The 72,089-nt window shown below is 42.5% G+C and overlaps 2 protein-coding genes across 7 annotated transcripts in view; one reads left to right on the top strand and one right to left on the bottom strand.

Annotated features, from left to right (window-relative positions):
* The window catches only part of LOC118571690 (zinc finger protein 136-like), a 75,206-nt gene extending 59,223 nt beyond the window's left edge, over positions 1 to 15,983 (top strand). For all 6 annotated transcript variants that reach the window (XM_036170911.1, XM_036170913.1, XM_036170910.1 and 3 more), the window contains 3 exons: positions 10,374 to 10,500; positions 10,721 to 10,778; positions 13,002 to 15,983. In XM_036170911.1, coding sequence (XP_036026804.1) covers positions 10,467 to 10,500; positions 10,721 to 10,778; positions 13,002 to 14,163 — 1,254 coding nt within the window. In that variant the 5' untranslated portion in view covers positions 10,374 to 10,466 and the 3' untranslated portion in view covers positions 14,164 to 15,983. The remainder of the gene's footprint in view (positions 1 to 10,373; positions 10,501 to 10,720; positions 10,779 to 13,001) is intronic.
* A 50,502-nt stretch (positions 15,984 to 66,485) lies between these two features.
* Positions 66,486 to 69,554, bottom strand: LOC118571687 (ATPase MORC2B-like). Its single transcript, XM_036170901.1, has one exon. It carries the CDS (start codon positions 69,552 to 69,554, stop codon positions 66,486 to 66,488), a length of 3,069 nt encoding a protein of 1,022 aa, XP_036026794.1.
* Between the last annotated feature and the right edge of the window lie 2,535 nt (positions 69,555 to 72,089).

Raw genomic sequence — 72,089 nt, 5'->3', positions numbered from 1 at the left:
AGCCAGGGCTACACACAAAGAGAAACCCTGTCACAAAAAAACAAAAATAGTGAACATAATTTATGATTGTATATTATTTGTGCTGATTACCTGTAACATTGAACATTTTTCCTACGTAGCTCGTTATGTTTGATGAGGCTGTCTTTTCCTGTTTACCCTCTTTCACCTCTGTTTTACTCACTGTTCTGTATGCATGGTACTGTGTTATCATTCCAAATTTAGCTGTATGTGGTTTTATAGTAAAGTGACGGATTTTTATATATTAAGATCCTGTTGGACAATCTTATTTCAATTGACTCTGGGTTTTTATTTGTTCTTTAGCATTTCTGCACAGGTTATGACGTCACTTGTGAAGAAAGCCAGTTTTACTCTTCTCAGTACCAGATCCTATATTATTTTTTGCCATGTGTTTTTTCTATACCTGTTGTTGTTCTTGTGGTTTTTATTTGCTAGTTTGCTTAGGTAAATGGACTCTACAAAATTAGTTTTAGATATTCTCTTAGTCCTACCTATTTACAATAATTGCTACTTGGAAGCCAGATGGTGTGGCATACACTTTTAATCTCATCACTTGGGAGGCATAGGTAGGTGGATTTCTCTGAGTTTGACGTCAGCCTGTTAGACATAGTAAGATCATGTGTTCCAAGACAGCCAGGGCTATGCAGAGAGACCCTGTTTCAAAAACAAAACAAAACGAAAACACTTAGTTTCAGGGTATAATTCCTGGGGTTATATGGATGGAATTAATGTTATTTGTTGAGGAATTATTCATATTTATTCATGATGTAGATCTGATTTACCTTTTTTGTAATGTCTCTGTTATGATTTCATGGCAGGATGTGTCTCGTGGCATAGATTAGTAATTGATACCTCTGCTTCTATACCTTGGAAGAGATTGTAGGTTAATGATACCATTTTCATGAAATAGGAGAATAAACTAATGAAACCTGTGCTTTGTTTCTCCTGTTGGGAACAGTTATTTCTTACTATTTCCATTTCTTTAATACATACAGCCCTTGTATGTGTTCTTTGTCTTCTTGTGATTTTATCAGTGGTTGCTTTCTAAGAATCATTTCATTTCATCTAATATTGGCTTTATGCATAGGAATTCATTAAATTCCATGATACTAATAATATTCATAGGATTGGCATAGGTAGCACTTTTTTCATTGCCCATTATATTGCTCATTATATCCTGTGAGAAAATACCTGTCAAGAAATAAAGGAAAAAAGCCAGGTGTGGTCGTGCATGCTTTTAATCTCAGTATTTAGGAGGCAGTAGCAGGGAGATCTCTATGAGTTCAAGGCCAGCCTATTTTACAGAGTGAATTCCAGGACAGTCAGGACTGTTACACCCTGTTACACCACCACCACCACCCCCAAAAAAAGAAGAAGAAAGAAAGGAGGGAAGAAGGTTTTACGTTGCCTTACATTTGGAGGGAACACAGTCCATCATAGCAGGAAAGGCACAGCAGTAGGAGTAGGAGGCCGGGTGGTCACTTTCTGCCCTGAGGAAGTTGTCAAGGAACAGTAAGTAGAGCCAGGATATGAAACCACAAGGCCTTCCCCTATGGAACTACTTCCCCCAGTGAGACTTAATCTCCTCAAGGTTTGACAACCTTTTCCAACAATGCCAACAGTTTAGAACCAAGTGTTCAATCATATGAGCCTATTGTTGACTTTTCAAATTCAAACTATCACACCAATATTAATTTGTATTCCTTTTTCTGTGTGGTTACTTCAATAAAGGAAAGCTTATAAATTCTTATCTCAGAATTGGACAATGTAGGCTTGGCGGGGAAAGGAAGTTGGGAAGAAGTGGGAGATGAGGAGTGGACTGAGGAAAAGTTGAGGATGAATATGATCAAAATACATTGTATACATGCATGAAAGTCTCAAAGAAGTAATATTCTTGTGGGTGGTCTGTGGGAGGAGGAGTGTAACCACAAGCGAGGTCACTTCGCATTCATACATGTCCATCTGCTGGAGCAGCAGAATTCTGATGAGGACTTCAGCTGAGTGTAGCTCAACAGTTTGCTAACAGATGGGAACAACAGGTGGTGGTGGTGCATGCCTTTAATCCCAGCACTTGGGAGGCAGAGGCAGGCGGATCTCTGTGAGTTCGAGGCCAGCCTGGGCTACCAAGTGAGTTCCAGGAAAGAGGCACAAAGCTACACAGAGAAACCCTGTCTCAAAAACCAAAAAAAAAAAAAAAAGAAAAGAAAAGAAAAGAAAAACATAGGAATAGGAACAATCTGCCCCCACCCCACCTCCATTGCCGTCTATACACAAAGCAGTCTACTTTATATAAGCATTCTGTTACCTGTGATCTTTTTTTAAAACTGAATTACTCCAGTCTTACTTGTATTTACTATATTCAGGGTACAAAACTGGAAAGCTTGTGTGGTTAACTTCTGAATTGGCAATTTTTGGTGATAGTGGCCATGCCTGTATGAGAAGAGGTAAACACTTTGCCTCCTTTCTCTTTGGCAGTATAGATCAACCTGGTGATGGTCAGGAAAAGAATGTTACACACTGCTTACCCTGATTTCTTCACTGTCCATTCTGAAACCATACTATCAATGGCAGCAGACTGTGCCCTCCCACTCCCATGAAGTAATCATGCACTGTGTGACTATTTCCCAGTGGGATTGCATTTGTATTTATGGACCATGACCACTGTATGACCCCTTCTGACACTTCAGACCCTGAGGGCTCCGAGAACACTACTAGGCACTTGTCCTCCTTCCCAGTCAGTGCTTCACTTCTTCGCGGATTCTTTCCTTGTTTCTCTCTTCCCTTGTTCCTCTAAGTGGCCTGATTCTTAGGATAGTGAATATCTTCATTCCAGATGAGAAGCAGGATTGCAGAGCACTTTATTCAGTGCATAGCTTTAAGCCAGTATTGGATTCACTCAGTGGAGAAACTCCCAGCTCTCTGCCTTCCCACAGGGGGGCATCGTAGGTTCACACTGCTACCACAGCTAAGAGACTCCTTGCTGATGGGATGGATCTGGGCAGGGTCATTTCACCTGACTGCTAATATCCTAATGGAATAGGTAAAATTCTCAGACTCTACTTGGAGTGGAAGGACCAGTCACTTACTGTATCCTGTAGAAAGTATCAGGGGCCAGACTCTGCCCACTGCATCACGTGCAAGCTGTATAAAAGGTACATTAGAATTCTATGCATTTGGAGTAGGATTAGTTCTTTAAAAACTGCCAGTCATAAATTGCTTATGTATCAGTTTACATGACCAAAATAGTTCTAGAATTACATTACATTATAAATTGCCTTCATTTTGCTTTTCCTTTGTCCGGATTTAGTTTTTGAATATTGGAAGTATACAATTTATATGGGATCAGATGCTCCTAAGAATAGGCCTGTGAGGCTACAAATAATTTGGGGTTTCTTTAGACTGTATAAAGGTATTTGCTGGTCTCTGGTGTGGTGTGACCAATAGAAACACCTTATACTTTGCTTTGAACCTCATTCTGGAAAAGTAATGTGCCTTCTTAGTTGTCCTGTGTAGATTAATATGATGAATTTGCATGCTTTGAATATATATCAAATCATGGTATTGAAGTGACTAGCACATTACTTAGCACATGTGTGTGGAAATTTTGTATGAAAGAATGAGCAGAGTGCAGAAGCATATTACATGTCCCAGGGACATCAATTGACATAAAATTGCATACATTACCACAGACAAGCTAATGATTTGACACTAATTTTTAATATATTTTTACCTCACTCTAAGGTAAATGCTTGGTTAGGGCATTAATACTCAGCTTTGGAGATGTTGGCACAGTGCTAAATGAGTAGTCGGTACTTGATAATGTTCAGTGGACATATTTGCAGTGTGTGACACACTTCAACTGATTCAGTTTTCAGTGAGCATGGATACTATAAATCCAAATGCACATTAAATCTTGTTTTCTTAAGATAGGTGCAGTGATGATGCATACTTTTAGTCCCAGTACTTGGGAGGCAGAGGCAGGTGGGTCTCTGAGCTTGAAGCCAGCGTGATCTACAGAACTACTTCCAGGACAGTCAGAGTTACAAAGTGATTCCTTGTCTCAAAAACTAAATAATAAATTAATTGAATTAAAAAATCTGTCCTTGAAATTATGGCATCTAAAATATTTGTAGAAAACCCTTGTCACGACTGATTTGAATGTTTGTATTTTCTTTTGCCTTTGCCTTGGATGCTGGCTTGTACTGTCTCTTCATTATATGTGATGTTGATGGGATATGCAGCTCTGTGCAAATCAGAAGAACTCCTCAGTGATTAATTGTTCAGAGCCATTACATGAACTGTCTGGTTAGATTTGGCTGGGTGTAGCAGTTATTGGACTTCAAGAGATCAAAGGACTTCTTACAAATATCTTCTGAAAATAGCAAGTGCTATCTATAATCCTAGTCAGTGCATCTGTACATTGCCACAGAGCAAAATAAACTGAAATTGGCAGCTATGTTTTATATAATCACTTCTGCAAGAGCCCATTTTTAGATACTAATATTTAAACATGGTTAATTCTTATTAATTTGTTGGGATTGATTATTATTAGTGCAAATAGATAATTTTAATTTCCCACAAGTACTATTTCACTATTAATGGTTTGAAATAGCCAATAAGCAAACCAGTTTGAAATAAAATATGAATATGTGCCATTGTATTATAACACTATATACTTTCTTGATAAACTTTTAAAAAATGTTTTTTGTAGCATGTGTTGTATATGTTTATAGTTTATGTAGTAAATATGGCCAAATGTTTAAAACAAAAAACAAAAACTTGCTTCCCTGGAGTTCGCTGCAGGCGGGCGCCTCCGAGACTCATCTTACAGCTCCGTGATCACAGCCTCTTCCCCGAGTAGCTCTCTACAAAGCTGGGGGCGGGGCTTTTGAGATTCTTCCAGTTTCAGCTTTCCCAGATCCCAGACACATTGTTTATTGTTTTCCAGGAGTTTCATAAGCCTCTGCCTCCTTTTTGGAGGGACTGTTCAATTAGGAGGAAGCTACTATACAACACTCTTCATGGGGCGGGGGTAGAGGGGCGGGATAGGGGGTGGGGGGTGGGGGAGGTGGGGGGGATGGGGTGGAGTAAATTTAATTTAGAGGCAGCCTGTACGTTTTGAATGGAAAACAGTGATCATGCAAAGTTCCCAAAGAACCCACTTTTCATTCCCAGCTCTCAATTATACTGGTCTCACTTTACCTCAGGACAAAACTGTGGCTCTCCATTGTTAGCTCCTCCAGCTCCTGTTTTCCCTTTGCCCTCTTGTCTTTAGTGAGCTTCAGGCAGCACTATGTAGCCCTCTCTTCTCCAAGAATGGGCGCAGGGAATTTCTGTTGGTTTTTAAGGGGTTATGAGAGGGATGAGACTTATTTGTTCCTTATCAACCTTCCTTCTCTTCTTTCTTGCCTTATGTTTTCTCAGCACATTGATATGACCATAGGATTTTTATTCTTTGTAAAGATTTATTTTCAATATTATTATTTGGGGGTAGGGGTTGGAGACAGGGTTTCTCTGTGTAACCCTGGCTGTCCCAGAACTGGCTATGTAGGCCAGGCTGGCCTCAAACTTAGAGATTCACCTGCCTCTGCATCCTGAGTGATGGGATCAAAAGTTTATGCCACCACACTTTGCTTTATTTGTGTGTGTGTGTGTGTGTGTGTGTGTGTGTGTGTGTGTGTCTGTTTATGGGTTCAGGGCCTGCTGAGGCCAGAGGTGTTGGGCCCCTTGGAGGTGGAGTTACAGGCAGTTGTTTGCTGCCCAATATAGGTACTAGAAATTGAACTTGGGTGTTGTGCAAGACTAAAGTGAGCTCTTAACTGCTGAGATATCTCTTCATCCTCAGATTTTTATTCTTTAGCTTGTTGAGATGATGAATCATATTCTTGATTTTTAAATATTTTATCAGTCTTACATGTCTATAATAACTCCAAGTTTGTTGTTGTGTTTAATTCTCTTTATATATTAAAAAATGGAATTTGTTATTGTTTATTTATTTTTTCATCATTTTATCTAGAAAAATTTATGGTTTGTATTTCTTGTACCAGCTTTCTGGGTTTGTTTTTTTAATTTATGGATTTTGGAAACAGGGTTTCTCTATGTAACAGCTTTGGCTCTCCTGGAATTCACTTTGTAGACCAAGCTGGCCTTGAACTCACAAAGATCTACCAACCTCTGCCTCCCAAGTGCTGAGATTAAAGGTGTGCACCACCATACTAGGCTTTATGACTTTTTTTTTCATTTTGGTTTTTATATAATAATAATACGGATCTCTAAATAACATGTTAGTGTTACCGCTACTTAGACACTGTAGAAGAGATTATATATGTTTGGTGTCATTTTTTCATGCATTCAATGTTAAGTAGAGTGAACCATTGAGAAGACATGAGGTTTACCCTCCCTGCTTTGGACAGTTACTACTGCAGTGTCCTCTCCATGCGCTCCACTAATACCTTATGTGAGCTCTTGTAGTCTTTCTTCCCAGAATCAGTCTCTTTCATTCAAGTTATTAAAAGTGAGGATGGGGGTTGGGGATTTAGCTCAGTGGTAGTGCAAGGCCCTGGGTTCAAGCCTCAGCTCAAAAAAAAAAAAAAAAAAAAAAGAGTAGAAAATTGAGGATGGAATGGTTCTTAACACTACTGTCTGGTTCTTTTAACATCTATGGTATTAGTAGGGGCATAATTTTCATTCTTGTTATTAGTGATTTGTATGTTGTCTTTATTTTTATCTGAGACAGTATTTCACTATGTAGCCTGAGCTGACCTCACACTCACAACAGTCCTGCTTCCTTAGCTTACTAGAGTGCTAAGATGATGTGTGAAACATTGTGCCCAACTTGTGTTGTCTTTTATTTAGCTTATCTAAGTAAAATTTCTATATTGTGAATAATTCCAAAGAACCTGCTTTTAGTTTTGGTAATTACCTCTATTGATTTGGAAATTATGATTTCATCAATATATTCAGTTCTTATTTTCCTCTCCTTTATTAAAGATTATCTTGTTTCTATTTCGCTGATTTTTGGAAGTGCATGTTAAAAGATTGAATTGAGATCTTTTTTTAGTGTATACATTGACTACTTTGTTTTGTTTGAGATAGAGTCTCACTGTATAACTCTGGCTGTCCTAGAACTCACTCTGCAGACCAGCCTGGCCTCAACCAGAGATCCACCTACCTCTTCCTCCCAAGTGCTAGGGTTAAAGGAGTGCACCACTATGCCAGTTTTGTATTCACTGCTTTTAATTCACATTGCTTTTTCTGCATCCTAGAAATGGTGTTTAGATAATACCTTACGAATCTATAATACTGATGTAGTAGTTCATGAATTCCTTTAGGTTATATTTATCTTATGTACATAGCAAAATTGATTGATAGGTGTATATGTGCATGCATGTGCATGCACATCGTGTTTTGTGTTGATTTGATTTGCTTTCCCCCTGCCACCCCGGGATTTGAATTACATCTTTCTATGCATGTATTCCTGGCCTTTAGAATTTCTGCTAAGGAATCTGCTGCTGTTGTGATAAGTTTGTCTTTAAATGTGCTTGTCACTGTTCTCTCTTGCAGATTTTAATATTCTTTCTTTGAACTGTACTCTGATAATTTAACTGTAATGTGTTGATTCTTTTCTGTTCCATGTCTGTTTTTCTAAATACCTCTAGTGCCTGAGTGTGTGTTATTTACAAAATCTAGGCAATTTTCTGCTATGTTTCGTAAGTAAGCTTCAATCTTTTGAATTTTTTCATGTGTATGAGTAACATGTCTGTCTTTGTAACACTGTGATGGTTAATATTACATTTAAGGTTTTAATTACTATGTGCATGCCTGGTACCCACAGAAGCTACATGAGGGTGTTGGATCCCCTGTGACTAGAGTTGCAGATAGTTGTCAGCTGGGAATCCAATGTGGTTCTGTATGAAAACAGAAGAAACTTATTTTAAAAGATACTGCTGGACTAGAGAGATAGCTCAGCAATTAAAAGAATATCCTGCTTTTGCAGAGGACTCATTTGCTTCCCAAGTCCATTAACCCTAGCTGCTCCAGAATCTGAACAAATGATGCGTGTTCAAACCCAGTGTGGCTTACAGAGTGAGTTTAGACCAGCTTACATATTTCAGTGAGACCTTGTCTTAAATAAAAAGTAAAAAGAGGGTCATGGGTACAACTCGGTTGTAGAATGCTTCTTCTGCATGTATGAAGCCCTTGGTTTAAATGCCAGCAGAGGAAAAATACTCAATAAATAAAGAATAGTACAAAGTAGAATGAAGAAGGAAAATAGAAATAAAACAGTTGGATGAGAGGAATGGCTTGGAGATTTAGCTCTTTGGTAGAGTGCTTGCCTGGCAGGCAAAAGGGTCTGAGTTTATTCCCAATATCACAAAAGAAAGGAAACACTGAAAAAGACAAAGAAGAGAGAAATTACCATTAAAGACTTTAAAAAAGGAAATGATTTTAAGATCTATTTTTTATTTATATGTATGTATTTGTCAGCATGTTTGTATGTACACATTTGTGCAAATGCCTGTGGAGGCCGAAGGTGTCAGAATCTCTGGACCTGAAGTTATAGGTGGTTGTGACCTTCCAGTATAGATGCAGAGAACCAAACTCATTCTTCTCAAGAGTAGGAAGTGTTCTAACCACTGTGCAATCTCTGCAGCCCCAAAATTATTTACCTTATTAAGAAAAAAAAAACTAATGAGACAAACATAATATAAAAAGAAGAATAGGTGCTGGAGAAATGGCTCAGCAGGTAAGACCACATACTGCTCTTGCAGACTCATTTGATTCCCATATGCACGTTGGGTATCTGCAGATGGCCTGAGACTCCAGTTCCAATGGAGTCTTATCTCTCTAGCCTCCCTAGGCACCTGCACTCAAGTGCACGTACCCCTCCATGTAGGAGTGTGTGTGTGTGTGTGTGTGTGTGTGTGTGTGTTTTGTTTTGTTTTGTTTTGTTTTGTTTTGTTTTGTTTTGAAGTGGGATAGACAGAGACCTAATGCAGTGACAGATGTGAGTTACCACCAGTCTCCAGAGTGAGGTACTATTCTCTGGCTTCCACCTAAGGCAGGTGGGGTGTAACTCACCACTCCTGTTTCCACTGCACACTATTTTACTTCCTCCAGGGGGGCACTAAAGAACTAGCCTTGCCCCTTCTTCTTTTGCTCCTCCCTGCCCTCCCCCCAGGTTCTGGTTCCATCTTTTCCTCTGTTCACAACTACCTCTGGACAGTTGAATTGTTTTTTGTGCCATTCTGGGACACTACCATTGCTTCTGCTGCAAGCAACAAACCTTCATCCTCCTATTCTGACTACATTCTCCTCTCAGACACTTCAGGGAAGCGGGGGCTGGGGAGCAGCAAGCTGTTTACTACCCACCCCAGGGAAGATGGGGCTCTGCCACTTTAATACTGGAGCAGAGTAAATGGGAAAAGTATATACGGACCACCTTCTCCCCTTGTTCTGGGGGTAGGGGTGGTATTTGTCCCACCTAGGGGTCACCATATTTGCAGTTATTTGAATAAAAATAAGTAACCTTTTCTGGGCAGGATATGAGGTGTGGAGTGGTATCTTGAACTCATTGAGTTCCATCTAAAATTTGTGACACTATTCCTATTATTTCATTGTTCTTTGGCACTATGCATTTTTCTTAAGTAATGTTATTTCCTTAGTAAATTACTCTCCAGAATTCCTGTGGTTACTTGGTAAGAAACCAGGTATAACCAACCTCTCTGAAGTTTTCTCTTAGTACAGGCACAGTAAGTATATTGAACTCCATAAATAACAGGTTACGACAAAAAGTGATAAATAACATCAGAGTAGCTCAATAAAGATTCTCTTCCAGATGACACTTTAGGATGATCAAATAGTCTCCCTCTGGTGAACATATTGGAAATTTTCAAGCATTTAGAGGGAAAGCAGGGATTAAGCTAATGGTACATTGTGTACAGAAACTGTATGGGAACATTTTAACTCCCAACCTCTGCTTAGATCCACCCCAAGAGCAAAAACCAGCAAAAATCAAACTTTGGTTTCAGTCATTTCTAAGAATATGTGGACTGAGTAAGGAGAGCTAGTGTTAGCTATGTGTGCACTAAGTGGCAGGACTGTTGTGAGAATCCATGTGTATCAAGTACAATTGGATCCAGTAGCATAATTGATGTTCCTGTTGCTGCACTGTTATTTATTCAAAAGAGTTCCAATCCAATACAGGAATTGCTGGGTAAGAGGGAGAGAGTATGCATGGTGAAAAAGAGTGTCATGACCTTTGAAGGACACAGCACCCTGTAAACTTCTTACTGAGTGCATCTACATTACAATGCTATGAATCTTACTCTTCCTCCTCATGTGGGATGTTTTAGGACTGTCTAACTTTTGAGGATGTGGCTGTGAACTTCACCTTGGAGGAATGGGATTTGTTGAATCCTTCCCAGAAGCAACTCTACACAGATGTGATGCAGGAAACCTTCAAAAACCTTGTTGCTATAGGTAAGGATGAGGTTATTTCCTCACTTAACAATGAGAGAGCAAATCTGTCTTACTCGCCAATGCTGCTCAGTGATTTAGAATACCAAGGTGACATGTGGTGAATATACCAGGCATAGATTAGTTATACCATGAATTTACAGAAGTTTAATATTATAGACTTCATAATGTTGATTTTTTGTGTTTTTGTTTGTTTGTTTGTTTTTCTGGCTCTGCATTTTAGGACAAACTGAGGAAGGCCAGAGGATTGAAGATGATGAGCATATTAGGAAAAACCTAAGGTAATAATCTGTCCCTCCAAATGAGAAGAATGTTGCTCAAGCATGTGGGAATCAAAGGTAGAGAGATTGCTCAATAGTTAATAGCCCTGGTGGTTCTTTTAGAGGACCAGGATTAGATTGTCAGCACCCACCCACATGGTGGTTCATAACCATCTATAATTCCAGTCCCAGGAGATTGGATGCCTTCTTCTCGCCTCCTCAGGCACTGTATGAAGGTGTTACACAGACATACATGTAAAGCACTTGTACACAAAGGGAAATTTTTCAAGAATATAGAAATGACTAGAAATTTTAAAAATAGGTCAACCAAACAAATATGCCCAACTTCAAAATAATTTAATCTCAAATAATTTTTAAAAAGTCATAGATGATTTGTGACATGTAATACACCACCAAGATGATAAGTTGACTTTCTGATAATCCATTATACACAAAATTTGTTTCAAGTTCAAAATTATTTGAAATTATGTGGTCTAGACCGATAGATGGGTCAAGTAGTAAGAACACTTGCTGTATAAGTATTAATACTTGAATTCAGTGATCCCCAGCACACACATTTAAAAAAAAAAAAGTGGAGACTGGACTGTCCCTGGGGCTTACTGGCTATCAGCCTAGCTGGGAGGATGAGAAAGGTAGCATGAGTTCCAGATTCAATAAAATATCCTTGTATCAAGGGGATAAGATTGAAAGTTGTAGAAGAGGACACCTGGGATTCTCACTGGACCTTCTAATGCACACACACACACACACACACATACATTTACCATATAACTCATAATCAGGACCGATGAGATGGCTCAGTAGGTACAAGTCCTTGCCACTAAGCCTAATGACCTGGGTCCTTCCTCAGAACACATATAGTGAATCAAGAGAACCAACTCTTGCAGGTTATCCTATGATATCTACATTGAGGTAGTAGCACATGCATACTCACTCACCTATAACCACACACACAAACACACAATAAATAGAAGATAGATAGATAGATGATACATAGATAGATACATAGATAGATAGATAAATGTAAGGGGTTGAGGATTAAGATCACCAGTACTGTTTTGAACAGAACCTGAGTTTGGTTCATTCCCAGCATCCTTGTACTCTATCCAATTCCAGGGGATCTAAGCTCTTGCCTCTACAGGTACCACAGTTATGTACACATACCTTCTCTCTCTCTCTCTCTCTCTCTCTCTCTCTCTCTCTCTCTCACACACACACACACACACACACACACACACACACACACACACACACACTTAAAAATAAAACAGGGCCGGGTGGTGGTGGCGCACACCTGTAATCCCAGCACTCAGGAGGCAGAGGCAGGTGGATCTCTGTGAGTCTGAGGCCAGCCTGGTCTACAGAGCTAGTCCAGGACAAGCTCCAAAGCTACAGAGAAACCCTGTCTCAAAAAAACAAAAACAAAAAAAAAATTAAAAATTAAAATAAATAAATAAAACAGATCTTTAAAGTTTGTTGTAAATACAAAGAAATATTTTTTTTAAGTTTAAGTAAATAATAAAAGTGAAAAATGTATGACATTATCTTTAGGCTTTGAGTGTGAGGTGTATTTAAAAAATTGAAAAAAGGGCCAGCAAGATAATTTAGTGGGTAAGGCTCTTTGCTGCCCAAGGCTGACAACCTGAATTCATCTCCCAGATAAAGGCGGAAGGAGAGTACTGACACCACAGAGCTCCCTCTGCCCTCCACACAGCTCTCCCTGCCTGTCTAGTAATAATAATTTAAAAGTTTGAAGGAATTTCTTCTTTACACTGGTCACTGGTTCTCCTCTTCAAAATAGCATGTATATTTCCAAATATTTCAAAATCCCAAAGTTTTTCTGGAAGCATTTTTTTTAAAGAAGGTTTAAAGAGAGACACCTTCAGGACTGACTAATTACAATTATAGCAGTAAATGGTAATGAGTTCAGGGCCAGCTTTACCATCACATCAAGAAGCAAGACTCCATCACAAATGAATAATGAAAAATAAGTAAATAAACAATCATAATGACATGGGCATTCAGTGGTTACAAAATAGTTACTTGGTAAACATGTTAACATCTATAAATACCAGTATCTTCATGTATAGATAGTCTCTAGAAACCCTGTAAAACATTTAGCCCATTCATGTTAAAGAACTTTGATGCTGCAAAATATAAACAGTTCTCCTGACAGGTAACTTATAAACAAAATTTAAGTAATGTGCCTTCTACTTTTTACAGAAATGAAGTGGTGGAATTATTGTATGAACCCAGTGAAGGGAGACAATGTGAAGAAATCTTCAGCCAATTTCCAGTTACTGTTGTGAACAAGAAAATCCCTCATGGAGTAAAACTGTGTGAAAGTAATTTATGTGAAGACATACTTATTGGTCTCCCACCCCTAAATATGAATAACCCCATTCAAACAGGACATAAACCATATGAATATGAAATATATGAAGACAGAGACAGTCTTTATAAATTTAGGGAATCTAGGAAATCCTTTATGTATCCTGAATGCTTTCTAAAGCATGAATATAATCACACCATAGACAAACCATATAAATGTCAGCAATGTGGAAAAGCCTTTTCTTCTTCCAGTAAGGTTCGGAGACATGAAAGAACTCATACTGGTGAGAAACCCTACATTTGTAACCATTGTGGGAAAGCCTTCCCTAGTCGTGGTTCCCTTCGACGCCATGACAGGATTCACAGTGGAGAGAAACCCTTTGTTTGTAAGTATTGTGGGAAAGCTTTCACTGGTCAAAGTTCACTTCCACGCCATGAAAGAATTCACAGTGGAGAGAAACCCTATGTATGCAAGTACTGTGGGAAGTGTTTCATTTCTTCAAGTACCTGTCGAGTACATGAACGGACTCACACTGGAGAGAAACTCTATGTTTGTAACTTGTGTAATAAAGCTGTCACTACTCGTACTTCCCTTCGAAATCATGAAAGAATTCACAGTGGTGAGAAACCCTATGTCTGTGAACAGTGTGGGAAAGGTTTCATCTCTTCTGGTACCTTTCGAATACATGAGCGAATTCACACTGGAGAGAAGCCCTATAAGTGTAAGGAATGTGGTAAAGCCTTCACTATACAGAGTTCTCTTCAACGACATGAAAGGATTCACACTAGGGAAAAACCCTATGACTGTAAGGAATGTGGGAAAGCTTTTAGTGGTTACAGTTCCCTTCGACGCCATGAAAGGATTCACAGTGGAGAAAGACCCTATGCATGCAAGCAGTGTGGGAAAGCCTTTCCTGCTTTGGGGGATTGTCAAAGACATGAGCAAATTCATACTGGTGAGAAGCCCTACATATGTAAGCAGTGTGGGAAAGCATTCACTCGTTGTGGTTCCCTTAGAATACATGAAAAGACCCATACTAGAGAGAATTCTTAAGCATAGAATGTTAAAAGGCCTCGTTATTGCATATCCCTTCTATAAATAACATGACAGTGTTTATGGAAGAAAACAAGACAATGAAGTTGTGAGGGCTGCCATTAGTCATATTATTAGATTAACAAACATAAAAGAACAAACTAAGAATGCACCCAATATCAAAACTTGTACAGAAACATCAGAAAGTTGATTGTAAGAAATAGTTTTAAAATTCTGAAAATTCTTCAGGTAGTGGAGTACTACAACTGTGCATTATGAAAGGTTCAATGCTCCAAAAATTACATATCCTAGAAGGAATATTCTAAAAATTATATTACACTCATTAGTTTATTATTAAAATGGATATATGAACTATTTATTTCTAAGTTTAACTCTTGTAAGTAAATGGTGACATGGCATAATTCTCTGAAGTTTGCTTAAGCAATGGGGCAAGGGTTAATAGGTACTTTTTTTTTTTTAACCATTTTTCCTATTAGTCTGAAGAATTTTGGTTGATTGAATAGTGGAATGGCCTTTTGCGATGTAGCTATAGCACGAGTGAGTTGGCAATAGCTTACAGTACTAGGGCAAGGTTCTCTAGAAGAATAGATTTGCTCTAAATTGTCATCTAATATGATACTGTTTTTCTCCTGAGTCTAGAAGTCAAGGGAGGGGAGGGGAAATCATCCTTGGAACTTACTAGCAAAATTTTTGCTTCCTGTTCTGTTGATCTTATGGTTCAACAAACGGATGTCCTTCCACTGGGAGGAACAACTATTCCTTTCAACTGGGAGCTAAGACACCCACACACACCCCAACCCACCCCTGTTTCCTCTAGGCTCTTTGTACCCTTGATTTAACTAAAAACAGTTATTGACACTGGAGGGGGGCGGGGTGGGGGTAGGGTCGGGAGATGAGACTACAATTCAGCAACGGAGATATGCTAATTTTTTTTTTTTTAACTACTTGATACAAATTAGAGTTAACTGGAAACAGAGAACATCAATTGAGGAGTTGCCTCCATTAGAGTGGCTGTAGGCAAGTCTTTGGGGATTTTCTTGATTAATGATGGGTGTGACGGGGCTCACTGTGGGTGGTCCGCTAGTAGGTAGTGGTCCTGTGTTGTATAAGAAAGCAGGCTGAGCAAGCCATAAGAAGCAAGCTAGTAATTAGTCTTCCTCCATGGTCTCTGCTTCAAATCCTACTTCTAAGTTCTTGCCTTGAGATTCTACCCTGGCTTTCTCAGTGCTGGACTATAAAGTATAATCCAGAACAAACCCTTTTCTCCTCAAGTTGGTTTTGGTCAGTGTTTTAGCAACAACAGCAGCAACTCAAACTAGGACAAGAGGAAAGGAAGACTATTCTTGGATTCCCTTAGTATTGCCAAGTCTAGTGATCAAAACCCATAGGAAGCTACAACTCAGTCCAAACAGGGTAATAAATGGCTCAGATACTTCAAGAATGAAATTGAGAGTTACTTCTCAAGGTAAAGAATTAGCTAATTTGGGTGTATGGTGTTTTTATTTATTTACAAGGTTTTTTTAATACTAAAATATTTAAATTAAAATGTTAAAAACCAAGATGCTTAGTGTGCTTGCTGAAGATGAGGAAATACAAAATGACACCAGAAAAGATACTTAGAAATATGGTACACTTGTGGGGCCTCACAAAAGTGAGGATTTCCGATTGTTTTCTGTCTTATTTTGTTAAGAATATATATGCTGGGCATATGCCTTTAATCCCAGCACTCAGCAGGCAAAGGCAGATGAGTCCACAACAGCCCGGGATTCGTAGTGAGACCCTGACTGAAAAACAAACAAAAAATATATATGTTTATTTTTATAGTGTGATGGTTATTGTTGATTGCAACTTAAAAAAAAAAATCTAGAAGCACCTGTGAGATGGGCCCCTGAGCTTGCCTGTGAGCAGTTATCTTGATTGCATAAATAAGGTAGAAAGATTCACCCACTTCTGGAAGTGCCATTCCCTGACTGGGACCCAGGAATGTATAAAAGTGGGAAAAGTTAGCTAGCTGAGCACAAGCATACATGCATTAATTCATTGCTCTCTGCTTTTGACTGTGGATGTAATGTGAGAAGATGGCCCAAGTTTTTGCCATGTTGACTTCCCCCACAGTGATGGAATTCTGAGCCAAACAAACACCTTTTTCTTTATGTTGCTTTTACCTGGATATTTTGTCACTACAACAGGAAATGAAGCTAAGACATATACACACAGATATTAAGCAACTGGTCATGTTTTCTTTCATCTCTTTCTTTACCATGTAATGTATTTATTGAGTTAATGTCAATATTGGGTATTGCTATGTATTGTCATATTTAATTGTGATACAGTAAATGAATAAGCTTTCCTAAAGGGACTTTGACACCTATTCTAAGGAAACAATGTTTTCAGTTGTACATGAAAATTATGTTAGGTGAAATACATTATTGTCTTATTTGGAAACTGTGTATAACACAGGATGTTGTTGGGTATCAAGTTCATAAAGGACTTGGAATGGTTGGTCTTCGTTGTCCACTTGGCTAGTGAAATGCACTTGTACATTTTGGTGGGGAAATTTCCACAGGAGGAGTGACATGTGGGACAATGACTTGAAGGGGGAAACCCACACTTAATGTAGACAACAACTTCCAACAGCATCCCAGAGGAAGTCTCAGGAAAAGCATCAGGCACATACCTGCCTTCCCTTCAGTCTGAGTGCATCGATTAATGCTACTAAGATCCTCTGCTGATACCAGACTCTATTTTCTTCTTCTCAACGTGGACTCAATTCAAGTGACTCTCTAGGTGTTTCCAGTCTTTCAGCCTCAGGTTGGGACCCCTGAGGCATTTAGCTTCTTGGGGTGGGCAGCTGCCAGTTGTCTGCTTCACTGGTGTGCAGCCAGCAATGATCATCAGTTCCTGTCGTGTATGACAGTCTAGTAAAAGCCTTCCATAATAATTTTCTTCATCTCATTCCTCTGGAAAACCCTGACTAATGTCATTAGTTCAAAGACAGGAATTTTTCTTTTTCAGTTTGCAAAATGTATTCAATTTAAAATTTTTTAAAGACATGTACAAAATGTTTTGGATTCCATTTGTCTGTTTGGTCTTGGTCCCTGCTAGTAATTGAGAACTGTTTACTTTTTTAAAATCTATGTGTATGAACATGCATATACCACAGAACATGTGTGTAGATCCAAGGACAGCTTTGGTTGTCTTCATGTTCCATCTTGATTGAGGCAGGGAACACTCTTATTTCTGCTGCATATGAGAGCTGCACTGTCAACTGGGGATTCTCCTGCTTCCATCTTGTCATAGGAGTACTGGGATTACAGTTGTGCATTGCTACATCTGGTCTTTGTTTTTTGGGTTTTTTAACACAAGTCCTCTCACTTGCCTGGCAAGTGCTTTATCCACAGCCATCTCCCCTGACCAGAACTGTATTTCTTTTCAGGTATGTCATAGGTCTCATGATCAAATATGACTTTTCTGTGAGTATGTGGCTAATTTCAGTCATCTGGACTAGTTTCAGTTTTTATAACTTACTCAAATATTTCCTACAATGCCCTGAACATTGTCCTCCAGTAAATACAGATCTTCTTCAAATTTGGTAATATTTGCTTCCATAAACTCACACTGAAATGAGTTCATACATTAAAAATGACTACTATATCTAGGTTACTGAATTTCAAAGCTAAGTTGGGACTAAGTTGAATATGTTCAAATTAAAACAGACTAGAAAGAGAAAATTATGAAAAACAAAATAAGCTTTCCCCGCACTGTCCCCCATAGTCTCATTGGTTCTTTTTGCTAATAAAAGCAGTAAATTTAAGATACCACTGATAAAACTCAAATTGAAAAGTCTGGCATGGTGGTGCACACCTTTAGCCCCAGAATTTGGGAGGCAAAGGCAGGTGGATCTCTGAGTTTTAGAGCAGCCTATTTTGTGCAGCCAGTTCCAGGACAGTGTGACTCTATGTCATAAAGAAAAAAATAAAAAGGAAAAAAGAAGAAACAACCAAATTGCCATGGGGAAAATATATGTTCTATGACATTCTTGTCAAAGACAAATTTTCCTATATAAGGTCAAAATGATGTATAACCTTGAGTTTCTAGTGCTTACCTCTCATTACTAAATTTGGAAAATTACCCATATAAACTGCCTTAAAACTTTGTTCATAAGACAAAATTCTTTAACTTTGTCAAGGACTATACTCTCTAAGAATCGTTTTTGCTTTGTTGTTTTCCATTTGTCATTTTACTGGTGTGTTTATATGAGTGGGGTAAACGGGAATATTTGAGAGCCACCAAAATCTTGAATACAATCCATTATAAAGGCATTTAATTGCAGCTGTCCATTGAGAAGCCCACACCTCTGATGACAGCATGCAGTGAAACTGTGTCTCTATCCCTGTCTGCAATGTCAAGCTCATTTCCATTAACCTCTAGTTGGAAAAGCAAAACAAAACGCTGAGGCCAGTAAGCACTGTTCATGTATGGATGGGTGTGGGGCCAACCTTCCAGGGCTACTCTCTTGAAAAACAACTGATTCTCCTTCCTCTACTAGCCCTCAGCTGACAATAACTCAGCTACAGTTAGGGCTTCTTGTGCCCCTCCCTCATCCATGTTGGAAGGTTGACTGGCTTGATTGTGTGCAAATCACCACAGCTGCTGTGAATTCACATCAAGGGGCTCACAACTACCTGTAACTCACCTCTAGCCTCTGCTTGCACATGCACTCATGCACTTACCTACACACAGGCATAAATAAATACATAACTTAGAATAATAACAATAAATCTAAAAACAGAAAGTCCTTGGTTGAACCTACATCTAGAAAGGTTTTGCCAACCTTTTGCTATTGCAGTTTCAGAATTTCTGGACTTAAATTCAGGTTTCTGATCCATTTTGAGTTAATTTTTTATGTAGGTTGAGAGAAAGTTTTTATTCTTCTACGTGTAGCTATGTAATTATCTCAGCACTGGTTGTTTGTTGGTTGGTTTAGTTTGGTTTTCTGAGACAGGGTTTCTCTTGTGTAGCGTTAGAGATTTTCCAGGAACTCACTCTGTAGCCCAGGCTGGCCTTGAACTCAGAGATCTGCCTGCCTCTACCTCCCGAGTGCTGGAATTAAAGGCATGCACCACCACTACCCAGCTTCAGTACTGTTCTTTTAAAAAGGCTATCTATTTTAAAAGCTTCATCTGAGCTGGACAGATAGTTCAGTGGTTAAGTGTGCTTACTGCTTTTCCAAGGACCAGAGTGTTTCCCAAGACTCATGTTGGATGGCTCAACCAGTACCTGTAACTCCAGTTCCAGGATATCTGATGTCCTCTTCTGGCATGAAGTCCGTGGTCAAGAAGTAAATCAGTTGTCTGAAGTATCTCCAGGACGTTGTGCTTCTTTTCACAGGTATATGGCAGATGAAATAATATTCTTTTCTTATATTCAATTCTAATTATTGTTAAATTGCTATCTTAAATGTGGCAAATATTTGCCTAATGTATCTTTTTTGAATACCAAATAAGGTAATTTAGAACTTTCAACAATAGAAAACTTGCCCAGCAGTGGTGGTGCACACCATTGATCCCAGCACTCCAGAGGCAGAGGCAGAGGCAGGTGGATCTCTGTGAGTTTGAGGCATGGTCTACAGAATGAGTTCCCAGGACAGCCAAGGCTACACAGAGAAAACTTCTTGGGGGAAAAAAAAAAGAATTCCAATTCACCTGTGTATTCTAGAGCCCATTCACTGTCAAGATAAGCACATGTTGATCATCTATAGCTGCTTCAAAGTTTGTAAATACTGGCTTTTTCCATTGTTTCAGTGATAATAGAAACCCAATTAGCTGGGCAGTGGTGGTGCACGCCTTTAATCCCAGCACTCAGGAGGCAGAAGCAGGCGGATCTCTGAGTTCAATTCCAGCCTGGGCTACAGAGCAAGATCCAGGACAGGCACCAAAACTACACAGAGAAACCCTGTCTCAAAAAAACAAAAAAAAAAAAAAAAGCAAAAGCAAAAACAAAAATTGGTATTATACCCAAAGTGTGTCTCATGTCTTATTTTAGTAATCACTATGGTCAATGGTAGGATTTGCACTTATTTAATATATGAGCAAAGTGAGAAAGCAGGCTGAGTGAGCCATGGAGAGCAAAAGTGAGTGGATGGGAATATCCAGGAAGAGTTGGAACAGGGGAATAGGGTGAATATACTCAAAATACATTGTATGAAGTCTCAAAGAGTAAATAAAAACAGGCTGGAGAGTTGAATCAGCAGTTCACAACCCTTATTGCTCTTGCAGAGAACCAGAGTTTGGTTCCCACTACCCATGGTGAGTGGCTCACAGTGGCTTGTAACTAGCTCCAAAGGATCTTTGTCCTCTTCTGTGGGCACTGATGCTCACATGCACATCCCAAAATACACACACACACACACACACACACACACACACACAGGAAAAAAAATTCATCTTCCCAGTAAAATTTGCTATCATTAAAAAAAAAAAAAAAAAAAAAAATCTGGGTTTTGCAATGTATGCCCTTAATCCTAGCACTCAGGATACAGAGGCACGGAGATCACTAAGTACAAGGCCAGCCTGGTCTACATAATAAGTTCCAGGCCAGCCAAGAATATATATAATATATAAAATAAAACAAAAAAATGTGCAGGGGGTAGGGGGTGGGGAGGAATTGGAGAGATGGCCTGGCAGTTAAGAGCAGTGGCTGCTCTTCCAGAGGACCTAGTTCGATTCCCAGCACCAACAAGGTGGCTCACAGTCACTCAGAGGATCTGACAACTCTTCTGGCTTCTATGGGCACCAGGGATGCACATCAGACACAGAAATGCGTGCAAGTAAAACAAAATCTTATTTATTTATTTATCTATTTGGTTGGTTGGTTGGTTTTGGTTTTTCAAGGCAAGGTTTCTCTGTATAATAGCCCTACCTGTCCTGGAACTTGCTTCGTAGACCAAGCTGGCCATGAACTCAGATCCACCAGCCTCTGGCTCCTAAATGCTGGGATTAAAGGCATGCACCACCACACCCAGCTAAAATTAAAATATTTTAAATTAAAATAAGATTCCTCAAGAAGCAGAGACAGCAAAACAGACGTTAATACCTATGAGGATCAGGTCTGCAACATCAGTGGCCTTAGAAGGCCCCAAGGCAGTGCTAATGGTCATGGATCCTGAAGCCAGGAGCTGCCCGCTGAGCCTCCCTACACAGCCTACATAGGAAATCTCCCTTTCAACACAATTCAGGGTGACATATATGGATGGTATCTTAAGGATCTCAGCATAAGGAATGTGCTGGTAGCCAGAGACAAAGACACTGACAAATTTAAAGGTTTCTGTTATGTAGAATTTGATGAGAAGGATTCCCAGAAGGAGGCTCTGATTTACGACAGTGCACTCTTGGGTGACCAGTCACTTCGTGTGGACATTGCAGAAGGCAGAAAAAAGATAATGGTGGCTTTGGATTCAGGAAAGGCGGACCTGATGACAGAAGAATCTAGAAATGACAGAATCTAGAGGTGGATGGGATCCTTCCGGGGATGACTTCTTAGGGGATGGGAAAGGAGGTCGCCCTTGGGACTAGTGGGCAGGCCTTCCAATGGGGGAGTCGCTTTTGAGATGGCCCTCTTCTGTGTAGCTCCAACATGGATTTCAGAGAACCCACAGAAGAGGTTTTGTATAATATTAAGGACCAGCCTTAGTATTACACCTCCCAGGGACCCAGAAGGGACGCTAGCAGCGGCGTGGGAATGAATCCAGATGCATGGAGCTTTCATCCAACTCGTTTATTTGTCCACCACCATCATTCTTTCCTAATATTCTGCCTGCTTCTCTTGGGACTCACCTATATCTATCCTAAGCCAGGAACACCTTCCTGTTTACAATACAATATACGAATTGCAAGGTCCCCACCAGAGGCTTCCTGACAACTTCATTTGCAATCCAAAAAGGGGAGAGAATAAAGGAAAAGTTAGGAGCTGGAATAAAGGGATTTATGTGCTAGGAATCTGCCCTTACTGTGGTGAGGTGAAAACATTATGAGTCTATCATGAATGTGCTCAAACTACAAACTTAAAGAAATCGTAAGTCACTAAAAAAAAAAACCTGACACTATTTTTCTCGGCTACCAGTTTTCTGACAGTGCAGGCGAGGATAGCTAGTCAGTCTGCAGCACAGCTTGAATCACCTGGTGAGAGGGAACCCCCCTTGATCTAAGAAGTTGCTCTGGGGCAGTGGAAGATCTGAACTGGATTTGCACAAAACTATACACCTAGGAAGCCAGGCATTTGGCCTGAGAGCCAGGTTGTCTCCAAAAGGACATTTTACCTAGTTTAGGGGCTACAAGCACCTAGCAGGTGGTGTGGTAGCCATTCTGTTCCTCTTCCATCTTTTAATGCTTTGTTTGGGGTTGGCCCTATCTTTGGATGTGGCTAAAAGGAAATATTTGCAAAAGGCAGATACCTAATTCAAATGCTGACAGGGGAGTTGGGAGCTCAAAGCCAGAAAGTTCTGCCTAGAGTGACTTTATCCAAGTACTTGGAGCATAATGTAATCCTCCAGATGGAAGTTTAACACACATACACACATTCTGGGAAAATTATGAGCACAAGGAATTCATAGCAAGACAGCTGAATAGTAAAGCTGTGTAACACTAGATAGTCCATTTTAGATGTCTTTTGACTTGACTGACCTTTGGACTGGTCAAGGTAAAGCTTATTGTATGTAGCTGGACTTCTATTTCATATTCTTATGGCTCACCACAAAGAGGAAGAGGAACAGAGACCATAGCTGCAGCTTAAACCTACAACCATGGCAAGGACCTTCAACCAAGTAGCCAACTCCAACTCAGCCATCTTCAGGTGAGCCAGGCCCAGAGAGGAAGTGGTTCAGAGGAGCAAGAATGAGCTAGGCTGGGAGGGAACCAGGCATGGGGAAGCTGAATTATGACCACACACAGCCTGGTGGTGACTGGCAGCCCGCAAGCCCCCCACTCCCGCCTGGCACTGTCCTCCTTACAGGAGAAACACAGAGCTTGTGAGTGCGTGTCGGCTGCTGACAAGTGGTTGCTAGTACAGTCTTGGGCTTTGCTACATGTAGTGCCTGTTTTGTGTTTTGTGTTTTCTTTCTTTCCTCTCTCACTGCTGCCCCCTCCCTGCTCCTTCCCACACCCTGTGGGTGTGGTGGCCATGTGTGGAAGGTAGGCAGGCAGAGGTGCTGCTTTAATTCTTCTGTGTTTTCTTTCTTTCCTTTACACGGCCTGGCCATGCTCCAGGTATGCTGTCCTCGACTTTTTTCTCGGGGCTTCTCTCCAACCTGCAGGTTGAGTTTTGTGTTGATGTGGCTTCTGGGAAAGAAGCCACTGGCTGGTGGTGATTTGTTGGTATCTAGTTGTTATGAGCATGCAGAATTGAAGGCAGCTTGCTTTCAAAAAAAAAAAAAAAAAAAAAAAAGAAACATGCCTGCTGGTCCTGACAGGCTGCTGTGTTGGGAGTCCTGTCACCTGCCCCAGCAGCCTATTCAGGCACAGAGGGCCCTGTCAAACAGTAAGACCAGAAGGGTGCAGGGGAATCTAACATTCTGCACTGGTGGGGACCTGAGTGCTGTTGCGTAGTGCCCCGTGCTACCACCACCCGTTTGCCATGTCCACGAGAAGGGCTGTGGATCAAAAAAAAAAAAAAAGGGGGACAAAAGACAGCAGCAGGTCACACGTGCCAAAGGATGCCAAATGTCATTTATTGAAGAAGGGAGGAAACATTAAGTACAGGCTTACAGCACAATGGAGGAACCCCGGAGGGCAGAAGTTCCCTACTGAATGTTCTACATTCTTGCACCTAAGCTGTTTACACCAAATGCAGGATACATAGACAAAGAACCTCCGGTGAGCATTCAGGAGGGTGGAGACCAGCAGGGAATCAGCATAGGGAGGACATCTGGTCAAGGTCGGCAAGCAGGGCGGCAGTTACCCAACTTGGGAGCTCCAGGGCCCTACAGAGTGCCAGCAGCCATGTGACTTTGCTCCTGCTCACACTTAAGACCAAGTGCAAGCTCATGCTTTCCCTGCTCTTCCTGGACCATGGAGGCCTGTAAGGAAGCAAGGGTTGTTGTGCTGGAGCTGCACTGGGCAAGCTGTGCTTGCACTGCCATGCTTAGCACAGAGGTTGGTGCTTTATCTAATCAGATGCATACCTATTGAGACCTCTAGGCTTGCTCCCTCCTCTGTGGGGCAGACCCCTACTCCCACAATGTTGAGCACTAACTTGGGAGCAAGAAGATCAAGCTTTGCTTTTAGCTTGAACAGCTGTGTGTGAACAAATGGTAAATGACTTGGCACCAAATCCCACCTGTTCCAATTGGAGACGTTAGGGTCAGACAATCACTAGAGCCTTAGGGAAAGGGAGCTGAGAGGTACATAGCTTGATTATTAGCTAGAGCTTCCTTCCAGCATACCCTTTGTCTCTAGGTCTCAGCAATTTATAGAACTCTCACTCCTTCCCTTGCCTATCCTCTTCTTTCTATGCTTCTGAGATAAGAACAATCTGTGTAACACCAGTACCTAACTTGAGACAGACATACACTGCATATGCTTTCATATGATCTAACCCATCTCCAATTCAGAAAAAACAGAACAGGCACACCATCCACACTGCTAAGTGCCCAGCTGACTCTACAAATAGCATTCCAAACACTTAACACATTCATTTCTATGACACAAAGTGAGTCTATAGATACTGTATTTTGTGAATGATCTATAAACCTATATGGAAGTTCCTCAAAAACTAAAAAGAGAACTATCATATGGCTCACTTATTCTACTCCTGGGAATATACACAAAGAATCTGAGTCAACATATCACAGAGATACACACAATATTTATTGCCACTTTGTTTACGATAGTTATTCACAATAAGTTATGGGCCCAACCTGGATTCCTATCAACAGAGGAATAGATAAAGAAAATATAGTACATATGAAAGAGAAAATCAGTAGCCATCTTGAGAGATGCTTGCATCAGATAATGGCTCTGTGGTGGTCTTGCCTAGGGGTCTTGCCACCTGGGCACAACAACACACATAAAGCTCATAACAACTGCAGGTACCTGTAACCTCAACATTGTGGGGTAGATACTGTGAGAGCCAAAGTTACATTTAAAACTTTAATTACTATGCCTTAGAGATCCATGAAACAAAAATGCCTCTAATCTATAAGTCCGTTGCCCAAGGACAGGACAGATAGTTCCTGAAATGCTGGAAGCAATTTTCCAATAGCTTTTCACTCCCTATACAAGTTTGTTTGACCCATCTGCAGCAGATGTGCTTGATCACATGTGGACTGCAGGTATGTCGGCAGGAATATGTAGCATATATGCTTGCCCTGATTGTACCTGATGGGAAATGCAATGGAATTGAACTCAGGACCTCTAGAAGAGCTGCCAGTACTCTTAATCTCTGAGCCATCTCTCTAGCCCATGGGTTTTCCTTCTTAAGCCCTTACCATACTTGATTCTGGGCCATTTCCCAGAAACCTGGGTATAAAGCTGGCCAGAGCCCATCCACCTGGCCTGTATTTATTTAAACCTTGTTTCAAATTTGGCTTTAAACTATGGTAGTGGCCTTATTCTCCATTGGTGGGATTATGACAGATCCTGAGAGTTCCCTGTACAGCCAACCAAGTAAAAACTGCAAGCTGCCAGTTCAATGAAAGATCTGTCTCAAAGCAATAAGGTGAAGCACAATAGAAGACATCTGGCTTCTGCATCCACACATGTCCACAAATTCACAGGCATGAAACACACACACACACACACACACACACACACACACACACACACACACAGTACAATGACCTACTGGTTGGATTTTTAATTAATATTGACTAAAATAACAAAGTGCCTATATTTGGACATACTGAAGACTAACATGGATGGTCAGGCCCAAGTCTCATGATGGCGTGTAAATTCTAGAAAGTATACTTTAGATTGGTGACATAATTCTATTGTTTCATCATCTTTGCTTTTGATTTGATTTTTTTGGAGGGGGAATATCAAGACAGTGTCACTTTCACTATGTAGGCAAAGTGGCCTCAAATTCATGATCCTCATGCCTCAGCCTCCTGAATGCTGGGATTATAAACATGTACCATCACAACTGCATAGTTTTTGGTTTGGGTTTATTGAGACAGAGTCTATATAGCTGCGGCTGTCCTGGAACTCCTATATAGCCAGGCTCACCTTTTACTCACAGAATGAGATTGAAGACATATAACACAGGCCTGTTTTAGGACTCTTTGAATTAATTACTCAACTGATTTGCACTTGTTCTGTTTCGGGCTGGAGAGATGGCTCAAGGTTAAGAGCACTGACTGCTCCTCCAGAGGTCCTGAGTTCAATTCCCAGCAAACACATGGTAGCTCACAACCATCTGTAATGAGATCTGGTGCCCTCTTCTGGCCTGCAGTCAGACATAATAAATAAATAAACCTTTACAAAAAAAGTGTGATTACATTGCACAGCTCGTTTGTAAAAAGTTTTTTTTGAATCCAGATATAGAAGTTCATATAGATGATACTGTAAGGGGCTTAGGAGGTTTGGGTTTCATGGGAAATAATTAAAATTTAGACTAGAAATTGAAAGTGCTTGAAGTCTTTCTTCAACCTTGAAAACAGTAATTATTACCATTTAAAAGTATTTCTTCTTCTTAGGATAAAGATTAGGACAGAGGAAGTGGTGAGATTGCTCTGTGGTTAGGAGTACAGTGGAGAAAGTTTGTTTCCCAGGAATCCTTTAGCTAGGCATGGTAGTGTACACCTTTAATTCAGCACTCAGGAGGAAGAGGCAGGCAGATCTCTGTGGGTTCAAAGCCACCCTGGTCTATAGAGAGCTGTGTGCCGCACCCTAGAGATGGCGCTGGCTTCCGCCTTCCACCTTCCCGATGATGAGCACTCTCGGTGGTAAACAACTCCAAATTCGGCTTGGCTTTAGGATCTGGCTTGCTTCCGTATACCTGGACCTGTCCTCGATGCCCACGTGGGGGTTTAGGGTTGCCTACCCAGAGGCTATTAGAGCTGAGGGAGGGCTCCCCCGGGGTCAGAAGATTGTTCAAGGTTCCTGAATAAACTGCAGAAAGAAGAGTTTGGTGTTGCGTCTTCCTTGCTGGTCGAGGAGGTCGCAACAAGCGGTGGCCCGTACGGGGAACTTCACTACTTTCAACGAGGGCTCAAAACTTTCTGCAGTCAGGGCAGTGCACTGGTAAATCCCAGGTAAACTAGAAACCCATGACAAAAGCGGGGTTAAAGGAATTCCCGGGTGAATTGGGAACCCGCGACAGAAGCGGGGAGGTTTTTGCTCTTCTCTGTAGATAAAGGGAGAGCCCAAGAGCACGTCGACTCGACGGGTGAGCTAAAATGAAAGTAAGATTAGTTTTCCTTTGAAGCTGATGTAAATCAAACATGGGCGCTTCCTCTTCATACCCAATTTTCCTGGCTCTTAATGAGCTACTGTATTCAAAGAAATTAAAGATAAAAAGGAGTACCCTAGAGAGATTTTTGCAGGAATGTGATACCATTGCACCCTGGTTCGCAGTCTCTGGGAGTCTCTCGGTGTCCTCTTGGGAGAAGTTGGGCAGGGATTTAGACTTTGCCGCTAAGCAAGGGACATTGAAAGTGGAGTCAGACCAGTATGGAAGCTAATGAGAAGCTGCCTTGAGGACCAGAGGTGTTCTGAAGCAATGGAGGGATAATGGTCAAGCAGCCTTGGAGATGCTTCAGGAGGAGAGATCTGAAAAGGCTAATAATGAAAAGGGGTCTAAGAAAAGGGAGAGGAAAAGATAAAAAGGCTGTATCCTGCTTTGCCAGATTTGGAGAACTCGGAAGGTTCCGAATCAGAGGATTTAGAATCCATCATTGAACAGATAGATAAGGCAACAATTAGAAAAAAAAAAGAAAGAAGAAAAAGAAAGAAAGAGAAAAACCTGTTAAGGGAATTTCTCCGTCTACATGCTGTTCTGTGCCAGCTGCCCCTCCGCTGTATGGGAATGGCGCTTCCAGAAGCTCTTTCAGCCCGGATGTGTGGAGGACAGTTAGAACTGAATTAAACTTAGCATGCCCGGTGTTTCAAGATCCTCAGGGACAGCGGTATTACGAGCCTTTGGATTTTAAGGTGATACAGATTAATAAAATTGGCATTAAAGCATGGAAGGCCTTGCCTAATAAAGGCAAAGTAAGTGGTAACCTCACAAAGATTTTGCAGGGGCCTACAGAACCATTTTCGGACTTTGTTGCCAGGATGGTTAAAGCTGCAGGCAGGGTTTTTGGGGACCCGGATGCAGCTATGCCATTGGTTAAACAGCTTGTCTATAAACAATATACAAAAGAGTGTAGGGCCACTAAAACTCCTTACAAAAATAGAGGTTTAGAGGCATGGATGAAGGTGTGCAGAGAGATCGGCAGGCCATTGACTAACGCTGGCCTTGCAGCTGCTGTAGTTCAGCTGAATCAGGGAAAAAGAGGAAGTTCCAGCGCTCTGGGTGCTTGCTTCAAATGTGGCAAGATAGGTCACTTAAAGCATGATTGTCTGGAAAAAGGAAGAATTGTAGCCTCAGGAAAAAGCCAGCGCATTTCACAACCTGGGGTGTGTCCTAAGTGTAAAAAGGGGAAGCATTGGGCAAACGAGTGTCGGTCAGTGCGGGATATAAATGGTCAACTACTTGTCCAAGGCCAATCAGTAATGTGTCCAAAAAACGGACAGCAGCGGCCTCAGTCTTCAGGGCCCACAAATATATGGGGCAGTCGAGAACCAGGACAAGGAATGGAAGCAGGAGCAATGGCCAACACTTCAGCATCCCAAGAACCACGGAGAGCCACTGCAGGTGCAGCAGGATTGGACCTCTGTGCTACCACCAGACTCATATTAACTCCACGAATGCAGATCCAATTGGTAGACACTGATTTTAAAGGACCTCTTGAGCCTGGCACTGTAGGCCTTCTAATAGGGAGGTCCTCCACAACCGTAAGAGGTCTGAGTCCATCCAGGAGTAATTGACCCAGATTACACAGGAATTGTTAAGATCATGGTTGTTTTTACAGGGCAGGAAATCTCCCCCACCGAATCCTCAAGAGCACTGACAGGGTTTGGGTTTTTCTTAGGGGCCACTGAGGAGAGCATCCCCATAGCGTGGAAGACAGAGGAGCCAGTATGGGTTCCTCAGTGGCCACTCTCCTCTAAAAAGCTGTCTGCAGGAAGGCAATTAGTAAAAGAACAATTGGAAGAAAGACATATAAAGCCTTCACTGTCGCCCTGGAACACCCCTATCTTTGTCATAAAAAAGAAATCAGGGAAGTGGCGATTATTACATGATTTGCGAGCTATTAATGAACAAATGCAGATTATGGGTTCAGTTCAAAGGGGCTTGCCTCTTCTGTCCTCATTGCCAGCCTCTTGGTCTATTATTGTTGTAGATATTAAAGATTGCTTTTTTTCCATACCATTATTTAGCAAAGATAGTGCCAGATTTGCTTTTACCCTCCCCTCATGTAATCATGAAGAACCTGATAAGAGATATGAATGGGTGGTCTTGCCACAGAGCATGGCTAATAGCCCAACTATGTGCCAGCTTTATGTGGATAAAGCCATTTCCCCTATTCGAGAAAGATTTCCCTCACTGAGATGTGTTCATTATATGGATGATATTTTATTAGCAGCGAAACAAGAAATTATGCTGGAGCAAGCTTATGTTGAGTTAACTCTGTTGTTGAGAGAAAAGGGGGTGGTTATAGCACCTGAGAAGATTCAAAGGAGTTCAGTGGTTAATTATTTAGGAGCGAAGGTTCAGAGAGAGAGAGTACTCCCTCAAAAGGTTGAACTGAGGAAAGATCATTTGCAAACTCTAAATGATTTTCAAAAGCTTTTAGGAGATATTAATTGGATTCAATGTTATTTAAAATTACAAATTATGAGTTAAAACCTTTGTATAATATTTTAAATGGAGATTCAGCTTTGGATTCCCCTAGACAATTAACCCCTGCAGCAAGGTCGGTGTTGGAGAAAGTAGAAATGGGATTACAAAATGCCGTCTTGCAGAGAATTCAGGAAGGGAAGGATATTGTTCTCTGTATTCTTTCTACATATATGCAGCCCACTGGGTTGCTCTGGCAAGATGGCCCCTTACTGTGGATTTATCCAAAAATCTCACCTGTAAAATCCATTGAGCATTATCCCACTGCTGTGGCCACCCTGGCCCTTTCTGCCATTCAGCAGTGCATACAGCATTTTGGAGTTTCTCCAGCTATTCTCGTGATTCCATATTCGTGTCATCAAGTTCAAGTTTTGTGTGCATCTGTAGATGATTGGGCTATTCTTAAATGCAGTTTCTTCAGAAAAATAGATAATCATCTACCTAAACATCCCTTATTATGATTTTATAAAGATCATCCAGTGATATTTCCAAAAGTTACCTCATCTAAACCTCTTCAGGGCGCTCCTGTTATATTTACAGATGGGTCAAAAACAGGCTGTGGTGCATATATGGTTAGTTCTCAGCAGCCAGTTGTGCATCAGTTTCAGTCCGGAGCCCCACAAGTGGTTGAATTGAATATTGTGGTTGAGGTCTTTAAAGCCTGCCCTTTTTCTTTTAATTTGATATCAGATTCTTTTTATGTGGTGAATGCCCTAAAGGCATTAGAAACTGCTGGTCTGATAAAATTGTCCAGCCCTGTTTGCTCATTGTTTGCTGAATTGCAACAATTGATTTGGCAAAGAAAACATAGCTTTTATCCATCCCATATCAGAGCACACACTGGGTTGCCAGGACCGTTAAGCAAGGGCAACAATATTGTAGATTGATGCACTTGACAGGAATGGGTACTTTTTAATTCAGCTATCCAAAAGGCTAGAGAATTCCATAAAAATTTTCATGTTAATTCGAGAACTTTGCAACAGAGATTTTCCCTCTCTCGGGCAGATGCTCGACAGGTGGTCTTAGACTGCCCTCAATGTATTATTCATCAACACCCTCCTGCCTGGGGGTTAACCCACAAGGATTACTCCCTCTTAAGGTCTGGCAAATGGATGTTACACATATTCCAGCATTTGGGCGACTTAAATATGTTCATGTCTCTGTTGACACTTGTTCAGGATTCATTCATGCTACGCCCCTTTCAGGAGAGAAGGCAAGTAATGTTATTGCCCACTGCCTGGAGGCATGGGCAGCCTGGGGCAAACCTCAGCAACTCAGAACTGATAATGGACCTGCCTACACTGGGCAAAAGTTCAACTCCTTTTGCCAACACATGGAAATACAACTGGTCCATGGGCTGCCATACAATCCTCAAGGACAAGGTATTGTTGAACACGCTCATCGCACCCTCAAAGAATGTTTGGAAAAACAAAAAGGGGGAATAGGCTGTGGCTGTACCCCAAAGGAAAGAATCTCCCTTGCCTTATTTACTATAAATTTTTTAAAATTTGGATGCTCATAATCAGTCTGCAGCAGACAGACATCATGATCCACATAGTCCCAGGAAAGGACTGGTAAAATGGAGGGATTCATTAACAGGCATCTGGCACGGGACCTGATCCCATGCTGACATGGGCACGAGGTTCTGTTTGTGTTTTCCCGCAGGACCAGCAAGATCCAATTTGGGTGCCAGAGTGACTAGTGCGGAGGGTACAGCAACAGCCTGAAGATGCTGAGGACAACTCTTCTGCTCCTCTTCATGATGATGCAGCCAGCAATATTGGAGAAAAGATGGGGAATACTTTCCGTGTGCCCCAGGCCGATGCCAGTTCGCCATGATGCCAAATTATTTCCCTGGCTGTTCAGCAGTAATAAAAGCCTTGATGTTCCCTATCTTCCCCTAGATTTGGAAAGGGCTCCTTTAGGAGAGAATAGATCACTTAGCTTACCCGGAAGCTTATGCTTCCAAGTAGTTCGTAATCACTCCAATACCTCCCCATGCATTTTATTGTATAATCAGACTGCAGGATGGTTCGATCTGCCCGAAGATTCTGCTGGGCCATGTTATTCTGCTAATGCCACCTGGATTTCGGGTTGGTGGCCTGCCAAAAGGCATGTAGGGGAACCTCTCCATCAGCCAAAATGAGCCCCCTTTTTTGTTTGTCGTAAGCCAAGAGGACCCCAGCCATTGCAGAAATGATACATGCTTTTATATTCAGTGCTGGAATGTTACACAATTTAACTCTGCTATTATTACTCGGATGCCCCACTGGTACCCATACCTGTTGATGCGCCTCATGCTATGACCTTGTTTAGGCAAAAGAGAGACTTTGGAATCACAGCTGCCATCATTACAGCTATTTCATTGGCAGCAGTCGGGGCTACCACTGCGGCTATTGCCATGAGTCATACTGTGCAGACAGCCCAAACCCTTAATAGCCTTTCTGCTAATGTGGCCCAAGCCCTGGATGTGCAAAAGGGCATTAATGCACAATTAAGAGGAGGACCCATGGTAGTCAATCAAAGGATTGATTTGGTGCAAGAGCAAATTGAAACCCTTTGACAGATTGCCCAGCTCGGCTGTCAATGGAAATATGCTGGGTTGTGTGTGACTAGTATCCAGTATGAAAACTTTACCCGTGCTGCAAATCTGTCTAAACTGTTGTCCAGTTATCTTTTAGGCAATTGGACGGGAGAATTCGACAACCTCATGGACCAGCTAAGAGTGGCTATCGTTACAGTGAATTCAACCAGGGTGGATGCTGGACTGGCAAAAGGATTATCTACATGGATCTCTAATGCCATGAATCATCTCAAGGAGTGGGCGGGCTTGGGAGCCTCAGCAGGCCTTTTGGTGCTGGTCTCCCTGGCTTGCCTGTGGTGCATCTACAGAGTTAGGGCCTCTCAACAGCATAATACAGCCATGATCATACAAGCCTTTACTGCCATAGAGGCAGGACAGTCCCCTCAGGCCTGGCTGGCCACCCTTAAAGATTATTGATGTGCAGGATGCGAGGCTGGTACACTGCACTCGGGGCACATGCTGTGATCAAGTCCCAAGAAGAGCATGTCTGATTGCATGTGGGTTGATACCCCAGTTCCCACCTCTGCAAAAAAGGGTATTGGACAGGTCAAGTGTTCTCTGGGTGGATGACACCAGTACATTGTCCTAAATTTTTTTCCGCAGAGATCGGACCTCTACTCTTGCCTGCTTGTTTATAATAAGAAAGGGGGAACTGTAGAGAGCTGTGTGCTGCACCCTAGAGATGGCGCTGGCTTCCGCCTTCCACCTTCCTGATGGTGAGTGCTCTCGGTGGTAAACAACTCCAAATTTGGCTTGGCTTTAGGATCTGGCTTGCTTCCGTATACCTGGACCTGTCCTCGATGCCCATGTGGGGTTTAGGGTTGGCTACCCAGAGGCTATTAGGGCTGAGGGAGGGCTCCCCCCCCCGGGGGGGTCAGAAGATTGTTCAAGGTTCCTGAATAAACTGCAGAAAGAAGAGCTCGGTGTTGCGTCTTCCTTGCTGGTCGAGGCGGTCGTGACACTGGTCTACACAGTGAGTTCCAGGACAGCTAGAAATACATAGTGAGGCCCTGAAAGGCCATTGTAAGGGAAACAAGCCCCCCCCACTAGCTCTGCTAATTGCAGATTCAGTGGGAAATACTGCACTCTGCCCCCACACCCCATATCAGAAAAGTTAGCCCACCATGCTGTGCTAACAGGATGCTTGCCAAATAACCCCTGGGGTTGTGTTTGCAAGATAAATTGCTTAAGAAGAATGCTTGCCAAATAACCCCTTGCTAGATAAGCTTGGAATTCTTTTACCTACCCAGACTCTGAGAAAAGACCGTAGAGACATCTGGTGTCTAGATGTCTACTCTCTGGTGACCCCACTCCCCTGCCATGGTAGAACTGCCTCATAAAAGGCCTGTGAGCCTTAAACTCGGGGTCACCAGCTACTCCTCGCGCTGGTGACCCACGAGCTCGTGCTAAAAATAAAAAGCTTCATTTGTGACCCGATATCGGAGTAAAGCTCTCTGTTTTGTACGTCGACCCTAACATCCCTATCTAAAAATAAATAAACAAGCCAGTTGGTGGTGGTGCAAGCCTTTAATCCCAGCACTCCAAAGGCAGAGGCAAGTGGATCTCTGTGAGTTCAAGGCCAGCCTGGTCTAGAGAGCAAGTTCCAGGATAGGCTCCAAAAGCTACACAGAGAAACCCTGTCTTAAAAAACAAAAACAAAAACAAAAACAAAAAACCCTAAATAAATAACTAAACAAATGTATTTAGACCAATGAAATGAAGAACAAGAAATAATTTAACCAGTTGGGTCTTCTGTTGTTTTTTTTTTTTTTAAATAAACACTTTTAAATATAAATATAATTACACCATTTCCCTCCTTCCCTTTCTTTTGTTTTGTATTATTGAGACAGCATATCACTCTCTAGCCTAGACTGGCCTGGAACTCACAGCAATCCTCCTGCTTCATTACTTATAAGCCCAAGTCAGCTTCTTTCTGATATTTCGGTTCAGTTTATGAAATAATTTGTTCTTCAAGTGAATTAAGTGTATTAATTAAAACATTTGTGACTTATAAAGCAATCATAGCAAGACAAATTGCTGAAGAAATATCATTTAACTGAATCATATTTATTTATTCTTTTTTCATATATTACATCTCAAACAAAGTTCCCCTACCTCTCCTACCAGTCCCTCCCCTGACCTCCCCTCTCCTCCAGAATCACTCTGCCTCCCTTTCTCTTTAGAAAAGGGCAGGCCTCCCAAGGATACCAACCAAGCAGGGCATATCAATTATAGTTAGACGAGGCACTTCCCCTCTTATTAAGGCTGGACAAAGCACCCAGTAGGAGGAAAGGGGTCTCAAAGCAGACAAAAGAGATACACACACACTATTAGGAGTCCCACATGAAGACCAAGCTACACAACCATAATAAACCATAATATATATGCAGAGGGCCAAGTTAGACCGTGCAGGCTCCCTGATCAGTCTCTGTGAGCCCCTATGAGTTAGCTGATTTTGTGGATTTTCTTGTGCTGTCCTTGACCCCTCTAGCATCTACCTTCTTCCTTCCCCTCTTTTGTAGGATTCCCTGAGCTCCACCTAGTGTTTGGCTGTGAGTCTGTGCATCTGCCACCATCAGTTAGTGTCATTTTTAAGTCTATAATTATACATTTGGTTAAAAAAATTTACATCACCACAACATAGATTTACATGAAAACCTCAATTTGCAGAAAACACAAAGCAGGCCGAGCAAGCCTTGAGGAGCAAAGCAATAAGCAAGCAGCCTTCCTGTTACTTTGCTCCACTTTCTGCCTTTAGTTCTTACCCTGACTTCTCTTCAGGGTGGACTACAATCTATAAAGTGAAATAAACCCTTTATTCCCCAATTTGATTTTGGTCATGTTTTAACACAGCAATAGAAACCTTAAGACACCACCTGTCCAACACACACACACACACACACACACACACACACACACACACACACACACACACCTTCCCTATAATTTTTTCTGATCCTGGAGGTTGTCAGATGGCTCAGTGGTAAAGAATGTTTGCTGTTCTTGCATAGGACTGGAGTTCAGTTCCCAGTACCCACATCAGGCAGCTCATAGCCACTTGTAATTGCACTTCCAGGAGATCCAGCAATCTCTTCTGGCCTCTGCCCACTCATACACACATCCTTATACAAACATAAATACACACACACACAGAGAAACACACACACACACACACACACACACACACACACACACACACATACACGTAAATAAAAATATTTTTAAATAAATGTATTTGCCAGGTATGGTGGTGCACACCTTTAATTCTAACACTTGGGCACGTCGATTCTAAATAAAGGCACATGGATCTCTGTGAGTTGGTGGTCAGCCTAATCAATATAGTATGTTTCAAGCTATCAGGGCTACATAGTGAGATGTTGTAGGAATTTAGCAAAATGACTGTATCAGGATAGATATTAGAACGAACAGCTATCTTTTAGAAGTACTTTGACCTTGAAGAATCCTTGTAGAAAACAATGATCTTTTCCCATCATCTGTAGAATTGTTTTGCTGAAGGAGCATTGAAGCCATCCCATGACTTTGGTCACAAGCTGCCTCGGGTATTGTGTATTACAAATGATACACAATAAAGGACTATGGTCATGAGAGCATATGATGCGCTTCTTTAGTAAGACATGTAAATTAATTAGGGACCTTGGTATGAGGAAATACTTTGTGTAACTTTCAATAAGTACGTCTTTGTATGGCTGTTCTGGGTTTAGTCCATCACAGAGGCTGGACCTTCCTGCTGCCACATAGGCCTTAAAATTTCATCTTGAAGTTCCTTCTTTTTTCAACTGACCCACATTACATGGTGCCCCACAAAAGTGAGACCTTTTGTCAAAACAATAACAGTGACAGAAACAACAACAAAAAAGGTAAACTCCTGGGAAAGTATACAACAAAATAATGATTTTTGCTCGGTGGAATTTTTGGTAATTTTTTTTCTTTTTTTTCCTTTTTGCTTCCTTTCTGTATTTTTAACTAAAAAAAAAAAAAATCAGGTTGTATCTTTAGTTAAACAAATAAGGAAGCAAGAATCTGCTTCTGCCTTGCAAGTGCAGATGTTAGTTATTAGGCACTCTTAACCTTCGAGGAAATGTCACGAAACACAACAGAATTCACTAACAAGAATTTTATTAAGATAAGAAAGAGAGAGACAGATGTGAACAAGCGTGCAGGAAAAAAAAAAACATGTGAATCAAGAGAGAGAAGCTGGGGAATATGGCGCCGGCTTATAAAGGCTGGGCTGCGCCTACGCACACAGGCTCAAGTGGCTACTCCATGCATGCAGGTAGATCACATGGTTGCGCTGCCACGCAAAGCCACAGGGTCCTGGTCACGAGAGATGTTTTGACCCGGAAATGGCTATTTTGACCTGGAAATGGCTAGGCAGAAGTGTCTAGGTCCGCTGGGCATGCCCAACCGTGGGGGCAGCTCTCCAACTACAGGGTTTCAGTATCCCTAAAGTTGAAATTTTTATTAAGGGAAAGCGCAAGAGTACTCTTGTGCAGGGCCTCGTGGAGAGGAAGTCTTGAGGTTGGTTAATCTAACATAGATAGCATGGACCACTACCATGTACTAACCCCTACATCTGTTTTTGTGGTCCTGAAGTCACTTGGAGTCAACTACCACTGTTGTCTTTACATTTGGACAAGAAGTCAGTCACCCATCCACTATTATCTTTACATCCTGTTCCAGGACCTTAAGTTGCCTCATGTTTTATCTTTAGGAACCCATTGGTCAGTCTCTTCTAGAGCTAACATTCTGCCTAGCACTCCCCAACACCCATCTAGGAACTTGGGCCCTGGAATCTTTTGCAGGGATAGGGGTGACTGTTGGCATTCAGGCCTGCCCCTTGGGGACCTGCCTAGCATCCTGATGTTATCTTACATAAAGTTCCTGGTAAGAGGGAAAAAAAAAACTCTCATATTTTCTCATATTTTTCTTCTTCTTCTTCTTCTTCTTCTTCTTCTTCTTCTTCTTCTTCTTCTTCTTCTTCTTCCTCCTCCTCCTCCTCCTCCTCCTCCTCCTCCTCCTCCTCCTCCTCCTTCCCCTTTTCCTTTCTCTCTCTTCAGGAGGCTGCAAGCACCTCTGCTTTCCTTTCCCTTTCTCCCTCTCTTTCCCCTTTTTTCCTTCTTCCCCCCTCTTTCTCTCTATTCCCTCTTCCCTTCCCCTCTAATAAAACTTTCCACATAGATTCCATGCTTGCATGGTGTGAGTAATTTTCCACCACACTGTGCCTTCTTGGCTACTGCCTGTATGCCATGTCTCCTCAGCTCAAACCCTCTAAGGCAACTCTTGCATGCCATTTCACAACAGTGACAATATATCTGGCTACTTATTGTTGAGTGAAAGCATCCTTATGATGAAAGTCAGTGACCTCAGGTTCCTCCAGGGATGGCCAGTTCAGGAGTGCCCTTTGGAAGGAGGTGGTCAGAGCAGACAAAGTGCTACAAGCTGCAGAAAATGGAATCCAGCTACTATCACAAAAGCTACTACTTGGGAAAGTCAAGGACTTCTCCAAAGGTCAAGGCATGGCATAAGAAGTCTTGGTGATAGTTTAGCTTTTGTATATATATTAGCTGGTTCCCACAGTGATTTTCTTGTAATGTTATCCATGCTTCCAAGAACTCCTAACAGTGTATTTATCTAAAATACCTATATCAAGTATCCAAGACCAAATGAAACAACACCTGTCTACTAGGTCAGGAGGATAGCTTTATTTCTTGTGCAATTTAGAGTGAGACCCTCCTTCCTTACAGCCTTACTAATAGACTCCTAATTTCTTACCTAACCACTTCTAGGAATGTAGACTGAGCACATAAATTCCCTTCTTGACTAACTGATCATTAGCACTCATTTGGGTTGTAAAAGAAAGCCTGATGGCCACTGCCTGAGGAAAATTCTCACCTGCCTTTATGACCCTGTAAGAATTCAAGCCTGCTGACCTGGCTGGAGGGGGAGGATTGCTATGGCTTGGGTTTATAACTGAACACCTAAGAGATTTGAGAGGACCTAGAGGTGTAAGGAGATGAAGAAGAAGAAAGGAATGGAGAACTTGAGGATGGAGAACCGAGAGAATAAGGAGACGAGAGAAGGAGAGAGAGAGGAAAAAAGAATGAAAGAACTAGATGGGTAAGACTGGAGAGGAAGGAACTAAGATGAGGAAGAATTAGATTGAAGGGCTGAAAGAGAATACTAGAGGAACAAGATGGAAGATGAGGAAGAGCCAGATGGGGAAGAACAAGATAAGGAAGAACAAGAAGAGAAATAATGAGATGGGAGAGGAGCTAAGATGCAAAAGAAATAGATAGATGAGAACCTAGATGGGGCAGAACTAAGATGAAGGAATTAAGATAGAACTTAGAGGGGACCGCAGATAAATGTAAAGAGAAATCAGGCAAGAAAGGAGCTAGACATGAGAGCAGAATAGAAGCTTGTAGAGAAAGAATTGACATAGAATAATAAAGTGTATGGATTAAGGAGTTTTCTACATTCATTTTCTAATCAAAGATTAATTATCAGCTGGTTGTAGATTCTTCTCGGACCCTGGGAGGGGACTATCAAGGGGCTGGACCCCCCATAGTCCTCACTAGCAAAGGTGGGCAGTCCTGGTCAACATCACTTAAAGGCCCAAAGTCAGAGCAGTTGAGCTCTTTTAGAGGGGTCCTCTCATTCCTTGAGTCTTGGTTGGAGGCCTAGGGCCAAAATATTGGTGGTCATTTTAGCTTTCGAATTAATTGGTATAGGTCTCTAAGCTTTAGCAGTTGCACACCGAGAAGGTTGAGGAAGTTACAGGGTCAGGTGGGGTTTCTAGTTTCCCTAGCAGTAGTCTATTCTTATCCATTTCCTGCTTCTAGGACATTCAGAGACCTCCCTTAGACCTCTCCACACAAACAAATGCCACACACACAAAAGGGCTTCTTATGCATGAGCAGAACATGGCAACCATTTCCAATATCTTTGAATATTTTTTTTTAAACATAAAAGTTATAGCTGGGCATAAGAACACACTCATTCAATCCCAGCTTTTGGGAGGCAAAGAGAGGAGGATCTCTTTGAATTTAAATCCATCCTGGTCTACATAGTGATCTCCAGGCTAGTCAGAGCTGCATAGTGAGACGCTTTCTAAAAACATAAATAGGAAAATTATACACAGTGTATATTAAGAAAAATACATAGTTTTACAAAATATATAGGTGGTGCATGCCTTTAATCCCAGCACTTGGGAGGTAGAGGCAGGAGGATCCCTGTGAGTTTGAGGCCCGCTAGATCTGTAAAATGAGTTACAGAACAGCCAACAGCCAGCCAGGACTGTTACACAGAGAAATCCTGTTTTGAAAAACAAACAACAACAAAAAAAAAAAAAGGAAAGAAAAGAAAAATATATAATTATAATGTGGTTAAGTATTGTACATTTAAAAAAGAGATTAAAGAGAAATTATGAAAAAAGATGGCAATTATATGGCAAATACTTGCCACAGAAAAAGTTTAGAAAGAAACCTTAACTGTAATCAAAATAGAACCTACAGAAGCAATTGCCTACTGAAAAGGGTGATGATTGCCTAGAGAACTAGCTGACATATAGTCTTAACAAAAGAGGAAGCCTAAGATGTCTTGTACTCAAAGAAAGTGGAAAGAACATGTGAAAAAGGATGAGGCTTCTCACTTTTTTGAGGGCAAGCAGTGCATACCCATGCCTGCACATATGGAGGCCACCTTAGATTTGAGATAAGGTCTCTTACCAAACCTGAGACTTGACACTTCAGCTAGACTAACTGGCCAGCAAGCTCTAGGAATCTGTCTCTATCCCCCTAGACCTGGGATTACAGGCATGCACCACTACACCCTGGTCTACATGGGTACTGGGTATCTTACATGCTTGTACAGCGAGCACTTTTTCCATTGAGCCATCTGATCTCCCCAATCACTCCTGCCTCATCCTCCCAGAGATCGAGTCTCCTCCTTTCCAAACTCCATTGCTTTATTCTTGCCTTAAAGCACAATGCATTAACTTTTAGTTTCATGTAAAAGAATTGGCTGAGATCTTGAGTGTGCTTGGCTATTTCTTTTTTTGTTTGTTGTTGTTGTTGTTGTTGTTGTTGTTTTTGTTGTTGTTGTTTTTGCCAGTTGATGCTTGGCTATTTCTTGATCCTAAAACAAGGTATTCATAATACTAGTCATGGTGACAGACATCTGTAATCCCAAGACAGAGGAACTGACCAGGAGGATCACATGTTAGAGGCTAGCCAGATACATGGTAAAACTATCAAAAAATAGGGGCATATCACTACCAAAGTTTACAAAAAAATGTAAACACTAACCCAGCCACAAACCTTTCCATCTACAATAGTGTCCTACCCGCAAGATATGCTAGGGCAATGGTGGCACAAAGCCTGTGAGAGTAACCAAACAACATCTCATTTCACTTAAGACTTATTCCACAAGATGGAGCCTACACCTGATACTTCTTGGGTAACTAAGAACCTGAGACTAGACAGTCCAGGGACCTAGATGAAAACCAAATACTATTTTTCTACTAAAGGAACATAGCAATAAAATGACTTCTAATAATATTCTCTGTCATATATTGGTGCCTTGCTCAGCCATCATCAGAGAAGCTTCCTCCTGTAACAGATAGGAATAAATACAGAGACTCGCAGTCAGACAATATGTAGAGAATGAGAGACCTTAGAACACTCAACCTTAAATGGGATGCCTCCATCAAATCTCTTCCCTGAGGGTTCAGAGAACCCTGAAGAAGAGAAGACCGAAAGAGTGTAAGAGTCATAGGGGGTAAGGACACCAAGGAAGCAAAGTCTTTAACCACAGAAGGACCAAAGCATATAAAAACCCACAGAGACTGAGGCAGCATGCACAGCGCCTACCTAGGTCTGTACCTGATGGGGTCCTAGAGCTGAAAGAAGTGGACACGTGCTCCTATCCCTAACCTAACCTAGAAGCTATCTGAAATTGATAATCACTTGCAAATGGAAAATCTCATTTTCTCCAGTTGAGTATCACTGGGGAAACAAACAACTCAATGGGTTTATTTATTTATGTATATGAGTGCTCTATCTGCATACAACTCTACAAGTGAGATTCTACTATATATTGTTGTGAACCACCATGTAGTTGCTGGAAATTGAACTCAGGACCTCTGGAAGAGCAGCCTGTGCTCTTAGGCACTGAGTCATCTCTCCAACCACCAACAAGCCATTCTTAAGGGTAGGTCACATCCCTATCAGCAGATGGCCAGCAGAAAACAAACTCAGTGAAATGTTCGAAGATCCTTTGTCATATCCATTTCTTCTTCTTATCTTTTTTTTAACATTTATTTTTATTTTATTTTATTCTATTTTTTTACCCTATAGGTCCTTTTCATATATATTATGGCTTCTGGTTTTGTTTTTAAGGGATTCCTGAGTGTGTGAACATGTGGGTCTCTGCTCTATGTTTGTTTCTTGTGCCTTTTCTTGGCCTCTTTTCTTTTTGTTTGTTTTGTCCTATTCTGATATGTTTATGATTTTATTTTATTATCCCTTAGATGCCTATTTATTAGGGACAGTCAGAATGGAGGTGAATCTACTATCAAATCAGTACAGGAGCCACATTGTTGTTCAGGAGCCACATCATTCTGTTATTGCTGTGTTTTGTTTTTTTGTTGTTTGTTTATTTGTTGTTTGGTTGATTGGTTTTTTGAGACAGGGTTTCTCTGTGTATCCCTGGCTGTCCTGTGTGCTGATATTCTGTGTATGCTCTAACAAATAAAGCTTACCTGAAGATCAGAGGGCAAAGCCAGCCACAAGTTAGCCATAGAGGCCAGGCAGTGATGGCACACACCTTTAATGCCAGCACTAGAGAGGAAGAAACAGGAAGTGCAATGGCTGGGCAGAGAAAAAGAGTATAAGGCAGGAGGAGAAAGGAACTTAGGCTTTTTGGCTGAGGAGTTGGTGAAGTGAGAGATGACTGTGGCTTGCTCCTTTGTCTCTTGATCTTTCAGCATTTACCCTGATATCTGGCTCTGGGTTTTTATTAAGACCAATTAGGATTCATGCTACAATCCTGGAACTCACTCTGTAGATCAGACTGTCCTGAAACTCAAAGATAAAACTGTCTAGTGCTGGGATTATAAACATGTACCACCCTATTGGTCTCCAGCAGGACTTGCTATATAGCACTAGCTAGCCTAGTGCTATGTAATCCCTGCTGGTGCCAAACTCAAGGCAATCCTCTTACCTAAATTTCACAAGTGTAAACTCTCTCACCAAATTCTAAAGTCATAAGTAAACTGCTTGCTATTTCATAGATAGAAGATTCCACAAAAGAAACCAAAGAAGAGCAATCTTCTTCAACAACAGTTCACACTCAGATTAAACACACAGGTAATGTTCCAAAGCACACTCATTACAAATGCAGTCCATAGTGGTCCTTATACTCAGTATGGGAACCAAGCAGCCAAAATTTAACCCTAGAACCTGCTGCTCCCCACCAAGGAATCAGGTTTTCCCCTCTGATACTACTTTGATGACCAGTGACCAAACACTCACATTGAGTTGTCCAGAATTACTTGAAGGTTTTGGCATGTGGTGTGTTTTGCTCACAGCTCTTTGACACATGACAACAAATGGATGTCTCACATTTCAGTGTGTATGCTAAGAAGAAGACTTAGTTTAAACCCTACAACAATTCAGAACTGATTAGGGATGGAGAGATGGCTCAGCAGTTAGAACTAACTGCTCTCTCAGAGGACCTGAGTTAGATTTATAGCACCCACATAGTGACTTACAACCATGTGTAACTACAGCACTAGGGGATCCAATTTCCTTTTCTGACCTTACCAGAAACCAGGGGCATATGTGATGCACAGACATACATGCAGGCAAAATACCCATACACATAAATTTTTTAAAAATAAGGAATTTAGAACTGAGTCCCACCACACTACTCCCCACTGAAAATATCCATTCAAAGCATACATTTGGGGCCTGGAGAGATGACTCAGGGTAAAGTCCACCTGCCAATCTGAGTTCAATTGCCACAATCCACATGATAGGGAAGAACTGAGTCTCCCAAGTTGGCTCACATACCTTGGCATACACACACACACACACACACACACACACACACACACACACACACGCACACACACATAAATATATATATATATATATATATATATATATATATATATATATGTTGAAAGAGATATGTTTGCTCTCTTTATATAGTCTTCACATTGTGTGACCTTTCATTAACATAAACTCAGATACTGCCTAAAAGGGCTCAAGGTAAATAAGCAAAGAATTACCTATTCTCAGGCTTTTAGGATTTGGACCAGAATCTAGAGCAAAATCAAAACATATATATGTAATATTTAATATTACACCACAAATCTAAATACATTTGCAAATTCATAAGCAATCTAACTCCAACATGAGAACTCATAAAAAGGTATGTGGCCTGCATCCTGTTTGTTGAGCTTTGTGTATAGGTGTTTTGCATACACATATGTCTGTACACCACATGCTTGCTGTGCTCATAGAGATAGCTTATCGCCTGGAGCTGATAGAGTTACACACAGTTATGAGTATCCAGGTAGGCACTAGGAATTGAATCTAGATCCTGTGGAAGTAGCTGAAGTTTTCCTGGTCCTGCACAGCTCCCACTGTCTTGTAGTCCTGCAGCTGCTCAGACTCAAATAAGCACACAAAGGCTTATATTAAAACTGCTCAGCCATTAGCTCAGGCTAACTACTGACTAGCTCTTACACTTAAACTCAGCCCATTTCTGTTAATCTGTATGTTGCCACGTGTTCCATGGCTTTAGCTGTGTGGTTCCCTGGACAGTGGGCTGGTGTCTCCTGACTCAGCCTTCTACTTTCCAGAATCCTCCTTGTCTGCTTATCCCACCTATACTTCCTGCCTGGCTACTGGCCAATCATCTTTTTATTTATCAGCCAATCAGAGCACACATTTACAGCATACAGAACATCCCACAGCACCTCCCCTTTTCTGTCTAATCAAAAAGGAAGGGTTTAACTTTAACATAGTAAAATTATAAATAACAAAACAATAATCAAGCAAGAATTACAGTTATAATATCTAATCTATTTGTATTTGGCATAACTAAAGAAAATATTCTATCTATCCTATATTTGTGAGTCTAAAGTTTTATATCTAATTTATTTTTATCATAACCGAAGAAAATTATATCTAATCTTCAAATACATCAAAGACCCCAGAAGGATATACTATTATCTAAGTAAACAGGAAGAGCATTGTAAGCAACTTCCAAAAATCTAGAATGACAGAGACAGCTGTCTGCCTGGACAGTCATCCAAAGCTCCTCTGCAAAGTTGGGGCATCCACCTTTAGCCCACAGGTCTAGAGTCTCCCAGTTGCTTTGCTCTGTGTCCTGTAGAATGTCTGGTAGTTTCTTCTGCAAAGCAGGAACCTGAAGGACCATCTCATCTTGCAAAGTTCAGTGTGTGAGACCAAAATGAGCCATCTTAGAAATAAGACCAAAATGCTTTCATCCTAAAACTAAGGCCTAAGATTTCTCCTTTTAGGTACAGGCCATGAGTTACTGGAATAGGCCACAAGTTACTAAAACCAATCAGTCCAGATTCCAGAAACCATGAAGTGTAAAAGTATAGAGGCACAAGGTAGTCACGAAGTAATGACTGCTGGACTGTGGAATGTCCTCTCCCTGGTTCCCTAGGTAATTCTTTGACCAAAGAATGCTCCAACCCTGGTTTCCAGGGTAACTGACCACAAAAATGTCCCCACCTGAGGGCAGCCAATGAGAAATGGTGGTGGGTAACTACTCCCTTAGAAGTAAGATTAAGCCATGATTTCTAGAAAGACCCTAGAAGTGAGCCAATCAGAATTGTACCCATACTAGCACCCCTAAATGATGTAACCTTGTGGTTTTTGCCTTTAAAAACTGAGCTTGCAAAGAGGTGGGCACTTCCTCCAGCCTCCACTGTGTTGGATCTGCTGGACGAAGTCCATGCCTAGGCTTGTATTGCTTTTGGATATCTAGAATTAAACCTTGCTTTTGCATTCCAGCATGCTCGTCTTTGGTGGTCTTTCTGGGGGTCGCAATCTGGGCACAACAAGTGGTCACCTTCCCATGGGTCCTGAATGTCCAGCCAATACAACATTTTGTAAAGCAGTCCAGGCAGAAACAGTTTCTTGTCCAAATGGGCTATTTTTGCCAAGAAGATAAATACCATATGGCATGTCTCCAATGCCCATCTTTCTCTTTCAAGTAAATCAGTGCTGCCAGGAATAGATGTGTCTCACTGTCCAGAATGTCTAAGTTTTTAAAACATTTTAAATGCCACATTGTATAGGTCTTTGAAGTGTTTTGTTGGGTACCTAAAATTGGACGACTGCACCTTGACCTTTCTTGCTTGGATGATCTGGCATAACTACTCCCTTGACTTACAAAACAACCATTCCTGGAAAAACCACAAAATGTACTTTTAGATTAACTTCCTGGAATATGTTTGATTGATCGATTGCTCAAGCATTGGACCAAAGAGACCTCACCCTGACCCTTTTCTAACAATTTTTCATCTCCCTCCCTTCCCCTCATATCCACCAGTATATAAGCTTGCTTCCCTTTGCAATAAACGAGACCTTGACGTGACTCAGACTGACTCTGTCTTTCTTTATGCGCCTGGTCTCCTTCCTCTCTTGCCCCCATTGGTCTTTCAGGAGGTGCCTCCTCGGGTCCGACCTAATAACCTGGCCTGCAGGACGGGTCAGTGTTTGAAGATAACCTACCTAATTGAATTATATCTATGTATACCTAGAAAATTTAACATCACTTGAGTTTGACTGTCATAGAAGACTAATGATTAATAATTAAGAAATTAATCTGTATTTCTTAATTATCCATTACAATTTAAAGAGTTACATAAACATAATACCTTAAACAAGAGTAGAAATATACATACAGTATAACAAAACTAACTTTAAATTTGTATCAATAAACTAAAATCCATAGCAATTTAAAACAAGTCGCTCTTTAAAAGTAGATTCAATAATTTACCCTTTTATCCTATCATATCTATCCTACATTTCTATGTCAAAGAGCAGCCAGTGCACTTAACCACTAGGCCATCTATTCAGCCTTTGAATGGGCTTTCTCATTATTATAAATTCCATCCTGACTAGATCAATTCACTGAATAAACAAACACAGATGAAATGTTAAATTTTACTCAAGTTTTATAATCATAGTAAACAGTAAGGATTGGTGAAATTATTAAGGCCACTCCACGTAGTTAAAAGGGAGGTTTATTTTGTGGGGTAACTTACAAATGAAGGGGTAGGTTGCAGAGTCTGGCAAAGGTATAGTGCAGTCCAGCAGTGTTCTCTGGAGAACTCTGCTCGGTCTACCTCCAGCGTCCAGGGTCCCGGAACCAAGAGAGAGACCTCCTCTTGATCCTCGGTCTTCCGCTCCCTCCTCCACCCTGCCTTGTGGGCGTGACCATTACCGAAGCCTCAATGGGGGTTGGAATTCCAGGCCAATGCTGGGATAGCTATCCACTACAAGTAAGGATTGTAAACACAATGTTAAACACTGCTTTATGTTCTGGTCACTAGCCTAGTAGTGCACAGAAGCACCCTTCTCACACACCAAAATGTTCTCCTGTTTCTAACATACAAAACCATCTCCGGCACCATTGTTTTGTTTTGTTTTTTTAAATTACAAGTGCATATGCATGTGTAGGCACATGGGTGCCCTAGTGCTTGTGTAAAGTCAGAAGACAACTTGGTAGTCGTCCTCTCTGACGATGTGAGTCTCAAGGGTTAAACTCTGGTCATCGGGCCCAGCAGCAAGCACTTTTACAGAAGGACCATCTCTCGGTTCCCAAACACATTCTTTCAATTGGTATCTCCATGGAAGACAGTGTGATGAGACTCCCGTTATTAGTTTGGGGAGTTTCACTAAGCCTTCCTCGACTTATTTAGAGAGCATTTTGCTTCTGAAACAGCAAGGGTCATAATGAGGAAGAACAGGACAGGGACAAAGTCAGAGCACTGGGCAAGGACTGCAAATTTAACATATGAAAACCACAAACCACCCAAGAAAGGCTGGAAACCTCCAAGAAGGCAAGGCATTTTAATATTAAAACACACCTAGGGGTGGAGAAATAAGATGCCAAGAGACAAGGGAAGCTTGAAGTTTTAAGTAGGATTAGTTTAACTGGTAGTGTACACTCAGAAAAGTCCTGCTCAAACATACAGCTAGAGGCAAGTAAGATGGCTCATTTGGTAAAGGAACTTACTGCTAAGCCAGACAACCTGAGTTCAACCCCGGAGTCCCCCATGGTGAAAAGAGAGTAACAACTCTTGAAAGTTGTCCTCTGACAACATGCTTGCACATACTAAATTAAATGTAATAAAAAAAAAAAAAAGACTAAAAGTTACTGTTGCTACTGTTGCAAGCAGAGGCAGGCTGGAAAGTAATCTACAGCATATAATACTACTCAAACACACACCCCTGAATGGAGATGCGATCTACTAAGTTTTGTGAAGGAGTACAGCTTACAGGACGCTCAGTAAAGAAAGCACTTTATGCAGATGAATGTGAACTCCCCTTTCCTTGTCCCTGCTCTACCTGGAAGTGCATCTACTAATAAAGTTGTGCCTGTTTCTCCTGCCAATGCTATTTCGGGACCTAAGGACCTGAATTCCAGGAGCCGGCAGGGGCATCAACCCAGAAAAAAGCTCAGCAACAATTACCTGAGAAGACCACACCTTTCCCCTTCCACTTAGACCGCCAAAGCATGAACAATCCCAAAAGAAGGAAACACCTCGACTCTGCATTTACGGATTAACTGGCAGCCCTAAAAAGTCCTGAGCACTGAGACCTTGCTCCAAAAATATTAGAAAATTCAGGGCAATTATACCTGCCCTGAGGAGATAGGAACAGGGCATATACCAAGAACCACACATTGTCTCGTGCACGAACCCTACGCTTGGGACTGGAGGAATCCCCACACGATTTCTGGGGCTTGGGGCATACAAGCTCCGCTACAGACCAAAGCAAGCAGGAGCCCCTCTTAGCACAAGCGCCTCAGAACTGGCCTTCTCTTCCCACGAAATACTGATTTGACAATTCAGCCTACACACCTAAAATTCTGGACCTGACCTCCATGATCCAAAAGACAGGAGGATGGATGCCTTACCTCATTTGAATGTGGAGTTATTGGGTCAACTTTTCCCAAAGAGATGAATAAATGTTTCTTCACCCCGGTTACGGAACCAACGACAGACCAAAGAACTTTGCTCACTCAAGTCTAACTTGGTGAGACAATGAGTTTAATTAGTGACTCACAGAAACTTGGGAAATTTATGGGCCGCCGCACCACTGAAGGAAAAAAAAACCTCCAACAGTCTGTTGGAGAGAAGTTTGGCCTGGTGAGCACCTCCCTAGCAACCGTTAACTGCCCTGGGGAAGGGCAGGGCCTCGGGAGCACCTCCCTGCTGTCCAAGAACCTTTTAGAATTCAGACCACTAGCTTCCACCAGCCCTGAAGTTCAGACAACATCTTGGGCCTATAGAAAAGCTTCCCTCATCTTGCTGTACCCAATGTGTTTTAAACGGGCATTGATTTATGACTCTCTTTGCTCTGTAAAACGAGAAAAAAATCTATGAAACTGCTTCCAGGTTGAAACATGGAATTTAGGGTACCCTAAATCTGTGTTTCTGGACCATGGTCACTCAAAATGGCTCCAGAAAAAAAAACAAAAAACTGTCTCTTATTCCCTCTAAGATGAAAGCTGTGGTTTTTGGCACTTGATAGAATGCTGGTTTAGCATGTACATCCTGGATTTGGTCTCCAGCACCACAGACAATAAGAATAGTGGGATCAGCAGGACCAGACCTTAAAAGACCTTAAAGGTCAATCTGGGCTATGTAGTATAAAAAACATTATATGTGAGTCTTTTCTATCCAATACCTAGAATTTGTGTTTAAGACAAGGAATTCATATCTTTTTATCTTCCCCATCTTGGAAGACGTTTATGCAAATGTTTTAATCCCCGCCACCACCAAGAAAACCTTTATTTGTACAAAAGCCCCCTGCTGTATTAGAGGAAATTGATGGCTGGAGCAGTGACCCTTTTTTCCTTGAAGCAGTGACACCCCCGTTGCTCTTCCTCCTTCATTTCCTCTGTTCCTTGTATTCTATCCAGGCTAGGCAATTGAATTAAGACTGTGAGGTCTAACCCGATCTATGAGAAAAAGACCTAGCCACCAGTTGAGTTAGAGTAAAACGCAAGTGCACCCCCTGTGGTGCATTCACTCAGCTGAGCACACCCTCTTGATCAAGAGTGAAACTGGCCTTGTCCAGACACTTCAGCTGGGATAGTGCTCTCTTTCTTATCAAACTTCAAGTTATTTCTAGCAACAGAGAATGTCAGATTAGCCAAAGCTGTGGGCAATATTCAACAAAGATTGATAGCTGAAATCCATCTAACAGACTACCAGTCTTCAGCGCAGAGTTTACATGGGGCCTAAAATCCCATGTCTATTTTTATTCTATGTTGGAGATGGTCCCTGCACATCCCCTGCACAGTTACATAAGGTCTGCGGAAATGCTGAAGGAAGACCCCAGACTCAAGTAGTATGTAAGAGCAAAGAGCAATTATTATTCCAGCATGCGTGTGGGGTCATTCACCTGTACAAAATGGTGATGAGCCTGAGAGGAGCATGTAGGCTCCTTTTAAACATAGCTAAAGGGAATTTTCGGGACAGTGAGATCATCTCAAACAGAATCGGTTAAGCAAGCATTGGTTATTAGCATACTTTTAATTGGCTGAGGTTTTATCTTTGGGCATATTTGTACAAGCTTGGACAAGTCCAAATGTGATCCAAAAGGGAGGCTGTAGGACTTGTCCTTGAGACATTGTGGGGCTCACTGCAGGCTTTGTTGGTGTTCTCTTCTCTCCTTTGGCCCTGAATGTAATTTGTTGATAAATGGCCTTTTGTTGGGAGAGACACCTGTCTGCCCCTCAGAGAACTAAAACTTAAATTCAGTTGGACAAGTGAGAGTTTAACCCCTTCAGTTGCTCCTTTTCTGCTGAAGGGGCATAAGGGAGAGGAATCTCTTTCCATCCAGTTGGTTTTGTGGGTCTGGGGCTGATGTGGCTGGAACCTGTGAAAAGACAAGGAGGGACCACAAAGTGTCTCACAAGCCTGTGAGTGGTTGGTGGGAGCATCAGGAGGAACTTGGAGGAAGCATCTCTCCTATAACATGTCACAGTCCCCAGGCAGTCCAAGCAGAGAACAGACAAAGCTGTCTTCTCATGCATGTTGGCCAGCCAAACAAGTGCAGCAGAAACCAAGTTACACAAAGCAGCTAACAGGGACCAGGACCTGGGACTTAAGTTCCCAATGGCAGCATAGCACATATGGTTTGAGGCAGGGCCAATGTTCCCATTTTGGTTATGGACCTTGGCACTCATCATTCATGTCAGGGGATGTCTGGTCACTTTGTTTCCCGTTTCCTTCCCCTCAGTTTGAGTGCAGCCTGTATGGCCCCACCAGGAAGGTGATGAAGGGAGGGAGAGACAGTCCAGAGAGATGTTGAGAAAGAAGGTTGCTTATTCTTTTGACCACTGACAACAGGAGTGCATGGATCAAGAACACAAGCAAGAACACACTCCAGGTCCATTCACCCTCTTCCTTCCTTCTTTCCTTCCTTCCTTCCTTCCTTTCCTCCCTCCCTCCTTCTCTCCCTCCCTCCCTCCCTCCTTTCCTTCCTTCCTTTCTTTCATTCTTTTCAATATTTTTACTTTATAATTAACTTAATTTCACATATCAGCCACGGATTCCCCCATCCTCCCTCCTCCCAGCCTGCAGCCCTCCCCTCCAATCCACCTCCCCCTTCCCACTTACTCTGAGGCAAGGTCTCCCCTTGAAGGAGGGGGCCTGGGAGAGCATGAAAATGGAGCTTCTTCTTCCAGAAGACAAAGCAGAGAATCAAAGACATGATAGAGCTAGGGCAGAAAGAGGAATAAGGGCTGGGATGGGCGTGAGTGCTCAGAGTGAGCACTCGTCAAAGGTAGCTGCTGGCGAAGGTTGACTGTAGTTTTGGAGTTCTGAGTTTAGAGTGTGGAGTTTTTGCTGTGGTGGTTAGGAGAGCAAGCACAGAGATAACTTAGCAGCCTATATTTGGCTTGAGCTAGACATACATGTCTTGGGAGTAGAAAGATGGCTCAGCAGGTTGACTGAGAGCTGTAACTCCAGTTTCAGGAGATCTGACTCCTGCTTCTGGCCTCCACGGGAACCAGGCACATACCTGGCATGCATACATATATGTTTGCAGGCAGGCAAACACCAATGCACACAAAATAAAATTTAAAAACCTTAAACATACACTCCTTGCTAAACAATTCACTTGTCTGCCTGGGACTCTCACCTACGTTGAGTAGACCTAAACCTCCCTAGCAATCCTTAGTATGTACTATTTCTTTTCTTTCTTTCTTTCTTTCTTTTCTTTTCTTTTTTGGTTTTTCGAGACAGGGTTTCTCTGTGTAGCTTTGTGCCTTTTTCCTGGAACTCACTTGGTAGCCCAGGCTGGCCTCGAACTCACAGAGATCCACCTGGCTCTTTTTCCTGAGTGCTGGGATTAAAGGCATTCGCCACCGCCGCCACCACCACCACCCAGCTTAGTATGTACTTTTTCATGGTCAAACACTTCCTGAAGCATGTCTTAATCCTAGGGGCTGTCGGCCAATTCAGCCTTGACTGGTTTTGAGTGGATGCGCTGTTATTCATTAAGCAGCACTGTTTGTTTACTGTGCAAGAAAAGCCATGAGGTACAACAACATCCACTCTAAGAGTTTATTAAGGGAAGGGTAACAGAAAGGATGTGCTTAGGCCTATGAAAAAATCATAGAGGGAGGGATATGTGTGACCCACTTTTATAGATTCCCCCACACATGCACATAGATTATACACATGTTCATGCTGTGCTCAAATTATGTGATCACACAGCACACAGATTACATAGGATGTAAGGCCCTGGGATAAATAAGCATCTTGCCAGTGCATGCTGGGTCATGGGGGAGTGGCTAGGAATTCTAACATGCGCAGTAAGGCAATCTGTGTCCACTAAGTGAACTGTTAGTAAAAACCCCCACTGCCCGTCATCTGCTTATGCAATATTTGACTTATATATGATTACAATTAGATGCTAAAGTGGAGCAAAAGTAGAAAAGTAAAATCAAATGCATCATGGGAAAGGACATGTACAGCAACCAAATACTTACATAAAAACTGATTGGGTGCCATGACTTTAACCCCAGCCCTTGAGTGGCAGAGGCTGGTGGATCTCAGTAAACTAGGGCAGCTAGGATAGTTAGTCTCACAAAACAACAACAAATAAAAACAACAAAACAAAGCAAACTAACAACAAAGCCCATAAAAACTGGTCCCCCTCCCATTGAGTTTAATACATTAAGAGGACAGAATTAAAAAATTATGTCCAATTCATGCATGATTTTCAAAGACCCGGTACAACCAGAAATACATTGGACAACAGAGACAACTATATCTTTAAGTTTTATTTTGTTTGTACATGTGTTTAAGTGTGCATATGCCATGGGTGTTTGGATGACTTCAGAGATGGGAGGGTCATTCCCTGTAGCACAAATACTAATTGGGCTTATAAATAAAAACCCAGAGTCAGATATCAGGGTGAAAGCTGAAGAGCAGAGTAGAGCAGCCAGCCACTAGAAAGACTTCTTACCTCTAGGAATCCTCAGACAGAAAGGGCTAAGCTCTTGTCTCTGCCCCACCTTATCACTTCCTCTCTCCACCCAGCCGTATCACTTCCGGTTTCCTCCTCCCAAGTGCTAGGATTAAAGGCCTGTGCCTCCCAATAATAAGATCAAAGGCTAGCTCCTCACTCTGATCTCCAGGCAAGCTTTATTTGTTAGAGCACAAACAAAATATCATCACAGATCCCCACGAGCTAGGGTTACAAGTGAAGGACTCTCAGGCCTGAGCATGGCAAACATAGCCCAGACAGGTTGCACCCTTTCCTCTCCCCTCTCCCTTGCTAAACTGTTAAATTATATTTTTAAAGCTATCACCCAGGGTCCATTCCCTTATTTGGCCACTGACACTGATCACCAAAGTCCAACTGTCAAAACATCAAGTCCAGCAATCAAAATTCATTTTTTGGGTACCCTATCCAATCAGGACTTACCAACTCACCCTAGCACAGACTTCCCTCTTTCCCCCTTAAAACCCACTTCTACAGAGACAACTGCTGCTTGTGGTCAGCCTTTGCTTGATCCAAAGGCAGCACCCCCCACATCCCTGCTTGCTGCTCCAGGGTAAATCTACTTTGCACTGAGAATTCAGTGTTGGGTATGTTCCGAGCTTAGGCGAGCACCCTTCTCCCTACAACAGGCAGTTGTGAACTACTTAACAGTAATGCTGGGATCCATACTCAGGTCTTCTGGAAGAGTAGGAAAAGCTCTTAACTGCTAAGAGGTCTCTCCATTCCACACAGTAAACATTTTTAAAAAGTAAATGCTCATGAGTATTCCTGAACCTTATGTGCTGGCTAATTTTCTATCAACTTGACACAGATGAGGGTCATTGAAGAACCAAAGCACTCCCATTTCAAGCAAGCCCTGCACCCCAGCTTGAAAGAGGCCCGAGTTTCAAAATTCCCAGAACTGCTGACATAGGTCCCAGGACAAAGTTAGCATGTTTGAAGAGCCATCTGGTAACAACTGATAAACCATAGAATGCCCCAATGCCAGAGATGGTCAAAAGTACAAAGTCAGGATGTTTAAAGGACTATCTGGTAGCAATTGATTAACCACAGAATGCTTCAATGCCGGAGGTAGTTTATAAAGTTTAACAAATAACCAATTAAAACTACAAAGTAACACAGAAATTCTGAAAAGTCCATAAAGCTTGAGCCAATCAGAATTGTACACGTACTAGCACCCCTAAATGATGTAACCTTATGGTTTTTGCTTTTAAAACCTGAGCTTGCAGAGGGGCGGCACCTCCTCCAGCCTCTACTGTGTTGGATGGCCTGACGAGGTCTCTGCCTAGTGGCTTGAACCGCTCCAATAAACTTTGCTTTTGCATGGCGGTGAGTTTGTGTCTCTGGTGTTCTCTTAGGGGGTCTCGCGCCCAGGGCACAATAGTCATCTGGGAAGAGAGAACCTTTAACTGAGAAAATGCTTCCATCATATTGGGCTGCAGGCTATCATTGGGAGCATTTTCTTGCTCAATGACTGATGTTTCTGGCTCACACTGTGGGTAGTATCACCACTGGGTAAATGGTGGGCTTGGGATTATAAGAAAAGTAGCTGAATCTGAACCTGGAAAGCAAGCATTCCTCCATGGTCTCTGCTTTATTTCCTGCCTTGACTTTCCCTCAGTAATGAATTGTTACCTGGAATTGTAAAATGAAATAACACCTCCTTCCCTCCCAGCTCCCAGATTGTTTTTAAAGAAAAGATTAACAGGATCCAGATTCTCCTGCAGACATCCTGCTGTTTATACAGGAAAGGAAAACTTAACAGGATCCTGTCTGTGGTTTATGGCCCTAGGAGATATCTAGATAATCCTGCTGAGAAGTCCAGATAATCCTGTTCAGTGGGTTGTGGTTCCCCACCAAGTCACCTTACCCCTTCTACCCAATCCCAAGTTGCCAATTCCCAGCTTGTGGTTTTTCCCTATAAAAACCCTCTATACATTCCCACATTTCCTTCCATCTGCCATGAGGCGGCCCAGGTTGAACCTGAATAAAAGGACCTTTATGTGCTTGCATCGGAAATTGGCTCCTTGGTGGTCTCTGGGGGTTTCGAGAAATGGGTACAACAGCACATTTACAATTCTAACACTCTGGATGGAGACAGAAAGATCAGCCTTAGGTAAAATTTTTTGTTATGTATGCCTGATAACCTGAGTTCAGTCCCCAAAACCCACATAAAAGATGAGAGACATGACCCCATAAAAGTTGTCCTCTGACCTCCATCCTCACTGTGGTGCACACACACATACACATCAATAATAAATAAAATTTAAGCCTGGTGATGGTGGCTCATGTCTGTAACACAGCACTTGGGAGGCAGAGGAAGGTAGATCTACCAGTTTGAGGCCAGCCTGGTCTATATACTGAGTTTCAGGACAGCCAGGGATACATAGAGAAACCCTATTTCAGGGGAACAAAAAGTAAAATAAAAATCAATCCATCAGGAAATAAAATTTAAAAATTCCCATGAAACTCAGGCCAGTAATCCCAGCATCTGGGAGGCTGGGACAGGAGAATGTGTAGGAAATGGAGGTTAACTTTGGCTATAGTGTGAGACAGTATCAAAATATAAGCCTGGCTAAGTGAAATTCTTTTTGTTGGTTTGTTTTGTTTGTGTGTATGTGTGTGTGTGTGTGTGTGTGTGTGTGTGTGTTTTATTTTGTTAGAAAGGGTCTCACTGTGTAACCCTGGCAGGCCTGGAAATTGTTAATGTAGACTAGGCTGGCCTCTAACTCACGGAGATCCAAGTGCTTCTGCCTGCCAAGTGCTGGGATCAAAGGCGAGTTTGGTTACTCGCTGTGTAGCTATGGATGCCTTTAACTCCTAATCCTCTGGCCAGTGTTAAAATTACAGGGATTAGTGCTAGAAAGATGGCTTGATGCTTAATAGCATTTGCTGTCCTTGAAGAGGACCTGGGTTCAATCCCAGCATCTACATGTTGACTCACAACCAGCTATAAGTCAAGTTTTAGGGGATCAAATGCACTCTGGCCTCTGTAACACTAGGCACACACATGGTGCACAGACATACATGCAGGCAACCATCATACACACAAAATAAAATTGAAATAATACTTCTCTCCAGTGACCCGTCCTGCAGGCCAGGTTATTAGGTCGGACCCGAGGAGGCACCACCTGAAAGACCAATGGGGGCGAGAGAGGAAGGAGACCAGGCGCATAAAGAAAGACAGAGTCAGTCTGAGTCACGTCAAGGTCTCATTTATTGCAAAGGGAAGCAAGCTTATATACTGGTGGATATGAGGGGAAGGGAGGGAGATGAAAAATTGTTAGAAAAGGGTCAGGGTGAGGTCTCTTTGGTCCAATGCTTGAGCAATCGATCAATCAAACATATTCCAGGAAGTTAATCTAAAAGTACATTTTGTGGTTTCTCCAGGAACGATTGTTTTGAAAGTTAAGGGAGCAGTTTTAGGTTCCCAACACTCCAGAAATGCATATTCAAACAAGGATGTACTTCCACACATTTTTGTCTGGCTTCCACACATTTTTGCTGTGCACCCTGGTGTTTTGAGAGTGAATCTCATGTAACCAAAGATAGCCAGGAGGCAAGATGAGGATGACTTTGAACTAAATTTCCTCTTGTTCCCACCACTAGAATCTTAGGCCTGTGGACCACCACCCCTGTTTAGTGCTAGGAATTGAACCAAGATCCTGTGGTATGCTAGGCCAGCACTCTACCAAGTGAGCTATATTCTCCACACTACCAAAGCTCTGTTCTTATGCTCTGCACCCTGGCGGTCCTGGTATTCACTGTGTAACCCAGACTGACCTCAAACTCTGGCAATCCTCCTGCCTCAGCCAATTTAAAATGTGTTTGCTGTTTATAGCATTCCCCATCGTGAATTTACCCCGAGAAGGCATTATGTGTCACCTCATTTGTATAAACTCAGATATGGCCTAAAAGGGGTTATAGTAAACAACCAAAGATGTGCTTTTAGGCTTCCTATTAGGATGTCTCCTGTTAGGCCTACTGAGGATGGGATGGGTGTCTAACTTGTCAGGACTGCTAGGGCTCGGGCTCTGAGCACTCCCACAATCCTCATGGAAAGTAGCTTAGTGAACCAAAACATCCTTCCCATACACTGAGATATTTTCCCATTTTCTTACCTAAAAGGCTAGACATACATTTTCCAGATTCCCAGTGTTTGCCTCAAAACAATTAGCTCAACTTATTGGCAGAAACAGACCTCCTGTGAGTTAAGTCTCAAGCTGCATCCTCAGCACCTGTTACAGAGTCCTTTTGGCTTGTGTACTCTGAACTCTCCAGCCCAGGGTTCTAGGGTGCCCTTCCCTATGTAATCCATCCATTTTGGTTGCCCTCCCTTTTGGACCTTTGGACTCTTGGCTGCTGCACCTGGTTCTTCTTCTCCTCTCTCCCTTCCCCTCACTCCTCTCCTAATACAGCTCAGGGGCATGACCACTCCATATGCTCCCAGATGGCTCTGACTCTGGCTACGCTTTCCCTTTTATCTACAATAAACATTCCCCACCACTATACCTAGGAGCAGTAATGTCCTTTTCTTTCTTTTTTTTTTTTCATTCACTATGAAGCCAACCTTCCTTAAGTTTCTCTCCTCCCTCTATGACTGTGATCTCCAACCCACCTGAAACAACACACAGACCTCCTTAAAAAATAAATACATACATAAAGAGGTTTATGTACTTTTATGTTTAGGAATGTTTTGCCTGCATGTATGTATCTGTATCACATACGTTATTGACATCCAGCCTTAGAGGGTGGAGGAGCTCCTGAAACTGGATGAAATTAAAGATGATTGTGAGTCACCACATGCGTGCTAGGAACCAAAAGTCCTCTGCAGAGCAGCAAGTGCTCTTCAGGAAAATAGAATGGAAGACAAGGTCCAGAAAGAGTTGCCAAGACTTCAAAATTAGCACATGAGAAAAAACAGCAATGAACAGACACAGACTTGAAAGTAATCTATGGCTCAGTGTGGGGATATATTGTGTACCCTAATAAAGCTTGCCTGAGGATCCAGAGGACAGAGCCAACTACTAGATTACACAGAGGCCAGACAGTGGTGGCACACACCTTTAATCCTATCACTAGGGAGACAGATATCAGGATCTCTATGAGTTCCAGGCCACACTGGAAACAGAGCCAGGCAGTGGTGGCACACACCTTTAATTCTAGTACTGGGAAGCAGAAGCACACAAGCCTTTAATCCCAGGAAGTGATGGCAGACAAAGGTATATAAGGCTAAGGAACAGGAACTAAGGCAGTTCAGGTGAGACCCATTCAGGTGATTTCAGTCAGAGGATTCGTGGAGTTGGCAAGATGAGGTAGGCTGTGGCTTGCTCTCATCCTCTGATCTTTCAGCTTTCACCACGATATCTAGTACCTTTTTTTTTTAAAATTAAAGACTAAGATTCAAACAACAATAATACTAAAACCCACACCCCTGAATAGACAGTTAAACTAGCAAGATATGTGACCTTTGAATTGTGTGGGAGTGTGTAACTGGTAGAGTTTGCAAAGAAAAGCACTCTACATTCAAATGAACCTAAACCCCCTTAAATAACAGAATGTTCTTTCTGCTCATTTCAGCTTCCTCTGTTGGAACTCTGTTAATAAACTACTCCAGCTTCTCCTGCTATTGTGTGTCTGCTCAATGCTTCAGGGACTCAAAAACCCAAACTCAGTATGAGGGATAAGACACACTGACCCAGATATCAGCTAACGTCTAAAGGTCAGAGGCCTCAGGGAAAGCTGTATATCCCACTTTCCCCTGGAAATCCAAATACTTGTTCATCCACGGTTGCTAAAACACCTCTAATTTGAAGCTGCATTGGCCCAAGAGTTCAGGGCATGGTTTTGAGGCATTGATCTCAAATAACTTGAAAATTCAGGGCAATTGACTCTGTCCAGAGGGAATGGAGAAATCTGATACCCCACAGGCCACACCAGCTCTGGAGCACAAAACCAACACACTAGACAGTGAAGTCTTCCCTCAAAATTTCCCGCCATCACCATAGTCAAGAAGATCTCTGGCTGGCGCAAAACTACCGAGCAAAGTCGCCAGGCCTGGGTTCGCATAGCCACGCAAGAACCTCATAGGACACAGGAGCCCCACCGATTAGCCAAGTTGTACCAACCGGGCCAGAGAATGCCACAGACTGCAGAACTGAGATGGGGAAGCCCGGGGCCACCACTGCAGTCAGCAGCAGTCCACCCACTTCATTCCCCACACTCACCATTTCTGGCGTTCTCAGGGTCCTGTGTCTTTCCCTCTAGCGCAATCGGAGCATAAACAAAGTCAGTCACTCAGCCAGCTACATGCCAGGGCTCCTCTGCAAAGGAGCCGCCTGACCGCCATACCGAGTTACGGCTAGTGCCTTCTCCTCCCACCAACTGGTAGTTGAACAGCTCGACCCATGCCTTTGGCAATTCTGTCTGGCTAGTGACCCAACTCCACAAAGTCCTGGGAGATCCGACTGCCGAAAGTTAAATCACAGGTTTTGACCACACAGCCACTTATCAGGAATGGCTTCCTGCTGGGTGCAGATGCTGCCCAGGGAACTGTATTTAAACAAAACTTGATAGTGGATTTTCAGTGTCCTCTGCTTGTTTTCCTCCCTCGGAGAACTTCAGATTTAGTGTCCCAGGGAGACAACTCCTTGATTTCAAAGGAGCGTTGGCAGGTCATGTGAGGCCTCTGGAATAGGCGTGGGGTCTTGAGGCTGAAATAGAGAACTTTGAATGAACAAGGTACTCGGCTTCGTGGGCAGGGATTTCTCTCTTACACTAAGTCTCGCATTATTAGCTCCGTTAATAAAAATATCGCCAGAAGGACGTTAAAATTGTTAAATATCCAGAGAAACTGGAGCTTTGGCACTGCGGATGATTGAAAAGAAGACGGAGGTGGGTTTGGGATCAGCTTTGGCAAGCAGCCTGTGTATCACACCAAGATCACAGTGAAAAGCTGAGGCAGGCAGTCTGTAGGGGAGGGAAGAGTTCTGGCTGTAATCACACACTTTTCCTCGCCAAACAAAGTAATATTTGTCCCCATCCTAGTACTCCCTATTATTATTACTTCAAAGTTTAGCTTCTGGTCAAATACATCCTGGAACTAGAGGCAGTATGCTGGTTCACTTTAAACTGCTTTTAGGTGCATATGCAGTAAGGTAAACCAGGTCCCTATAATTACCATATTTGACTATGCATGATTGTGCATGCATATAATTAAAAGTAAATGCTTCGTGGGAAAGGATAACCTTACTGAACAGTAACTTACAAACTCAAGCCTGTCAATTAGAACAAAACCCAACACATACCCTAGTGATATACACATACAAAAGGCAACACTTACCTGGTTTGGCAGCATGGGAACATATATACCCAGTGCTCAGGAGGTGAAAGCACAAGGATCAGAAAGAAGTTCAACACCAGCCTTAGTGATATAGGGATTTGAAGGCCAGTCTAGGCTACCTGAGTGAGAAGTGACTCCCCTACACACAAAAAGAGAAAACATATTCTCAAACTTGTGAGTCAGACAGACAGCTGAAATGGAGCTTCACACACTGTCAGTCTCTGATGCTGCAGCAGGAAAACCTGAGGAACTAAATGGGGGAACTCACTGGGTTACTGATGGTCATTGTGGAAGTGCAAGATGGTTTGCTACTCATGAATTAATCAATTAAAAGGAAGATGATTCAGTCTTTACAGAACTTCCCATGAAACACTGAGTATGGGCTATGGACATGACAGGTAGGATAACCATAGCCATGCCAGGTATAATACCAAGATAAATTATATTTCTAAATTTATCACAGGTTCTAACCTTTATGTGTGGGCTTTCTTTTGGCATTGTTGGTATTTAATGATTATAACCTCACATAATTTTCCTTTCAATCTATTCTATCCCTGGATTCATTTTACAGTGTGTTTTGTATTTTTATACATTCTTGATCTTAACCACAATTATGTTTCTATTTATTTTACTGTCAAGGAGATTATGCTCCAGAGAGTAAGCTACACAAGGATGCTCTCCTGGGTTTTCTTGGCTTTCACCATTCTGGGGTCATTGGTTGATGTGGTCAATGTGGTCATGTTACTTTCCTAAGACCATGTGACACACACACACACACACACACACACACACACACCTATATATTTTCCTTTTTATTTATTAAATTTTTTGCTAGATTTATTCACTATATTTTAAGTATTATTTTTTATCTACATGTATGTATGTGCACCATGTACATGCTTGGTGCCTGAGGAGCTCAGAAGAGAGTACTGGGTGTCCTGGAACTGGAATTACAGATAATTGTGAACCACCATGTAGGTGCTGGGAATCAAGGTAATCCAGAAGAGAAACAAGTCCTCTTACAGCTGAGCCATCTCTCCAGCTCCTTCTATATGGTCTCTACTTTTTAAAGTTATGTGTATGGGTGTTTTGCCTGTATGTATGTCTGTTTACCATGTACAAGCCTGGTGCCTGGAGAAACTAGAAGAGGCATTGGACACCCTGGTACTGGAGTTACAGACTTGTGTGTGTCACAATGTGGGTACTGGGAATTGGACCCACGTCCTTTGCAAGAGTAACCTGTGTTTTCACTAAGCCATTTCTCCAGCTCATGATAGTGTATCTTCAATCTTGTAAAATTTGTATTTTCTGGATATATAACAGTTTCAAACTAAACACCTATGATGGGGAAAACCAAAGTCTCCTCTCCAGGCTCTGATAAGACAGGAAAAGAGATTGCTGTGGTCCGTCCTAGTCAGAGAATATAGTATGGAAGATTCATTAATTATCAGCCTTCTGCTCCCCCCCCCCAAAATTCCCAAGACCATAACCAGGGGCGCTGAGGGGTGCATTGCAGCAGGAGCACTGGAATCAAGATGACATATGGAAAGAAGACAACCGACAGAAATGACTGAAAGCTGTTTCTCATGTGGGCTACCGACAACCAGCAGAACTTATCCAATAGAAGCTTACAATGTGAGTATGTGGGAGAGGTGAATAAATGACCTATAAACTGTCATGAGTCTCATGACCCAATGCTTTTAAACGTATACCTTTTCCCAGTTCTCTAGCCTACCTTTATTCTCCAGACTGCCTTTCTCTTCTTTTTGGGGTTTTATGTTTATGTTTATGCGTGCATGATGTGTGCATTGGGGTGGAGGGCATGTACCATGATGAATGAGTGGCATCTAGAGGACAATTCTGTGAAGTCAGTTCTCTCCATCCACCTTTAGGTGGGTTTTGGGGAATCAAACTCAGATCACCAGGCTTGCATGGCAAGTGCTGAGCCATCTCCCCAGCCCACTTTGTATTTCTTTAAAAACTGTTTCTTTTACTGTTACTAACCATAACATCTCATGCAGTTTTGTCCTAGGACACAAGAACCGGGCTATCTTAGTAGGTGCTCCCCAGACTCAGGTCTGTACCTACAACACTATCACTCACATGGTCCAAAGCAATGCCCATTTTGGTCAGGAGTCTCAATGTTCAACATTTGTGTCAGGGCAGAAAAAAGGTCTGAACACATTTTACTCTCATGCTAGCCAATTTTTGTCACTCTTCATCAGAGCCTACCCACCTTGTCTATTTTCCCTTTCTTTTTTTAAAATAATAATTAATTTTAATTTTATGTGCATTGGCATTTTATCAGCATCGTGTCTCTGTGTGAGGGTGTCAGATCGTGGAGTAACAGACAGTTGTGAGCTTCCATGTAGTTGCTGGGAATTGAACCCAGGACCTCTGGAAGAGCAGTTAGTGCTCTCAACCTCTGAGCCACCTCTCCAGCCCTATTTTCTCTTTCTTTCCCCTCACTTCGAGTTGCAGCCTTTTTGACTTCATAGAATGATGGAAAGGAAAAGTCAGTCTCCAAGGAGGAGTAGAGAAGTTGACCTGCTTATTCTTGTTGGCACTGGCCATAGGGAAATGTGGAGCAAGAATAATAAAGCACTTATCAGGGACTGGAAAAACCAGCCAGTGGTTAAAAGTATAAACAGCTCTTCCAGAGGACCCAAGTCCAGTTTCCAGCACCTGTATCAGGCAAATCCCAGCACCTGTAACTCCAGCCCCTAGGGGAGGCAATGCACTCTTTTGGCCTTTACAGGCACACACAGGTTTATTCAATCCAGCGCCGCATGAGTGTAGTTCAAGCTAACGGAACCCTCCCTCGTCCACCACGCTCAACGCTGCGAGGCGGGGAGGAGAGTTCCTCTTTCTTGGGGAAGTTAGTTTTTATAAGCAAAAACCACAAAATTTCTTAGTGGGGAGGTGGTTCGTACGGGTCCATCCTTGATTGGTCCAGTTTTTCCCGGATTTCAGCTTATCTGTTTACCCTGTCAGGAGTTTTACAACCCATCTCCGGGGTCCAGTCGTGTTATCTCCAGAGAGGGGCATCTTGTGGTTAATCAGTCACCACCAGACATCCTGACTTTTTTGTTCTTTTGAAAACACCTCACTTCACCTCTCTAGGAAGGGGGAACTGACTCTATTCTAAGATATCTCTTCCCTCAGCTCTTTTGGGTTTTAGGGGAACTGTGTCTGGGCCTTTGGTGGGGGTCTTTCAACACACACACGCACACGCACACGCACACGCAGAGAAACATATATCCACATACAATTCTTAAAAATATCCTAGGTTTGGGGAACAATGGACCACACCCTGCCTAGGTGGGATTGAAAGAAGGCTAGATTTGGGGAGGGGGTCGTGCCCACCAGTTTAGGGAAAAACCTTCTCTTGGAGAATGCTTCAAAAAAGACCACTCCAGAATGATGGTGTTATGCCCAGATCATGACCCCAAAGAGATCACTGAAGACCGTGTGTGGATGTCCAGAATGCAACAGCAAGGTTTATTCTATAGATACAAGTCTAGACAGGGAACTCCTTCCTACATCCAATACAGTGAGGCAGGGAGGAGTTGCTCTTTCTTTGTGAGGCTAGCTATTTAAAGGCAAAAATCACAAGCCCTTCAGGGTGGTTGTGGGGGGAGGGTTGGCTTGGGTGCTACTGGGATTGGTTTATATTTATCTCTGTTCTCTTTTAATTGGGTGAGGGTATTTAATCTTTGAATTTACTGGTTGGGGGTTACAATTATCATTTTGGGGGCTGTCCGAGACAAGTCCCAGGCTTTGTCCTTGAGCTGCCATGGGGCCTGGCTGGCCTGGCATGTACTGACTGTGGGGGCTGGCTCAGTGGTCCAGGCTCTGTCCTTGAGCTGCCATGGACACAGTGAGGGGTCCCAGACAGTAAACAACTGGCTGAACTTTGAGCAATCAGAGTACGTGCAGAAAGGGAGCTACTGCAAGGACTGTGTCTTTAGTTCATGGCCCTCCCAGAAACTGCTTGCTCAAGTCTCAGGAACCTGAAACTGAGGCCTGATCTCTGAGAGAAGACTGAGCAGCCTGTTATGGCATCTGCTTGCTCCTTTCAATGGTATTCTCAAAAAGCTCCACATGTGTAATCTCCCTCCCTCTCTATCACACACACACTCCCCACATCCCCACACACATACAGCAGAAGCCCAGAACTCAATAAGCACTTTTAAACCACATGTACACAAGTAGAAAAAGCCGTAAGGCTTCTGGGATCAGGATCCCATTGAATAGGAGTGAGAATAGTTGAGGTAATTTGGAATTCTTAGATAAAAGTCAGCAGCTTTTGTCTTTGTTTTTGATCCTGATTAGTTGTCTGAGGTTGTGCCTGGTCTGGGAGGGAAGGCCTGATGCACTGCCTAGGTCTGGCCCTCCTCGCTGCTCCAGAGAAGCGTTAGAGCTCTGTGTGGCCCAACAGGAAGATATAGGAAAGCAGCAGCAATGGTTTTCGATGGGAAGCAATGTCCCTGAGGCAGCCACAAATGGAGCCTCCTCCTCCACAGGACTCTGTCACACTTGTACCTTTTCTGAGGAATCCTTTGGAGGTTAGCATTTGTAATGCCACCCAGTCCAGTGATCTGGACAGTCAGAGCTGTCTTCTGAACCTAGACTCTATGACAGCCTCAGGAAATCACTCCTTCAGCAGGAAATTGAGTTATGCATGGGATGTTAGAACAGCAAGAATCATCCATTTATCAAGCTATCTGGACATCAAAACAAGCGTGCCTCTGGCTGAGTAGTCTGCAGACCCTCATAGTCCTGATAAAAGGCTAGGACATCAGGAAGAGTCTTTCTGATGTTCAGCCTGTTGACACACCCCACCTCTGCCTGCCCGCCCATACGCGTGTGGGAGTTAGGTCCTTTAACTACTTCCGTCCCTCAAATGCCCCACTATTGATCCTCTAGGAGAGAAACCACCCCTGCCCTATGGAGCCACTCCAAATTCAGAATGGCTCTTTCCCTTTGTGAGATGAGTGGTTCAGATTCCTCAACTGAAGAAGTGCAAAGGTTTTGACATTTGCTTAAGTCACATAAAAGAAGTATGGTCTCTGTGCTAGAGAGATGGTTAAGAGCAGTGGTTAAGAGCACTGTCAGCTCTTCCAGAGGACCTGAGTTCAATTCCCAGCAACTGCTTGGTGGTTCACAACCATCTATAGTGAGATCTGATGATTCCCTTTTCTAGAATAAAGGCATGCATGTAGATAGAGCACTTGTATACATAAAATAAATCAATAATGTTTAAAAAAGAGATAAGTATGGTCTCTTAAAAAAGAGACTACCTGGGCCCAGTAGAAATGGCTCAGTAGTTAAAGAGTGCTCATTGCTATCACAGAGGACCTGAGCTCAGTTTCCTTCACCTGCATCACGTGGATCACAAGGCTTAGGAGGTTACCACTTTGAGGAGAGGCATGCACACTACACACACAAATGAAAGACAAAGGAAATCTTTAAAAAAGAAATATTTATCAATTCTAGGAGGAAGATTCAAAGAATCAGAGTCTCATTGCCTGCCCAAGGTGCTATCCTACATGAACCAAACCAACTGGTGAATGAAACCTCCCTCCTCAAAAGCAGCTGTTGCGGGGAAGGGGAACAAATCTGTTCCCCCAGTCCCTCAGTCTTCACTGGTGATGAGATTCTCAATGTAGGCATTGAGCTCCTCATCCGTGCTGATGTTTATGTCTTCCTGTACCTTCTGCAGGAGTGCCCGGACATTGGTCTGAAGCTTCTGGAGTTTCTCTTCTGTCTCACGGAGTTTTTTCTGGGAGATGAGCAGGCTCTCCTCAGAGGCCTTGGCTCTTGAGTCAGCACAGCTTTGGTAGGAGTTACAGAGATTCTGGAGCCCTGCTTCGTATTGCTTGAAGCACTCTTTCAGAGGAAGAGACAGTAACTCTTCTGAATTCATAGCACCCAACTCCTTCTTGGATATGGAGAAACTCAGGGGCATGAAATAACGTAAGCAATTCCAGAGAATCTGGACCAGGAGGTCAGTGGTCTCATGGTTGGTCTTTGGAGCAGTAGTGTCAGGTTCAGTGCAGAAGTAGTCGGAAGTGGAGGACCCTTGTAATGCAATAGCCTGCTGGTCTGTGGTGTCCTTCTCTTCTTTCACACTCTCTTGCTGCCCATCAGTGCTCTGATATACTGAAGATGGCTTCATCAGCCATACATTTTCACTGCCTTTTTCCACCCAGCAGTCTCTTGGTATAGTATGCTTGGGCACATCCTCAAACTTGACCTTCCACCATACCACATTCTCGCCCACTTCCACGGCAGTGACGTGGCCCTTGTAGCACTCTCCTTTCACACGTACCTCCACGTACAGTCCTTTATCTTTCTGAGCTATCTTGAGGTCCCCTGGATTCTCTTCCTCAGCACTGTCTGAGAGATCATTTACTTGAGTCTTTTCCTCCTTCACAGTCACCCTGCCCCGTTTGCACGACTCCTTCCTTCTCTCCTCAGCTTCTTCCTCATCAGTGACCTCAAGACTCCGCTTGCGATCACTTTGGACTGGTGATGGACTAATGGGTGGATCTGGCTTCTCCATCACTGGAGTCTTCATGGCTTCTAGGGTTTCCACCTTGCAAAGGTTGTTGGAGTTGGGGACTACAGATGTTGACAGGGATTGGACCAGAGGAGGCTGAGGTACAGTTTTAACCAGGAGGCCAACCAACTTTGGGGGTGTCTCAGGTGGCTGGAGCATAGCCTCTCTTTGGGCTGTCAGAGGAGGAGACTTTGGGTTGGTGTAGAAGATAGAAGCCCTTTGTAACTGTCTGGGTGGTCTAGGAACATGCATGGACTGAGGTCTTCTTCGGGCATTCTTGTTCACACCACACAACGGTAGTTGGAGACAGTGAAGTCTCTGAGCAGAACATTTAGTGAAAGGTCTGGTGGTCACTTCCAAGGGTAATTTTTTCAGGTCACCTTGGGAACAGATGGGCATGGTTTTATTAAGGGCCTTCAGCTTCTTCTGCTGTTGGCGAATTTTCTCTGTCAGCTGCTTCCGTCTTTCTTCTTGTGTCTTTGGAGCCTTTTTAAATATTCCCATAGGAATCTTCTGTTGCAGTTCAAAAGCCTCACACTGGTCTTGCTCAGGATCAGGGTTCATTGAGCAAACCCAGTAGTCTGGGTAACCTTCTTCTATAGCACTTAACTGGAAGGGTAGGGTCCTCCACTTCAGACACAAATCACACTGTATAGTGGTCGGAACTTGCATAGCCCTCCTCCGTTTGAAATGCAGCTCCTTAGATGGGGGTCGGTTCCAGTTGGCAGAGAGGTAGCCAAACTCATCCCAGAACTTAATGATCCCATACTGGGCAATGGCTATGTCCTTCCAGTACTGTGCCAGGTGCTCCCCCATTGCCCGCAGCAGGTGGCGGTACTCCTTGGCATCAGCAAAGTCTTGCTTGTTGTGTGTAGGCTCCAGGACCAAGTAGGGCACATCAATGACCCCAACCACCCCACCACATGTCATGCTCTTTTCCAGCTGTGGGCCCACTTTCTCATACATCTTGATCAAGCGGCTACAGTTGTAGATAAACATGCCATCATGGTCACGGTGTTCAATGTTGACCCCAAAAACAAAACTCAGTTCCTTAGGTTCTTTGAGTGCTCGCTGCTTGGCATCCTTGATCCTTTTCTTGACATCAGCTTCTCTTCGAAGGGTGATGGCTGTATTCTGGACCTGTCGCAACATCACCCTGGAGACCCGTGAGATGTCTCCACCTGTATGTATTTCTAATGCACGAGCTTTGCTCTCTGCTTCCCGTGCCTTCTCTTCAGCAAGCCATGCTACCTGGTCTGCCTTCTTCACCTCTTGTTCTGCCCGGGTCTTGAAACGGCTTGATGTGAAGGTGTACTTCCTGGGCTTGTACAGGCAGCAGGAGAGCTTTTTGGTCTGCACCTTGTGCCCGTGAATGAAAATCCTCATCCGAGGATCGATGTAGAGCACAGCAGCATAGGCACAGAAGGAGTACCGCTCTGGCTTCATACCTTCTTGGGATATCTCTGCCATCTGGATGTCTTTTGGATTTGAGGTTATGTCTAGTTCAGGCTCTCCATTGTCCATGAGCTTGAGATTAAAAATGATCACCAGGGTTCCACTAGTCCCAGAAATCTTCATGAACTGGGTCATCATTTCTCTCTCAGTGTGGAAGGGAGAATACTTGTAGATGAGTTCTGTCTCGATGGCAAACTTCTCTACATTGTCTGTGACAGGTTCTCCTGTCTGTGTATTCCAAGAAGGCAATGGGACTATCACTTCATCAATGCCTTCTTCCTCGTGAAAGGTTCGAGACAGGAAGAGGCAGCTCATGGTGTCTTCCTTCTTCGTGAAGAGGATAAAATCCTTCCCAATACGCATTGAGCCCGATTTTAGTCCATTCCCATACCGCCCAATCTGTGTGGACTCTGGAGTACGTTTGCCTGATTTCCCAAATTGGATCACACTGATGGCATCATTTGGATCCATTCCTGCTCCATTATCCAGAAAACAAAGCATGAATCCGCCTCGAAGGTCTTCTCGCCTTTCAGCATAAATATCTATTCGGGTGGCATTGGCATCTCTCGCGTTATCAACCAGTTCAGCAAGGGCACCAAACAAAAATTCATGAGTTGTTGAATTTGTGTGTAGATATTCAAAGGTTAGTTGAGCCCGGTTAAGACTGTTGTAATTGGTGAATGCCATAACTACAATAAAGTCTCCACTAACCCACTAACCAAGAAATATATGTATTGAAGCAGATTTTCTTGGGTTCTGCTCAGTAAAGGGTTGTTTCTTGCTTCTTAATGATAGATGAAGCAAGTTATCTAATAACTATCCAAAATACATCTGAGACTGATTTTCTTTCTTTCTTTTAATCTTTTCAATGAATATGATGTAATTTTTTTTTGAGAGTGGGAAGACTAAACTGCATTTCTAAAAAACTTTGAATGTTGTTTCCATAGTTCATTTCAGAAAACCTGGGTCAAAAGTGGATGGTCCTCAACAGACATAGAGTTGACTGTTACTGTTTTATCTTGACATTCTTCGAGCCATTTCCTGTTCTGAATTTTCTGAGGAGACTTACCAATTCGGAAATCTGCTTCTATCAGGAAATGTCTTTCACCTACATCTTCACCACCAGAGACCGAAGTATCTAGATGCTGATCTGGAGGGACCTTTACCAGAGTAGGTAGTTGTACATCCGGTGTTCCCTTTGGCAACTGATAAAGGTCTTTGGGGCTACTTACCAGTCTTTCAAATTCAAACCGAGACTAAACGCAGCTTGATGTTATACCACAATCACCACAGGGTGATGTGTGAGATGACCTCACACGGGTCAACAGAGCCACCCAAATCTCCTGGTGTGAGTTGTGGCCTTTAGCCACGCCCCTGCCTGCCTGGGTCCTGGGGCCACTTCCTCGCTCCTCCCCGGGAGAAGTGAGTCTCTGCTTTCAAGGCCCAGACCCAGGGTGTAGAACAGTTATTAGAGCACAACTAATCAGTTCACGCGAGCTGCCGGTACCTCCCTGAAGCCTCTGTGTCTCCCTTAGAACTGGAATTTAACGGTACGCCGCTCGCTCGCTTGGAACCACCAGCTGCCTCTGCTTCTGCCTCCGCGGAGCGCCACCTGTCGGCTGGACTATGTCACTACAGTGGTGCTAAGGTCTGGACCAGGTCTAGGTGGGTGCCGGACCAAAAAAGTTTGCTGCTTCTCTGCCATCGCTAATGTACCTCAGTTTCTGCTTTGTGTCGTTTAGTGCGCAATGCATTGGGCCTTGTTTTATTAAAGAGTTTTCTTCTTATGTTATCTGTGTGACTATCTATGCCACCTGTGTGTGGGCCTGCAGAAGCTAGCAGGTCCTCTGGAGCTGGAGTGTCCGTCAGCCTCCAGACCTGGATGCTAGGAATCGAAGTCAGTTTTCCAGGAAGAACTGTAAGCTATCTTTACTGTTGAGTCATCTCTCCAGACCCAAACTCTGGCCCTTCTTTAGTTCTTTGAACAGGATTTCAAGAACCTGGATAGACTATATAGACCAATAGTAAGCGTGAACCCAAGGAACCGATTTTTGTTGTTGTTTGGTGATGTTAGTGTTTGGCTCCATGCTTTTACAATTAGCTAGCCAATTTCTAATTAATATGGGGTTCTTGCTGTGATGTGTGTCCCAGAGATTATTGTTTGCTGATCTGGTTGCCTGTGTGTTTTGGCATTTGTGGGTTTGGCCTCCAGAAATCTAAACTAGAAAACGTGGTATAAAGCCACTATAAAACCAAGAGTGGTGGTGCACGTCTTTATTTTCAGCATTCAGGAGGCAGAGGAAGGTGATCTCTGTGAGTTAAAGGCCAGCCTGGTTTGCACAGCATAGTGGGTGCCAAACCAGCTAGAGCTACACAGTGAGATCCTGTCTTTAAAAAAGGAAGCCATTGGCTGTTGCAGCCTATGACACATGACAGACAGCATGTGGGTTTTCTGTGAGCAAGGATGAGGAGGAACAAAAGGACACACAGGACATTGAACTTGGGGAACTATAAAGGGAACTAGAGGTGACAGGGGATGGAAGTGACAAGGCAGGAGGATGACTAAAGCACTTTATTTAAAAAAAATACCATGGCTCAGTGGTTAAGAGCGCTGGCTGCTCTTCAGAGGACCTGGGTTCAATTCCCACTATCCTACGTGGTAGCTCATAAACATCTGTGCTCCATCACATTCTTCTGGCCTCTAGGAAAGCATCCATGTGCTGCACATATATACATGCATGTGGGCAAAAAACACTATACACATAAAATTTAAAAAAAATTAATGCCACAATAATATAGAATACCTTGAATACTATTTAATTTTTAGAAAGTTTTTGTATATGGGTGTTTTGCATGCATGATGCCCAAAGGAGCCAGAAGACAACCCTGGAACTGGACTTACTGTGACATCACACACAAAGCCTGCACAGGTTCAAGCCAGACAAAATCCCAATGCTGAGAAGGAAGAGATGGGGAAAAGATCCGAACTGTAGAATTATGGTCCTGTTTGCATTTGAAAGCAGTTCTTATCATCTTTCCATGTCTGAGCAAACAAATGCTATGCATGGATAATGCTGAGAGCTTTATGATAGGCAGGCCATGAATGAGTTTATTGTGAGACAGAAAAAGGCAAAATTTTGGTGTTTATTAAATATGATGTGTAACACAATAGATTGTGCAGACAGAATGGAAGGGGTAGGGTTGAAAGTCTTTTATAACAGT

The sequence above is a fragment of the Onychomys torridus genome, chromosome 21 (assembly GCF_903995425.1).
Source record: "Onychomys torridus chromosome 21, mOncTor1.1, whole genome shotgun sequence".
Classification (NCBI taxonomy): domain Eukaryota; kingdom Metazoa; phylum Chordata; class Mammalia; order Rodentia; family Cricetidae; genus Onychomys; species Onychomys torridus.
The sequence above is the reverse complement of the archived record's forward strand: the minus strand, read 5'-3'. Positions and strand labels throughout refer to the sequence as shown.

Excerpts from the sequence above, each read along its gene's own strand:
- LOC118571687 (XM_036170901.1), bottom strand. The coding sequence starts at position 69,554 with ATGGCATTCACCAATTACAACAGTCTTAACCGGGCTCAACTAACCTTT.